The sequence below is a fragment of the Tenrec ecaudatus genome, chromosome X, assembly GCF_050624435.1.
Source record: "Tenrec ecaudatus isolate mTenEca1 chromosome X, mTenEca1.hap1, whole genome shotgun sequence".
NCBI lineage: Eukaryota > Metazoa > Chordata > Mammalia > Afrosoricida > Tenrecidae > Tenrec > Tenrec ecaudatus.
In genome coordinates, this window is record NC_134548.1 from 161,076,610 (window position 1) to 161,148,698 (window position 72,089).

The following is a 72,089-nucleotide window of genomic DNA, read 5'->3' on the forward strand; positions in this document are numbered from 1 at the left end:
AAAGCCAGCGATTTGACAACATAGAAGTGAGAAAAAGAGGTGCTGTCAGCCATTCAATCAGACGAGTTTGAAAATTGTTTCCAAGAATGGCAGATTTAACAAATGAAGTCAGTGTAATGGAGATTACTTTGGAGGTGATAAGGTTGTTTTGTTTAAAAAAATTAAATCCATAGCTTTGAAATAAAATGCAGTGGGGTTTTTTGGAGGGGAGGTATCCCTCATGCATACACAGGTGAGTCAAGTGTGTGGGGCAAATGAGGCATGTTGGTTTTTTGCCAAAAAGTGGTGCACTGAGCTGGCTGCGTGAGCAGGTGCACTGTTGTGGTAGCAAAACCAGTGCCCCATCTACTACAAATCAGGCCTTTTTTGTTGCACAATTTTTGCAGAACCTCTAAAGAGAAAGCTTGATTTTCTATTAATGACTCCAAACCAAATGCACTATGAGTCAACATTTTCATCTGTTCGGGAAGTTGACAAATATCTAGAACCAGTCTTGTCATCGATCGACATTTCACCTTTTTGAAACAAGACAAACAATGGTATATTTGAGCGTTTCCCATAGTGCTGACCTTGTAAGCTGTGTTTAACATCACAACAGTTTTTTGCGGCAATTTTCCCAAGAAGGAAACAAAGTTTCACAGTCGCATGCTGTTCTCTGAAATTAGCCTTCACAAGAAAACAAAGTTTCAGCCAAGCTGCTTTTACAGAAGAATTCACTGTGATCAGAGCGAACCTTCTGAGGTGAAAACACTGGGTGCAGTAACTCCGTGGGAGTTGCTGGATGCTTGCCTAGTGAGGAGCAATTCGGGTTTTTTTTGGGGGGTGCATAACCCCTCATATATTGGCCTCACTAGTTTTGCTTCTCTAGAGAACCAAGCATAAGCCAGGCTCATGCCCTAGAAAGAACATATAACCTTAGAAGGGACAGAGAGGCAAACCTTCTGCTCCTATTGTTCTTTATGGAGAGAGGGGTTAACACTGACTCCAAGATGAGCTGAGGCTTCACAGAATCCTCTCCAACACAACCTGCATGAAACAAGACGTGTCTTTGTCTTGTACCTTATTTGAGTACACTAAGAAGTCCTGTCTTTGTATACATGTACATGTGTCTGCCTATGCGAGTGCATGTGTGTGTGTCAGCATGTGAAAATGTTTGGGTCCTTATGAAGAAAGCCCCAAAGTCAGAGGGCAGGGCAAGGTCAGGATGAGGGGTAGGGCCCCATGGCAGTAGATCAACATGAGCCTAAAAGCAAATGATAAATAGATCAAATGGGAGACTGATAACTGATGTACTACAGAGAGATTTCCAAACATAGCTTTTCTATCCATGTGTCTGTAACTCCTACCAAATGGTTGAGTGTAACCATGCAAATCTTGCGGGCGGAACACTGAGAGAGGAGGCTGATCGATTTAGGTGCCGTCCCTCTACTTTCTGAAGCCCCCCCTGACCCCGCCATATAGCTAATTTCAGCTATTCCATTCCTTAATCTGTAACAATTATTGAAGGCTTGGTTAGTCCAGAACTTCAAAACCTTACCATATACCTACTAAAATATGAACTATGGAATTTGAAGAGTTAAATATTCAAGCACTCTTCAGTGTATGATGAAAAGTTTGTGTGACAAGGTGAGATAAGTCATATATGGTGAATTTCTTTTCCTTTTTTGGTTATGAGAGTTTGCAGATAAAGCTATTTTCACATCATGAGGATTTTAAATCACAAAGGCCCAACTGTCCTATTTCCTGAGGAATCTGGGGAATGAGAATGGGCAGGAAGGATCAAGGACACCTGTGATTATAATCGCTTCATATTCCTTAAAGGGGATCAGGTGATTAGAGTTGCTCTGTGAAGAAAAGACAATGCCATGATGTCAGGGCAAACAAAGACAAAAAGTGGCAAATACTGATTTGCTGCCCTCTGAGAGCACAAGCCCCCCAAGCCAGAATTCTTCAGCTAATGCTTTCTTGGGATTCCAGAGGGGACAAAACCTTGGGAGCGCTGAGGCACTCCGGCAGAAGGAGGAGGGACCGGGAACATTGGTTTTATCCATCAGTAGTACTGTTGTTGTTAGTAGCTGTAAAACTGCTTCTGATTCATGGCAACCACATGTGTGCAGAGTATTTCTGCCTTCCATTGGGGTTTCAAGGTTTCAGGAAGCATTTCATCAAGCTTCTCCTCCCCAACCAGATGCCACTGGGCTGGTTCAAAACACCAATCTTTCAGCTAGTAGTTGAGCACTTTCCCATTGACACCACTCAGGGAATCCTATTTTGTCTTTGGCTGGGGTCTCTAGACAAACAAAACCACTGAAACACACACACACACACACACACACATATCACTAACATGCCTCACAAAGTTGTGGAAATAGGTAAGTCCAGTTGATTGGAATTTGTGGATCAGATGTTAAGTTGGAGGCTTCTGACTTCCATAGCTTCTGGACTGATGAACTTAGATTGGCAGGAAAAGGACAGGCTGGTTGCTGCAGAGGGAAATTAATTTAACGTCAGATGGCAGGCAAAGTGATGACTCCTAGGATCAGTAGACAATATGGCAGACCTTTGAATCAAGTTCAACAAACCACAAGCCAGTGAGCCTGATGCAGGGTCCAGACCCATGAAAATCCAAGCAGGCTTTTCCACAGTGTCCACTTATCTTGGAAGCAGGCCACATGCCAAGGAAACCTATTTTCAATGCACTATGTCCTATCCTAATCTTCTTACAACAAAACAGTTACCAATTTGTAGGTGATTACATTGTGTTAGATTACACCATGGATTATTATTAGGTCTTACGTGCCAAACCATTGAGAATCCTCACCTATCCAAGTTGACACAAAACCTTAACTATCACCGAAATCAATCCAAACTCACTTTTACTGAATCATTCTGACTTATAGAGACCCTCTAGGACAGGGTAGAACTATTCCTGTTGGTTCTTGAGACCGTAGCTCTTTAATGGGAGTAGAAAGCCCCAATTTTTGCCCTTAAAGCGATTGGTGGTTTTGAATTACTGACTACATGGTTAGCCGCCCAATGCATATCCACCACACCACCTGTTAAATAGGCACAACGACGCTCACCTTCAAATGTAGTTATGAGGCTCATATGAAGGAACACCACCACCAGAGTGTTGATTCTGACTCACAGTGATCCTATGTGTATCAGAGTAGAACCGTGCTTCAACAGTTTCCAATGGATTTGTGCATAACCAGGCCTTTACCCCAAATGCGGTAAAATGCTTTAGAATTCCTAAAGTTCCCCACCAATGAAAGTATTATTATTAGCAGTGACATTCATGAAATGTGAGTGGGATTAAAAATAATTGTGAAGATCATAGTAATTATACCTATAATTTACAGATCCTATTCTCCTTGCCAGAGCCTGCGTTCTTTAAGCAGGTTTATTTTATTTTTTATTTTATTCCTTCCAAAGCTATCAAAGACTAGGCAGAGATAGAAATGATCAGAGATGAGGGATAGGAGAATGAGAGGGCAGATTCAATATGCAGGAAAGCAACATAAATCAATACTAATTAAAGTATTATAGAAGAACCTTTCCTGTGATAAAAACAAAAATCCATTCATCAAAAAGGTTCATTGTATTTTATTTAAAGTTAACGAAAGGCAAGCAATATCTCAGCTTATCCTGGTGATATTTTTGAATTATAAGGATTAGAAAAAATCTCCTACAAATAGGGTGTGCAGGAAAAGCAGACATGGTATAAAGGAACAAACCAGCTTACACACAGACTTGTGCTCTGCAAGCCTGAGCATTGGAAGACGAAGTAAGGGCTTTAGAATTCTGAAGGAGAGAGGTCATGACCCAAGTCTTCTATAGCACATAAAGCTCTCATTCATGGAACAGTAACAGCCATGAACTTTTCTGCTCTGAATAACAGAACTGGCGAAGAAATGTTAAAAATACAGATGATAGTATCACCTACCTATATACCTCAGAGACAATGGAAGGATACTAAAATGAAATAAAACAAGGGTTCGAGAATTTTCCTAATTTAAAATTTATTGCCACAAGACCATTGTTGTTTATAAGATTATCTGGTAAGATTACTAATTAAACAGAGAATTGTATTCAAACCAGGGGAAAAACAATATTAAGTATCTAGCAATATCCTCTGAGACCTCAATGAAGAAAAAAAAGACTTGTAACATTTTAAAGAATACATTACAATAACTAGAGATGGTCAAGGTTTTTAATGATCCCTTGGTTAAGATATTTCCTATTAGAAATCTGTTGTTTTATTATTAGACCATTCCTTCAAATGCATACTTTTCAAGATTTAGAATGAAGTGAAAATATGGTCTAATAGTCTTCTGTAAAACGAAACTGTCAACACCTGTAATAAGAACATTTTGAAAAAAATAAAAAAGACATTGCAGGGAAATTTGTTCAATTAGATATTCAAATGAACTATAGGTCCCATACCTTAAAAGAGCTTAGAATTGGCACAGGATTCAGTAGTGAGGTCATTTGAGCATGCTAGATTTTTTCCCCTGAAAACAGACTATTATAAAAACTAACTGAATACATTATAAATCAATTACTGCGTAACAATGGAAAAGAAAGACTCCTTTCAACAGTGTCAAGAAGGGAAGCTCACTATTTGGAAGCCACTTAAATCAGTCCTCGCCTCACATTAATGCCAAGGTAAATTTCAGATGAATTAAAGTACTAATGGAAAATACAAAAGCCATGAGAACTCTGAGGAAAATGTAGATGGATATTTAACTGATCATGTTGTTTAAGAATTAGAATTTATTAAGGTCACAGAGGCCCGATGCTCTTGAAGCCTAATAGCATTCAAGGAAATCTAAAAAGCAGCATACTTTTCCATCTGCCCCTGCTTCAATTATCTCCTGAAGACAAAATAATTGAGACTAGACAAGTTTGACTGTGACATCTCTGTTCATTTTCTTCTCAGCGACGTTTGGCTACTTCTCAGACATATCTGATAGGCAATAACTGCTTGATAAGTAAATTTAGATATTTCCAAAGTATAGTGAGGATTTACTGATGGTGGTATAAACCTTGGAACGTCAAAAATTAAATAAAGTTGGTGTATCAACTACTAACCTAGAGGTTGACAGTTTGAGTACACCCAGCAGTGTCACAAAGGAACGCCCTGGCAATCTGTGTTTAATCTATAAACAACAACAAAAGTCATCTTTGTGAAAGTGCTCCTTTCTTTTTTTTTTTTTTAAACAATTTATTGGGGCTGATACAATTCTTTTCACAGTTCATACATATACATACATCAATTGTATAAAGCACATCTGTACAGTCTTTGCCCTAATCATTTTTTTCTCTTTTCTTCTTTTACATTTTATTAGGGACTCAAACAACTCTTACCACAATCCATACATATACATACATCAATTGTATAAAGCACATCCATACATTCCCTGCCCCAATCATTCTCAAGGCATTTGCTCTCCACTTAAGCCCCTTGCATCAGGTCCTCTTTTTTTTTCCTCCCCCTCCCTCCCCTTTCCCCCCTCCCTCATATGCCCTTGGTAATTTATACCTCGTTATTTTGTCATATCTTGCCCTATCCGGGGTCTCCCTTCCCCCCTTCTCTGCTGTCCCTCTCCCAGGGAAGAGGTCACATGTGGCTCCTTGTAATCAGTTCCCCCTTTCCAACCCACTCACCCTCCACTCTCCCAGCATCGTCCCTCACGCCCTTGGTCCTGAAGGTATCATCCACCCTGGATTCCCTGTACCTCCAACCCTCATATGTACCAGTGTACAGCCTCTGTCCTATCCAGCCCTGCAAGGTAGAATTCGGATCATGGTAGTTGGGGGGAGGAAGTATCCAGGATCTGGGGGAAAGCTGTGTTCTTCATCGATACTACCTCACACCCTAATTAACCCATCTCCTCTCCTAAGCCCCTCTATGAGGGGATCTCCATTGGCCGACACTTGGGCCTTGGGTCTCCACTCTGCACTTCCCCCTTCATTTAATATAATATATATATACACATACATATATACATATACACATATATACACATACATACACACACTTATACCTTTTTTTTTTTTGCATGATGCCTTATATCTGGTCCCTTGGGCACCTCGTGATCGCACTGGCCGGTGTGCTTCTTCCATGTGGGCTTATTTGCTTCTGAGCGAGATGGCCGCTTGTTCACCTTCAAGCCTTTAAGACCCCAGACACTATCTCTTTTGATAGCCGGGCACCATCAGCTTTCTTCACCACATTTGCTTGTGCACCCATTTGTCTTCAGCGATCCTATCATGGAGGTGTGCAGTCAATGATATGATTTTTTGTTCTTTGATGCCTGGTAACTGATCCCTTTGGGACCACTCGATCACACAGGCTGGTGTGTTCTTCCATGTGGACTTTGTTGCTTCTGAGCTAGATGGCCGCTTGTTTATCTTCAAGCCTTTAAGACCCCAGTCACTATCTCTTTTGATAGCCGGGCACCATCAGCTTTCTTCACCACATTTACTTGTTCACCCACTTTGGCTCCAGCCGTTGTGTCGGGAGAGTGAGCATCATAGAGTTCCAATTTAATAAAAGAAGGTATTCATGCATAGAGGGAGTGTTTGAGTAGAGGCCCAAGGTCCTTCCGCCACCTTAATACTTGACCTATAAATATAGACACAAAGATCTATTTCCCCAAACTCCTATATATCTTTGCATGTACATGTCTTTGTCTAGACCTCCATGAATGCCCTTTGACCCCTAGCTCTTTCCTCCATCTCCCTTGACCTTCCTCCTGCCCTACTACCATGCTTCATCGCCACCTGGGCTAGAGTATACCTCTTCTCTAAGCAACCTTACCCTTGATCATTTCCCACCAGGCCTGCCACTCCCCCTTCTCTACCCTTTGGGTTCCCATGTTTTTCCCTTGTCCCTGGGTTTGTTAAAACCACTTCCTTACCCCCCCCCACCCCACACCCCAAGTCCCCCCGGAACTGTCGGTCCCGTTGTTTTTCATCCAGATAGTTCATCCAGCCTGTCCTATTCAGACAGACCTGTGGAGTCACTAACATGCACGAAAACTAGACAGAGGAACACAAAGCAACAGTATACAACCAGACAACAAAACAACCAAAACAAACCACTGAAAAAGAACAGAACAAAACAGTTCACAAGAGAAAAGCTTGTAGTTAGTTCAGGGATCTTTGCTGGCCCTTAGGAGCGTTTTCCAGTCCAGTCTGTTGGGGCACCACGCCCTGGCCCCAAAGTCCACTTTCAGCATTCCCTGGGGACCTTGCCACTCCATTCCCTTGCTGTTCCGCTGCACTCCCCCAGTGATTTGCCTCGGTGTGGTGGGATCAGGTCAGGTGCAATTCCCACACTGTGTCTCCGGTGCTGTCCCCTGTATCGCCCTTAGTCACTGAGGGGCATCATGTCTCATAGTAGGGCCAGCCATGTTGTTCTCTCTGTGGACTGGCTGCTCTACTCAGGAACATCATCATCACGGCCTGGTGGGCCAGGCTGTGCTCCACTGTCTCCTCCTGCCCCTTCATCTGCTCCCGTGTGCTCTGATCAAATATGTCCATCTCCCATAGCTGCAGAGTCAATGTCGTCCTTTGGAACAAATTCTTTTCGGGGGAGGGGCAGGAATCCACTTAATTTATGGTGCTGGGGCCAGCCTCCCAGACTTCTCCACCGGTTCCCTCCTCCACGCCGGGATATTGCATTCACACCTTGCGACACTGGGTTGAAGTCTGGTCCCACTTTCCCTGTGGAGATATAAACCATACCCTCCCCTTGGGTGGATTAATGCCCCATTTCTGTCATGTTGATTGTACTTACCTCAGGGGACTCATGTTGTACCTGTCCCTTTGGGTCTGGCTTACCTCGCTTAACATAATTCCTTCCAGAAAGTGCTCCTTTCTTACATTTTCTAATAAAATGACCCAATTTTATAATAAAATGAGCCGTGTTCCTTTTCTCATGTTGCTAGATGCTTTCAAATCAGTTCCAACTCATGGTGAGCTCACATGCACCAGAAGGAAGCTGTCCACTCAGCCCCATTCTTACAATTCTTCTCGGGTTTCAGCCTATTATTGCAGCCACTGTATCAATCCATCTGACCAAGGTCTTCTTCTTCCCTTCACCCTCTCCTTTATCAAGCATGATGTCCTTTTCTAGGCACGCGTCTCTCTTGATAATAAAGCTCCTTGTCTCTAAGGAGCATTCTGGCTGTACTTCTTCCAAAACAGATTTGTGTGCCCTTGTGGCAGTTCTTTGGCCAGAACCAGGATTCAAATGCATCAATTCAAATGCATTGATCCAAATGCAGGATTCAAATGCATTGTCTTCCTTATGCAATGTCCCATTTTCACATGCACATGAGATGATGGGAAATAGTCTGGCTTGGGTCAGGAGATCTTTAGTCCTCAAGGTCACATTCTTGCTTTTCAAAACTGATGTTTTGTGCATCAGATTTTCCAAATAAAATGTGTCTTTCCACCTCTTGACTGCTGCTTCCAATGACATTGATTGGGGGTCTAAGGAGTTGAAATCCTTCAGAACATCAATATTTTTTTCACTTATCATGATGCTGTCGATTAGTCCCGCTGTGAGGATTTGGGTTTTATTTTGGAGTTCTCTCAGAACTCCCTAAAAGCAACTAGTGGGGACATTCAGGGAAATGGAAATCTTTAAATATGATGGCAATGGGAAAAACTAATGTCAGCTAGCTATTACTTGTAGTCTAAATTTTCTATAGATGCTGTTCCATGACAATGCACTTGTAGCCATCGAGTTCGCTCCAACTCGTGGCAATTCCACGCCGGCAGAGTGTAGAATTGCTCCATAGGCTCTTTCAAGCTGCAACCTTTCAGAAGTAGCCTGGCAAGTGCTTCTTCAGAGGCACCTGTGAGTGGGTTTGAACTGTCAACTTTTTGGATAGTAGTAAAGCACATAACTATCTGTTCCACCTATGGATTCCTGCAATGTGCTTAACAGCAGATATTGTAAAGCTATAGTTATCTTCTGGAACTTTCATCTAGGAGCAGATGTCAATTCTCCTTTCTGGAATATTCTCATCCAACATCCTTTAGAATGTTACCATCTGGCATTCTCTCAATCAGAACTTCTCGTTCTCTACATGTATTTTGAAATCCTCTTTACTTTACTTCTTATTTTTGATTAAGGGGAACTTTCTTCTGTTTTTATATTCCAGTTGATTAATTATTCATTCAGCTGGGTTGAGTGTAATATTCAACCTCCCCCCCCCCCAATTAAAGTTTATGTAGCTAAAGTAGAAGGCCAAAAGAATGGAAGCAGAAAATCTCTGGAGACAGTGCCAGAGGACGGACCCCTCAGGTATCAGTGCTCAAATTGTGACTGAGGAGGAACTTATTTCTTGGAGTGGAGTTGACCATAGTGCTGTGAGGCACGTGAAGCCTGTGGGAGGGGAGCCTTTGGGATCTTCATTTGCTGATGGGGCAGGACTCAAGGTAAGGAGAAACAACTGCAAAAATCTGCAAATGATCGAGACTTGGAATGTGCAAAGTAAGAAACTAGGAAAATTGGAGGTGTTAAAAATGAAAAGGAACGCAAAAAAAAATCAGTCTCTTCAGCATAAGTGAGATGAAATAGACTGATATTGCACATTTTGAATCAGAAAATCATATGATTTACTATGCTGGGAATAGCATAGTGAAGAGGAATGGTGTGGCATTCATTGTCATAAAAGACATTGAAAAATTTATCATGCAGTACAGTCCTATCTGTGATAGGAATGTACCCATCGTTTTTAAGGAAATCTAATGAATACAACTGTTATTCACATTTATGTACCAACCACAAAAGGTAGTGATGAAGAAATTCAAGCATTTTATCAACGACTTCTTTCAGAAATTGATTAAACATGCAATCAAGATGTATAGATAATTATTGGCATTTGGAATTCAAAGATTGGAAACAAAGAGGATGAAATAGTAGTTGGAAAATATGATCTTGGTGAGAGAAATGAAGAAATCGATCATGGAGATCAAATGAAAGAATTTTGCAAACCCAACGACTTTTTCATAGGACTACCTATTTTTTCAACAGCACATAAGATTGTTATACATATGGGTTTCCCCAGATGGAATACACACAAATCAAATAGACTAGATCTGCGGAAAGACACAATGGGGAAGCACAATATCTGTAGTTAAAACCAGGCTAGGAATGAATGTGGAACTGCCCATCAATTGCTCATATATAAGTTCAGGATAAAGCTGGAGAAAATGAAAACAAGCCCACGAGATCCAAAATACAAACTTGAGTCTATCCTACCTGAATTTCCAGAACATCTTAAGAACAGATTTAATGCATTAAACACTAATAACTGAAGATGCACTGTGGTCAATCAATAAATCAAGGGGTCATACAAAAGACATTGAAAGAAAAGATTTAAATGCATGTCAGAAGAGACACTGAAGCTTGTCTTTAAGCGTAGAGCAGCTAAAGCAAATGGAAGAGAAGATGAAGTCAAAGAACTGAAGAGACCATTTCAAAGGACAGTTTCAGAAGACAAAGCCAAATACTCTAATGAAATGTATACAAATGGAATTAGAAAACAAAAATTGAAAAACACACTCCACATATCCGAAATGGAAAGAACTTACATAAAAATGGAAGCCTCTGGTTTTTATCTTGAAAGATTCTATGGGCAAAATATTGAAAGATGCAAGAAACATCAAAAGAAGATGGACAAAATATGCAGAGTCACTGTCCCCAAAAGACTACTCGACGACCCGCCATAATAGGAGGTAGTATATCAGCAAGAATGACTGATGCTGAAGGAAGAAGTTCAAGTGGCACTGAAAGCATTTTCCAAATAAACAAGATTCCAGGAATTGATGGAATAGCCATTGAAATACTTCAATAAGCTGTTGAAGCACTGGAAACACCCACTCATCTATGCCAGGAAATTTGGAAGACAGCCACTTGGCCAAGGACTGGAAGAGATCCATATTTGTGTCCATTCCACAGAAAGGTGGCCCAACAAAATACTCAAACTATAAAATAATATCATTGATATCACACGCAAGTAATATTTCCTGAGCATAATCCAATAATGATTGCAGCAGCACACTGACAAGGAGCTGCCACAAGTCCAGGCCAGATTCAGAAGAGGACATGGAACAAGGGATATAGTTACTGACGTCAGAGTGCAGAGAATACCAGAAAGATGTTTACTTGTGTTTCATTGACTGTGCAACGGCATGCATGGTGCAGACCATAATAAACCTGGTGAAGAATAGCATTCCAGAACACTTGATTGTGTTCTTATGGGACCTGTATGTGGATCAAACAGAACAAGGGAGAACTGTGGAATACTGCATGCTTTGAAGTCAGGAAAGGTGTGTCTCGGGGTTGTTTCTGCACACCATACTTATTCAATCTTGTATGCTTAGCAATTCATCAGAGAAACTGGATTATAGGAAGAAGAATGTGGCATCAGAATTGATGGACGATTTATTAACAACCTGGTATATGCAGATGGCACAACCTTGGTTGCTGAAAATGAGGAGGACTTGATGATCTTGCTGATGAAGGCCAAGGATTGCAGCCTTCAGTATGAATTATGACTCAATGTAAAGAAGACCAAGATCCTCACAAGTGGACCAATAGGTAACCTTCTGATACATGGAAAAAAGGTTGAGAGTGTCATTCAAGGCTTTTGTCTTGCTTGGCTCCACAATCAGTGCTCGTGGAAGCAGCAGTCAAAAGATCAAAAGATCTTCTGCACAGGACCTTTTGTTGGCATATTGAAAACCATGGATGTTACTTGAGCATTAAGGTGAACTTGACCCAAGCTGTGGTAATTTTCCATGGCCTCATTTGCATGTGAAAATTGCACATTGAAAGAGTAATACTAGATAAGAATTGATACATTTGCATTGTGGTGCTTGAAAAGAATATTGAGTATCGGCAGTACTATGGACTGATAAAAGGAGGAACCAAACTGTCTTGGAAGAAATATGGCCAGTGTGCTCCTAAGAGACAAGGATGGAAAGACTTCAACTTATGTAGTTTGAACGTATTATCAGTAGAGACCTGTCCCCTAAGGAGGACCTCATGCTCGATTAAGGGGAGAGGCAGTGAAAAGGAGGCAGGCCCTCCAGGGGATGAATGGACACTGTGGCTACAACAATGGGCTCTGGCACAGGGACAGTTGTAGGTATGGTGCAGGACCGTGCATTTCCTTTTCTGTTGTGCACAGGATTGCTTTGGGCTGTACGGAACTCGAGGGTACCTAACAACAACCACACCAAAAATATACAGAGCTGTTATGTGTTGCCAAGTTGATTCCAACTCATAACCTTCTGGAAAAACAACAATAACAACAACAACAACGTCAAAAGTGCTGGGTCTTATGGTGTCTTCACAATGTGTCAAATGAGGGGACTTCAAAAAAGCTTATGGAAATAAGGAATTCATAGATAAAATTTCCCCTGAATTTGGAAGCCTCCTCATATGTTTTAGTCCATTGTTGCACCGAGTGTGTCAATCCTCACCCACTGTGTCTATCCTCATTAGGGGCCCAAACATCATGCCTTTCCCTGGGGACTGGCCCCCTTCCCACAGCGCCAGACACAGCGGAACCAAATGTTGCCTGCTCTTGGGTCAGTCTCTAGATCATGCATATTCCGGGTGCATTGTGATCCCTAGGGTTTCAAGCGGCTAAGTTTTGAGAGTAGATTGACAGGCCTTTCTTCCTGGTCTGTCTTATTCTGGAAGCTTCACAGAAACCTATACATCATGGGTGATGCTGCTGGTATTTAAAATACTAGTGGCATCCTCTCCATATAACAGCAACTTACAAGCTATCATAGAATGGTGTGTTAGTCTGGGTACTTTGGAAAAACAAATCCACAGCAACTCATGTATAAGAGAGAGTTTTATATAAAGGTTAAGTGCGCACCAAGAAAACATCCCAGCCCAGTGCTGCCCAAGCCCACAAATCCAACATTAACCCATTAACCCATATGTTCAACACCAGTCCACAAAGTCCTCCTCCATCTCACAAAACAGACACAATGATGCTGATTGCAGGAGGAAAGCCGAGTTAGTGAGTGTGTAAACATCTCAGTGCTGACAGGGGTCTCCTTATGGGTGCTCCAGCAGCCAGGGGTAGGTCTATGTGGTTTCTCCTCAGGGGTATCTTGCAGGAAATGAGCCTTGCCAGCTAAAGCAGGGAACTGGCTAAGGCAGCTGCACCCTGATCCGAGGACCCTCAGAAAGCAAGAGACCCAAGAACTAGAAAGGGGAGGCTCACTGAGTCATTTATCCCTCTGCCCTTCAATTAACCTCACATGTGTTTATCAGCCAGGTTGGCACAATGAACTAACTAAAATGGTGACAGGTGTGTTTTTGTTAGCTACTGATTGTGACTCATAGCAACCCAAGATGTGCAGAGTAGAACTGTGTTCAAGGTTGTGAACTTTCAGGAGCAGATAGCCAGGTCTTACTTCAGAAGCACCTCTGCGTGAATTTGAACTGTCCACCGTATAAGTTAGGATTCGTACCACCCAGGAATGGTGACAGTCTATATATTATATAAATGATAGTATAATATATATAAATGAATATACATATATATATATATATACCTATTCAAATGTAATTATTAGGTCATGTTAAATTATATAATTAGAAAACAAGAGTTTTACAGTTAGGCTAAGCACAAAGTCAACTACAATATATAGAAATGTGTAGAAATATGGAAATGCATGTCATGTGTTTAAAGCATACTGTCTAAGCATGTCATTGTGTAAAAATAATGCTTATATCACAAGGCGTCAAAAATGTTCTGACTTTTGGATGGTGTCAGAGTCCCCTTCACCTACTGGAAGTAGGAGTGGCCAGGCATGTCCTTTCGATGGGAATGGGATTTGGGTATCAAAACTAAAGGAAAGGATAAAGTCACAGCCCTGTAGTGAATGTGGATGCATAGAGACCCAACAGAACACATTAGGACTGCCCTATGAGCTTCCAAGATTGTGCCTCTTTAAGCACTTTAAAATTATGTTGTAAGGGATTTCAATCTGAACCATTTGCATTTGGGGACTTGACTTCTGTGATTGGCTCCAGTTTAGCAAGCATCCATCGTAAGTCCTAAAGGGACATAAGGGCACATTAGTGAAAATTAATCACATTTGCAATAGCTTAATTCAACTGGCTTCACTAAATCTGTAAACAGCTTCTCAGACCCAGCTTTTATCAGAACTCTACATGTTGATGATTCTACGCACTCTCAGTGCCATGAAAGAGTGACTGTGATTCCTCACTGGAGGACTGCATGAAACTCCACTGTAATTCCCATGACCTTGCTGCTAAATTTATCATGTCTCCTTAGACCAAATTAAAATTTCCTATAATCAAGTTTCTCTTCTCTTCTCTCTTTCATGTGACCACCTTTATAAACTGGCTGTGTTCACCATTCCTACTGCAATACAGATGCAGGGCTCCAGTCTTCGTTTTGAGACCCAATCCCAAACATTCTCAATGAATTTCAAAATCACATTGGAACCTCTTGTCAGCAATTAGAGAGGAGTTTGCTGGGCTCATTTGTCGAACACTCTACTCGTAGCATTTTAGACTGCTCAGATATGGGAGAAAGAGCTCTCTCTGGCTTTTACACGCTTCTCAATCTAGGTATGTCCATTAGCAAGCCTGTTGTTGTTAGATGCCATGGAGTTGGCTCCAATTCATAATTAACCCACGTAGAAGCAAAAGAAACACTGGCTAGTGATGGGCCAACCTCATAATTGTTTTATTTGGTCTCATCGTTGTTGTCACCATGTGGCATCTTGTTGAGGGCCTTCCTTCATTTATGCTGACCCTCTACTTGACTATGCGTGATGTTCTCTTCCAGGGTATGGGCCATCTTACTAGCATGTCCATAGAGCATGAGGCAAAAATCTCACCATCCTCCCTTCTAAAGAGCATTCTGGTTGCATTTCCAAGATGTCCTTATTCTTCTGACACTCTGGTATTTGAACAGTCTTCACCAGCACTGTAATTCAAGTACATTGATTCTTGTGTGGTCTTATATGTTCATTGCCCAGGTTTTACAAACTGGGAGTATTTATTCAGAATAAAATTCTATACTACTCAACTGTGGTATGTTTGAGGTTAAGTTTTAGTGTTAGATTGATTTTACAATCTCTATGCCTTCCTGGAGTTTGTACGAGTCTTAGAAATGCTAACAACATTCTGCCTCCTTTCTTCCTGTGGCCAGATATTGCTTGGTTTTCTTTCCATGACCCATCAGTTACTAGGGCTTGTCCAAGAATTTCACGAACATACAGAGGTCAATCCAATGTGGCGCTTAGCGACGCTCATAAGTAAGATAGAACTTTGACACAGTTTGCAAGATTCAGCATTTTTGAAAATTTATGGCCAAAGATAATTTTACATAATTACCTGCTTAGATAGCATTTTAAATATATTGAAATTCTTACTCTTTAGTGGTGTGCTCTTAGGTCCTTTCAGGACTTATAATGGATATGTGCTCAACAGAAGCTGGTCAAAGTGTAAAGACTCCAAAGCATGAATGTTAGGTTTTCATCCGCATGGATATGCAAATCAAGAAGCAGAATCATATCTAGTGATATGGGAAATGGAGACAATTTCCGGAAAAGTGCAGGTTACCAAAGAGCAAATATATTTTGATTTTTATTCCAAGCATGAGTTCCATTTTTGTTTAAGTTCTACTGTGAGTGCTGGATCACCCACAAAACTTGGGGATCAAGTGCAAAAGAACAAAAGTGGAGTGCTTTGCTGGAAACATATTTTAAAATTTCATATGGCACCAAGACAATATTAAGTTAAGCAGCAAAACCAAAAAGCCAAATTGATTGCCCAAGGGCTGACTCTGGCTCATAAAGACCCCCTGTGTTGCGTTCCAGACTAGCGCTGCTGCACAGAGCTCCCTTGAATGGGCTCTTTATGGGAGCAGACGGCCTTGGCTTTCTTCTGCACAGTTTCCCCGGGGGTGGGGGGGGACTTTCAGGTTGGTAGTCCAATAATACTGCTTACACTCGCAAGGGATTTTAAAAACCAAGCACCAGGCCCTTCTAAATGTTGAGCCCTGTGATTACACAAGTAGCACATTAATGAAGTCAGTCCTGTGTGTGTACACACATGCGCATTACATAGTCCAAAGTGATGGGGACCAAAATGCACAATGTGAATGGCTGTTACTGAGTGAGGCTATTTTGGGTTATTTTCGTTTTCCTCGTTGTTTTTCTCTGAGTTTTCAGCAAGGAAAACGTATTAGGAATTAGGCAAAAATAGCCCTAAATGTGATTGTTAAAAGCTGATATGTTAACGGCAGTAACATACTCTGAAGAGAAATGCCCACTGTGTTCACCTGCCGCACATGTGCCAGATAAGGTGCTCGCCTCGTCACATGTCAGCTCATTCCATCACCACCCACAGCAACTCTGTGAAGTCAGCTGATCTTCTATACTGACATGAAGAGTTAATAACTTGTTAGGTCACAAAAGGAGGATTGAGGCTTAACACTAGAAGCACATGCTTTCCCAATAACAAATTTACCCCAAGTCAGAAAGCTGATGAAGACTTCAACCACTAACAAGACCTTTGAGATATTTCATCATTATTTAAAGTGGAGAGAACATGCAATAACAACACTTGTTCTGCTTAATGAGCAGCACTTCCATAAGCATCAAAAAGGAATAAGTAAGATGTAGTACTGTGCTAGGGAGGGCTGGTGTCATAGTGGTTATGAGTCGGGCTGTGATCCACAAGGTCGGCAGTTTGAAACCACTAGTTTCTCCTCAGAACAAAGATGGTACTTTCTACCCCAGTAAACACTCACAATCTAAGAAACTCACGGGGCAGTTTTATTCTGTCGTATTGGGTAGCTATGAATCTTAATTGATCCGATGGGATGGCAGTGAGATATCTACATCTGAACGATCATAGTCCTGAAACCCCCCCTCCTGGAGCACAGAGCTCCTCACCTACACGGGGGATCACAAGGAACCCAGATCACCAAGGACCAATCAGCCGCCATGGCAACAAGTTTGACAACATGTGCAAATATGTTCAGATTAACTAACAATAAACGGATACAAGATGGAGGGTGAAGACATGATGGAGAATAAAGACGAGAAGCTGGGTGGAGACAAGATAGATGGTAGATACAAGATGGACAATCGAGACAATGAGGAGGATGGTTACCCGAGGGAAAGTGGAGACATCATGGACAATAGAGATAAGAGAGAGCAGTATTTCTGAAAGTGGGTGTTATAGCTGTCTAGGGGATGCTGGAAGCCCCCAGGGTCCTGTAAAAGCAGAAACAGACATGTTTCCCCTGGACTATGAGCTCCAGTTCAGAAGTTTTTAATTGTCGGCGGGTGTGGAGTAGTTTCTTTTTTTAGTCCGGAAGTTGCACCGTATCTTATGTAACAACACACAAGTCTCTACTAGCACAGGATTGGTGATTGTGTAGGAGGCCCATCAGCCTTGGATTGAACTGAGCTCTCCTGCTTGGGTGGATTACTTTGATTGTGCTCCAAAAACTGTCAGTTGCTGTCTAGTTAATGCTGGCTCATGGTCACCCCACACATATCAGAGTAAAACTACGCTCCACAGGATTTTCCAAAGCACCTTTGAATGGACTCCAATGACCATCCCTTCAGTTAGCTGCCAAGTGCTTAACTTGGTTGGTACCAACCAGTGTCTCCATACAAGATTTCTAAAAGAGACTAGTTGAGAAGCTGTTTTCAGGTGCCATAGAGTCTGTTTGTACCCATAGCGGCACGATGCACAACAGAACAAAATACCACAGGCTCTTGCACCATCCTGACAATTTTTCCCATGCCCAAACCCATTTTTTTTTCTTTTTTGACTTTGGTAGGCCTCAATTTGTGGTACTATCCTTCTTGATGTATATGATGTATATGATTAATGGGAGGGTTTGAAGGAGTTCTACAGGCACGCTGGGTTTCTCATTGGGCTGCTGCACACAGGGCAGCACTTCCAACCAAGCAACCACTCCCTGGAGAACGAGGAGGCTGTCTACTCCTATGAAGATTTAAAGTGTCAGAAACCCAAAGGGGTGGTTCTCCTCTGCCCTAGAGGGGGCACTATGAGTTGGAATCAACTGGATAGCAATGAGGATTTTGATGTTTGTTTCTTTGGGCCACAACAGAAAGGTCTATTGCTATGGCAGAACAGAGAAGGTAATTCAGTCGTTGTTTTGGTTCTGAAAAGTTGTGGTAGGCCACATACATTTTTGGAACCTATGGAATAGAGGGTGGGGCTAGAATGGCAGCTGCATACAAAGTGGAGGATGGCACATATATAATAAACACTATACAAATCAATGGTAGTGATCCTATAGATCTGATGGAGAGCAAAGGGCATGGAATACTCAAGGCATTTCATGTGTTGACCTTCTGGGATTTTTTTGTTGTTATAATATATAGCTGCCATCAAAATCAAATGAACTCGTAAACACATGGTGACTTCATGTACAATGGTATTGAACCATTGTAATAAATAGAAGGAGCTATGTGGGAGTAGTGGTTAATGTCCTGGGCGTACATAGGTTAGTATATCAAAACCACTGGCCTCTCTGTGGGAGAAAGATGAGGCTTTCTACTTCTATAAACAATCAGTCTCAGAAACCCACCAGGGCAATTCTACCCTGTCCTTTCAGATCATTAGGAGTTGGAAGCAAGCCAGTGGAAGTTGACTTGGGTGGAGAATACATACATAGGGTCTTCACTGGTTGACTTTCAGAATGACTGAGCCCTGAGGATGACTGAAAATCAGTTATAGCTCATGGGAGCTTGATGTTCAACAGAAAGAAAAAAACCCCCACTGTGGGGGCCCTCCCAATATGTCCTGTGTTTGAGCCCATTGTTGTAACCCCTGGAATATTGAGCAAAAAAGCCGACCATCTACCATGGATGATGTCCTACTATAGGGAATGATCCCTCTTGATGACATGTCTACATTAAGTCTGACATAGTCTTACCACCTCCACTTTGAAAGAGTATTGTGGTTGTACCACGGGTATTCAAAAAGTGCGGGGGGAATAAAAGTCAAAAGGCTTATGAAAATACTATATGCTTAACAAAGGCATTATATTGTAATAATGACTCATGGTTCTGGAGTGCTTGATATTAAACAAAAAGTATTATCCCATCTCTAGGGAGAAGATAAAAATGGAAACTATTTCCCAACATTAGGTTCATCGAGTGCAAGAAATTTTTGTCATTTAGTCCATTCTTAAAGTTTGTTTCAGCCACAGTGCCAATCCACCTCTTTGAGGACCTTTTTATTTCTTTTTTTAAATTATTTTATTGGGCGCTCATACAATTCTTATTACAATCCTCACATATACATCCATTGTGTCAAGCACATATGTACATTGTTGCCATCATCATTCTCAAATTATTTGCCTTCTGCTTGAGCCCTTAATATCTGCTGCTCATTTTCCCCATCCCTCCCCACAACCCCTCCCTCATGTACCCTTCATAATTCATAAATTGTTATTATTTTGTCATATCTTACTGTCCCACGTCTCCCCTCACCCTCTTCTCTGCTGTCCATCCCCCAGGGAGGAGGCTATACATAGATTCTTGTTATCAGTTCCCCCTTTCTACTCCACATTCCTTCCACCCTCTAGGCATCGCCACTCTCACCACTGGTCCTGAAGGAGTCATCTGTCCTGGATTCCCTGAGTTTCCAGTTGCTATATGTACCAATGTACATCCTCTGGCCTAGTCAGATTTGTAAGGTAGAATTCGGATCATGATAGTGTGGGGAGGCATTTCAGAACAAGAAGAAAGTTATATGTTTCATGGTTGCTACCCCGTACCCTGACTGGCTCATCTCCTCCCCACAACCCTTCAGTAAGGGGGTGTCCAGTTGCCTACTGATTGGCTTTGAGTCTCCACTCTGCACTCAACCACATTTACAATGATAAGATTTTTTGTTCCTTGATGCTTGATACCTGATCCTTTTGAGAGCTCTTGGTCACACAGGCTGGTGTTTCTTTCATGTGGGCTATGTTGCTTCTGAACTAGATGGCCACTTGTTTTTCTTCGAGCCTTTAAGACCCCAGATGCTATATCTTTTGATAGCCGGGCACCATCAGCCTTCTTCACCACATTTGGTTATGCACACGTTTGTCTTCAGTGATCGTATCAGGAAGGTGGGCACCCACTGATATGATTTTTAGTTTTTTGATGTCTGATAACTGGTCCCCTCTACACCTCGTGGTCAGACAGGCTGATGTGCTTTTTCCATGTGGGCTTTGGTGCTTCTCAGCTAGATGGCCGCTTGTTTATCTTCAAGCTTTTAACATCCCAGATGCTATATCTTTTTATAGCCGGGCACTGTCAGCTTTCTTCACCGTGTTTGTTTACGCACACAGTTTTCTTCAGCAGTCCTCTCAGGAAGGTGTGCATCCTGAAATGCCAATTTAATAGAGCAACGTGTTCTTTCATTGAATAAGTGCTTGAGTGGAGGCCCAATGTCCATCTGCTGCCTTAATACTAAACCTATAAATACATGCACATAGATCTGTTTCTCATATAACTATATTTACATATGTACATTCCAGTTTTCAGACCTCAATAAATACCATTTGTCTCCTAGTTCTTTCCTCCATTCCCTTTTACTTTCCTCTCGTCCCACTATCATGCTCAGCCTTCATTTGGGTTTCAATAATTTCTCTCAGTTACCTTGCCCTTGCTGAATCCCTACCAGGCCTCTTACACCCTCCTTGCTACTGATTTTGGATCACTTATTTCTCCCCTGTCCCTGAGTTGGTCAGCACCACCTCCTTACCCTCTCTTCCCCCTCTCCCGTGTCCCCCCGGAACCATTGGTCCCGTTGTTTCCTCCTCCAGATTATTCATCCAGTGCATCTTATCTAGATTGATTTGTAGAGATAATTAAATGCACCAAAAATAAAGTCATACCAAGATAGGCAATGAGTAAGAACACAGCGATGACAACAAAAATGTAAACCAATTGCCCATAGAAGAATAAATTAATTAAAAGAAAAAAAAGTTGAAAAACAAAGAAAAACCTGTAAATAGATAAAGGTCTGATTTTTGATCTGTAGGCATGTCTTTCAGTCAGGTCCAATGGGGTACCACGCTTAGGTCCCAGAGTCTGTCCTTTGTACTCCCTCGGGGGATCCCTGCTCTGTTCCTACGGTTTCTCTGCCACACACTTTTAATGGTTTGCCTTGGTGTCTCGGAGTCAGTCTGAGCCAGTCCTGACACTGAGTCTCTAGTGTTGTCCCCTTTAGGGTCCTGGGCCATCAAGGGACGGAGTGTCTCATAGTGGGATCAGCCATATTGTCCACTTTGTCCATTGGCTGTTCAGAGCAGGGATATCATCCTCCAGGCCTGATGGGCCAGGATATGCTCCAATCTCTCTTCCTCCCCCTTCATTTGCTCCCATTTGATCGGATCAAACATGCCCCTCTCCCCTAGCTGCAGCTTCACTGCCATCCTCTCAAGTAAATTCTTCTGGGGGGAGGGGCAGTTGTTCATGTAGCTGGGATGGGGGCCGAGCCCTCAAGCCCCTCCACTGGCTTCCACTCCTTGCCAGCACACTGCAGTCCTCTGGCACAGGCTTTATGTCTGGTCGCTCTTCCCCTGTGGAGACACAAACAATACCCTCCCCTTGGGTGGGTCAGTGTCCTATTCCCCACATCACACATCTTTTTTTGTTCCCCTTTCCTCCCTCCACTCCCTTTTTAGTTGGCTATGTACCCCTGGATTTGGTCTGGTCCCTGCCATACTACCTGGACCTCACCCCTGGAGTGTTTGTATACTGTAGCTTTTTCACTGTGTCCCTTTTGCACTTACCTTTCTGTTCATATATATATATATATATACTTTCCTCAGGGTACTCATGTTATACTTGTCCCTTTGTGCTTGATTTACTTCACTTAGCATAATTTCCTCCAGTTCTTCCCATGCGGCAATATGCTTCATACGCTCATCACTGCTTTTTAGCGATGCATAGTACTCCATTGTATGTATGTACCACCGTTTTTTAATCCATTCGTCTGTTGATGGAAATTTGGGTTGTTTCCAACTCCTTGAGATTGTGAACTGTGCCGCAATGAACACTGGAGCACAGATGTCTGGCCGTGGTTTGTTTGTTGCCTTTTCTGGGTATATGCCCAGTAGAGGGATTGTTGGGTCGTATGGTAACTCAATTTCCATTTGTTTGAGATATCATCAAATCGATTTCCAGAGTGGCTGTACATACCTACAGGGCCACCAGCAGTGGATGAGAGTTCCTATCTCACCACAGCCCATCCAACACTTGTTGCTTTCTGATTTGTTGAATTGGGCTATCTTTGAGGTTTTTAGGTGGCATCTCATAGTTGTTTTGATTTGCATTTCTCTTATGGCTAAAGATCAGGAACATTTTCTCATATATTTATTGGCTATTCAGATTTCAGATTCTGTGAAACTTCTGTTCAGGTCCTTTGCCCACCTCCTCAGTGGGTAATTAGTTTTTCTCTTATTGTAAGCTTTCAGATCTTAGTAATAAGGCCTTTGTCTGATGTGTCATTGCTAAAGATGTTTTCCCAGTCGGTGGACTCTCTTATTACTCTCTTGGTGAATTCTTTCGCTGTACACAGATGTCTTATCTTCAGTGTATCCCACTTGTCTATTGTGACTCCTCTGTATTTGTGTCCTTCCCTATTTCTGATAGCCTATGTATTCCCTGTGCCAAGGTTCTCAGTTTTGTCCCAATTCCCTCATTAATGGCCCCAATTGTTTGGGGTTTTATCTGAAGGTCTGTGATCCACCTTGAGTTTATTCTTGTGCATGGAGTGAGGTAAGGGTCTTGATTCAATTTTTCTGCAGGTAGATATCCACTTTTTCCCACACCATTTATTGAGGATGGCAACTGCCTCCCATTTAATATTTTGGGGCCCTTAGCAAAGATCAGTTGCCTGTATGCTGATGTTTTTTGATTTCTGTGTTTTCAGCTCTTTTCCATTGGTCTGAATATCTGTCATTATACCAGTACCACACTGTTTTCACTAATGTGGCCGAATAGTAGGTGCTAAAATCAGGTGGAGCAAGCCTTCCCACTTTGGAGGACCTTTTTCTTTTAACCACATTTCCCATAAACCTTTTTTTGCCACTTCTCTACTTTACCGAACATGATGGCCTTCTCCAGGGTGGGTCTCTCCTGACATGTCCAAGGTGTGTAAGATGAAGTCTCTCTATCCTTGCCTCAAAGGAGCCACTCTGACCATGTTCTTCCAAGAGAGAGCTGTTTGTCCTTTTAGCGGTCCACAGTACTTTTGATATTCTTCTCCAATAGATACTATAGAAGTGTGTTATCACATATATTGGAAGAACTGCCCTATCTGTCTTTCCAAAGTAGACTAAGTAAATCACAGTACAAGTTGTCATGAAGTTTAACGCCAACTCCTGGCCACTCATTGTACTAAGCTCCATGGGGTTTTCATTAGCTGCTTCTTTGGAAGTGGATCACCAGATCTTCCAAGGCCCACATGGGTGGACTTGAGCTCTTAACCTTTCAGACAGTCTGGCATTAACCTTTGTACTACCCAGTATCCATCCATAGATCTCTGAGTTAATTAAAGTTTATTGTGCCAACCTGGCCGATAAATACATGTGGGGTTAATTGAAGGGCAGAGAGATAAATAGCTTGGTGAGCCTTGTCTTTCTAGTTCTTGGGTCTTTTGCTTTGTGATGGTCAGTCCAGGGTGCAATTGCCTTAGCTAGTTCCTTGCTTCAGCTGGCAAGGTTCACTTCCTGCAAGACATCCCGGAGGAGAAGCCACATGGACCTACCTCGATGCAACCCTGGGTTTTGGAGCAGCTGTGTGGAGACCCTTGCCAGTGCTGAGATGCTTACACATTCAATGATTCGGCTTTCCTCCTGCAGTCGACGACATAGTGTGTGTTTTGTGAGATGGAGGAGGGCTTTGTGGATTGGAGTCGGATATAAGGGTTAATGTTGGACTTGTGGACTTGGGCAGCACTGGGTTCAGAGGTTTTCTTGATGTGAACTTTACCTTTATGTAAAACTCTCTATTATACATGATTTTCTGTGGATTTGTTTCTCCAATGTACCCACACTAACACAGTCTCCCACTTCCTGAAAGATTCTCTGGCTAACTCAATTTTATAACCCCTTTTGCAAATGAATATAAGTAAGTTGTTATCTGGTAATACCACTTTTGTTCTTTCTGCTATTACTAAAACTACTGCAGGTACCAAGACTCTATCCTCCCTGTGGGTGAGTCCTGGTATTCTCAGGACACCTTTCTGCTAAGTCTTTCTCTCTCAAGAATGTTGGAGAAACTCCTCTCCCCAAGTATATGTGTTTTTGTCCCATGTTTTAAGCTTCCCAGAATTCCTTCAGGTGGGAGAATAAGGCTGATTCATTGCTGCAGTCTCCTATTGACTGGCTCAGTTCCTTTCATCCTATAAGTGCTGGATAAATGTTTGCTGAATTGAATCACCAATTCTCCAGTCTCATTAGTATACAATCACACTTCATAAAATGGACCAAAGACCTTCTCAGCTGTTATAGAAGCAATTTTAGTTTCACAGTTTTATAAAACTGAGGTTGAAATGGAATATTGACTTCTCCTCTGAAGCTAGGAACCTGAAGAAAAGCTTGTGATCTCCACTCACCACACAAATATGGTCTCTTCATATACTATCTGGGGTTTGTCTGGGCATAAGGGGTGAGTTATTGTGAGTTTATTGACTCTATAGGAGAGAAAACAATTCTCCATAGGGTTTCCAAGGATGGACGAAAGAGAAGGCTTTCTACTTCAGCAAAGAGTTAGAATCTTGAGAACCCACAGAGGCCGTTCTACCCTGCCTTATCGGGTAGAACTTACCAGGTTGCAATGAGTGTTTTTCTTAATCTTTACTGAAGCACATCTTTCTCATTCAGAGTGTCTTGTGAGTTTGAACCATCTCATTTTCTGGTTAGCAGATGACTGTTTCAACTACTGTGCACCAGGGATATTTTCCCACCTAGTAATGGGATAAAATATAGAGGACTGTGAAACAGCGATTGTGTGTCAGGGCTCCAGGGAGGAAGGCATGAAAACCCCAGAATTCTCATGAGAAGGCCATGTTCACAAGGAAGCATCCATCAGTCTGTGACCCGATTGAAAGTCTAGACTCCAACCCTATTACCTGTTTAACAAGTTGACATGGCATTGTGTCACTACCACAGATACCTCTCAATGTGCACTTGAGTGGGGCTCCTTCTATTGTGTGCCGCTGGAGATGGCATGGGGAGGGGAGAGCAAAGCAATGGGCATTTCTCCAACTTGCACTGAAAGTTGTAATCTAACCCACTCCTGTCATGTCTCCTGCAACTCAAACCAACACTATCGAACAGGGTAGAACTTCCCCCATCGGGTTTCCAAGACTGTCATCTTGACAGGAGCTGAGCACCAGCTCTGTGCTCCTATGGAGCAAGGGGTGAGTTCCAGTGGCTAAGCTTTTTCTCTGCAGCTGAGTGCTTCACCACTGTGCCCACAGGGCTCCTTTCTGGGCCACTGCAATGCCAGATAGGGATCAGATCTGGTGGGAGTTAAAGAATCAGAGACATTTCCAAACTATCAGAAATGCCTTATTATATTATATAAAGCAATGCCAGCATTGCTTTATATTCGATGCTCACAAAATCAGAACTGTGAATCATAGGTAGGAATTAAAATACACATACCTTCAACCTTAGAACATTAGGACTTCATGAAAAATCAGAAATGAGTGCTTCTATAGATAAGATTAATTGCTATTGGGAGTGCTTAAGCAATAACTAGACAAAAAATGTTGTCAAGGATCCTGTTAATTAAGTCAAGTGCTTGGATGGATGATGTTTTTATGTAAATCAGAGCTAATATGATCTTTCCTAGATGAAAACAATAAAATCATAATTGCACTAAGGTAGTTCTGAAGGAGTCACCCCATGGCACCAATGATTGTATATCCCAGAGTAAAATCTCATTTCTCTTGTTACTTGACTTCATGATGGCTATGGACAGTTGATTATTCTCTACTTTCTGACAGACAGCTGACTCGTGGGAGACCACTCTCTCCTAAGTTTCTGCTTACCTCTCTGATTTGCCTTCTCAGTGTCCCTTGCTGAGCCCTCCTCATCTCTCCGACTTTTGAACACCAAAGTAGTCCAGGACTAGGTCCTTGGACAGCTCTGCTTTAATGCTAACAGCCATTCCCTATGGTTTTGCATCCAGTATTATACAAGACATGTAAACTTTCCATATTTTGATGATTCCCAGAATTAGATCTCCTGCCTAGGCCCTTGGCCTGAACTTCTGAACCATCAAATCAGCTGTTCACAGAGCATTTTCAGCTAGGCATCGATGGGCACAAGCGTTAGACTAATCGTGAAGGTGACACACGACGGAGTAGTGGTTCATTCTGTTATGATTTGGAAACGACTCAATGTCACCTAACAGAAACAGCAACATCTACTAGACACGGAGTCCTGTTGGCATTGCCAGGTAACCATTGGACAGGTAACAAAAAGGTCAGTGGTTCAAATCCACTAGCTGCTCCTTGGGGAGAAGATGAGGCTGTTTGCTGCCATGAAGATTTACAGTCTCAGAAGCCCCAGTTAGGATCACTATGAGTCAATATCTATTTGATGACAGTAGGTTTGAGACTTATTTACTAGACATCTCAAAAGTAAAATCCAAGTCCCGGCCATTGCGTCAATTTTGACTCATAACAATCAGGACAGAGAATAACTGCCCCTTTGGGTTTCTGAGAATTTAAATTGTTATGGGAGCTGAAAAACCTAATCTTTATCCTAGGGACTGACTGATGACTTCACCTGATTTCCCTTGTGCTTGGCATCTCAATCCATAGCCCACTATCCCACCAGGGCTCCCCACCTCAAAATTAACATGTCCAAAATTGAAATCCTCATGGTCGCAACTAAACCTGCTTCTTTTTCTGGTCTTCCTATTCTCGATAAACAGCTCTGGCCTTCTTATTGTTCTCTGAGCACACATTCAATCCATCAGCAAATGCCTTGGATTCTCTATAATGTATCTGGAATATGACCACTTTATACTACATCCACTCTCTTATGTCAAAGTCCTTACCATGAATTACAAAACTAACCTCAGACTACCCCCTTACACCCTTGACCTCATATGCTACTCTTCCCCTCCATCATCAACTCACACCAGCCAGATTGGCTTTTTATGGCTCTTACTCTTATGCCATGGTCTTTATTTGCATGTACTGATTTCATATTCTGCAGTGTTTGCCCTTCAGATATCCACAGGGCTCATTTATTCATTTACTTCATGTCTTTGCTCAAACAAGAGGCAGACTCTCCCTAGCCACCCCACATGCAATTGCAACTCCCACACAATCCCTCTCCTGCCTGCTTAAGTTTTCTTCACATTGCATTCCCCCCTGATCTACCATCCTCTTTACTTTTCTTGGATTGTCTTTACGTGTCCTCCTCAATAGAATGTAAGCCCCATGAGAACAGAGATGTGGGTCTACTGATATATCACAGTGTCTCTAAAGCCAAGATGAATAACTGATATTAATAGGCACTGAATTAATGTGTAAACTGAGCGACGATATTAATTGCAAGGGTACTGGTGGCACGGTAGTTAAGTGCTCAGCTGCTAACTGACAGGTTGCCTATTTTAATCCATCAGTCTCTTTGTGGGAGAATGATGTGTCACCCTGTTTCTCTCACGATCTAGTCTTGCAAACTCAACAGGACGTTTCCTTTCTGTCCTACAGGGTCACAATGTGTGGGAGTCAACTTTGTGGCAATGGGTGTGTTACATAGGACACTGGTTTTGGTACATTGTCATAGAAATTCAAAGCAACAACCCCTTAAGCAAGATGGAAGTTTGTTGTACTTTCACATCACAGCCCATCAGGCTTCTATTCATTCATTGTTTCCCTACATGTAAACTACTGACCTTGGCGTCATGGTCTTAGATGGCTCGCCTACACTGAGCCTCCATTCCAGCCAAAAGGAAAGGGAAAAGGTGAAAGAGAAACTTCTTCCACTCACGTCCCACCGGCCATAGTTAGTTACGTTGTCGTGTGTGCCCTGAGAAGAGGCTGCTTTGTACATCCTTGGTTTCCGCTGAGCCATGGGTATAGTGAACACGCAGCGGTTCTGTTGCTGGATCTGATATCAACAACCAAAGAAAGGATGGTGGCATATGGGTATCTGTGCAATCTGTGTATAGATGGATGGGTGTTACAAATCATTCATTTGTGATCTTTCCGGTCACTTGAAAGATTCCAGAATGATAATTAAACATTTGTGGGAAAAAACCATAAATGTCACATCTATTAAAACAGAGAGCATTATTCTTGGACACGTAGATCATGATCGGTAGTGTATACTGGTGACAGAGGTGTTCATAGCATTTTTTTCTCCTCCCTCGCTGGTACCAAACAATGGTACAATGGTTACTTTGGGGCTGCTAACTGCAAGGCCAGCAGTTGAAACTACCAACCATTCTGTGACAAAAAAACAACAACAAGGCTTTGTACTCTCATAAAGAGTTACAGTATCAGAATCTCACAAGGGCAATTCTACCCTGTCCTGTACTGTCCCTAAGGGTCAGCATCGACTCTATGACAGTGAGTTTCTTTTTTGAGACTTTAGCAACCTAGAATCTCTGCCTTCCTCTCCCTGTCTTTTTCACATATTTACATCCTCCCCATCACATGAAACACATCATAAAATATTTGACTGAGTTAGATGGTGTTTGCCTCCCAGATGGCCCCTGGATAGCTGTCCCTGTTTGCAGAGCACACAGCCTTTCCTGGAGTTGTATGGAATTCTCCATTAGAGGTTTAAAGCTCTTTCATGATCACCTACTTTTCTTTAATCTGCTCTGAAATCTCTGATTGGAAAAAAAATCTTTATTTTCAGGTTTCTCAGACATATATAGTTGAACGGTTATGATGTTCCCTATTCACTGCAACACCAGCCTGTTCCCAGTTAATTGATCTAATCATTCAAAGAGATATATGTGTGAGGGGGAGGGAGTGCAATCTGTGGTTTAAAATACCGACACCTCGTTAGAAACATAGCATTATATTCAATAGGAATGAAACAAATTGGCCAAACACAGCTGAAATTCCAGAGAGAGATGACAATCCTTTCCTCCAGCATGTTCGGGCAGCTGCACCAGTTCACCACTGCTCCCACCACTCCCCAGTGCTAGTGTCGCCTTGTCGCAAGAGCTTGCATAGTCATTCTTTCTTAGGATTCATTTTCATTTAAATTTTGACCGGGGGAGAGGGGTATATGTCGTGGTGAATAGAAAATGTTCCAAATTAAAGTCCTAGGCAAGGATCAACAAAGCTTTACTGGCTGTGTTCCTTTCCAGAAGGTCAGGTTACCCTGACAGTTGTCTTTGCTTTATGCCTTCAGAGGAAGAAAGTCTCAAAAAGAAAGGCTGCAAAAGCTTCCTAATCTGCTCACCCATCAGCCCAAGCAAGACTGCCTTCTTCCTACTTGGAAGTAAACAAACCCCTGACCCCTCCCCCCACCTCCAAAGCCTGTTTTTGCTTCTGGCTCTGACTCAGGATGACCCTTTGATTACAGAGTAGAACTCCTCTATAGAGTTTTCTAGGCTGATATCTTTGCAGAGTAAGAACCCAGGTCTTTCTTCCATGAGTGCGTTTGAACCATCAACCTGAGGTGAACAGTAGAGTGCAAACCCATTGCGCCACCTAGTGGACCCTGATCATCAATCCAGAAATCCCCTTTCATGCTTCCATGCAGTTTGAGGTGATGTATCATATACCACCAAAATAATCTTGATCACAGTGTCACTTCGACTGCATCCAACAGCAGCAGTTATAAAGAGGGCACACGGAAATGCCCATTCTCTAGCCTTAAGTAAGCCAAATAAGTGTTAATGGTTTGTTATGTATGATATGAACGGCCTGGAATAGAAGTTAATGCTGGAGAAATTCATTTGACAAAGTAATTATTTTTGACAAAGTAATTATTTTAATAAATTTTACAAATATGAAGCTTTCTTATCTTGCTCACTGGGCTGCCAACTAGGCATTTTCTGTCCTACTTACTCCTGCCACTTCCTGTTTCCTTTTGTTTGTCTACTGTAACTCTGCCCTTGGTGCCCCTGGTGGTTCCACTAGTCAACACACTTAGTTGCTAATTGAGAGGTTACACATTTGTGTTCACTAGGAGGCAACTCCGAAGACAGACTTCAACACCTACGTCCCAAAACTCCCCTTTGGCAAATCTATGGACCGCAGTTCTACTCTGGCATACCTTGGGGTTGTTATGAATCAGAGTCAACTGGAAGGGCAGCTGTTTACTTTTATTTTTACTTCTTAAAATTACTCTCATCTTGCTCTGTCTGTGTATGTGTGGAAGGGTGAGGGTATAAAGGAAAGAATCTCCTCATGGATAGGCATTTCTCAAAGTCACCTGTGTTTCCCACTATGAGGTAGCTTCTTTCCCTGTCTGAAGCGATTTAATTCCCTGGGAAGAGGAAAGAGATGTTTCACCTATTCTGTTCGCACTGCAGACAGTGAGATGACTTCTTTTCAAGTTTGTGGCCTGAAATGGAAAAGGCATATCATTTTACAGAGACACAACTGATGTCTCAATTAACACTGGGCAGTTACCCTTCTTGATCCCGCATTTTTCTTTCAGTTACTCCCTTCCCCAGGTCCAAGGTCATTGTATGGAATAAGAAGAGCAAGTGGTGCCAACACAGTAAGGTAAGTAGAGTTGGGCCTGTCAGCCAGAGGTCCTTGTCAAAACATGCTCCTTCCAATGCCAAATGCTGATTTCTGGTTTTGTTCTAGGTATTTCTGCTGCTGTCACCAGAACATAATCCATATTCGAAAACACACTTGCTCTTTGAGTCCATCCTTAGCTTCTCTTACTGTAGCTCAGGCTTCTTCTGGGGAAAGTGGAATCGTCTTTAGCACCACTGTGTGACTTGCAAATCGGGATGATATCTGTTAAGAGCTCCTGATTCGGATGGGATGTCCATATGCACCATGCCTTCATTCAAAATTTCACTGAGTGACAGAAATGCATCTCTGGAGAGGCTTTAGCGAACTTGGACTTAAGTGATGAAATAGCAAGGCAATTAACCCTATCTTCCAGTAGTTTCATTTTAACTTATAATTTACATAGTCTGCATGCATGTGATAAATTTTGGACAATACAATTTATAATTTCTCAAAGAGATATCACCTTGCTTTCAAATCAATGAGAACATGTATTTTCAAAGGTCAAATTATGTGAAATACAAACTATTCTCCATTTGTTTTCCTTTAGTGTGGGCACAAAGAGTCTCTTAGTTAAACTGAAAAACTGGCTTTAAACCTCCCAAAGGTGGCACATGCTGAAGGAGCTCCATCTTGTCGTGATAACTCATTTCTTATCCTCCACAAGGTTTTTTTAAATTATAGAACAATACAATGTATTCAAAGCTTGCACATCCTTTCTGATGTCCACTTAGACATTAATTTGACCGTTTGCATGTTATAGGTTACCTCATTATTGTGAATATGGTTAGTTGGTTTTCTTTCTTGATTTGAATAAATAAAACCCTTTGATTTCTAGAGAAAAATTAAGGTTATGGTCAATGCTTCAAGCTTTGATGCTTGCTTATTCCCTTTTTTAATATTACTGTAGTATTTAGGTTAGTCAAAGGTCAGTGTTTTGAATACACCAGCCTCTCTACAGAGGAAAGATGAGGCTGTTCCTGTAAAGAGTTCTAGCCTTGGAAACTCCAAGGGGCAGCTCTACTCAGTCCTCGTGAAGTGGGCTTGGTTTTTGTTTTGATATTCTCTCTACCATAATGTGTCTGTCATCTTGTCATACTGTTGTGGCTTTCCTGTTGCTGGGATGCTGCAAGCTATGCAACGGGCCCACTTCTGAGGGATGATTCCATGGAATCCGCACAAAGAGCAGCAGAATATTGTCAGATGTCTTACTGGAAAAAGAGCCCCTCCCATTAGGAGACACTCAAAATATGACTGCAGAAGAGCTGCCTACTAAGTTAGAGTCCACCTTAACGACAGGGATGGGGCAAGACTTTGAGGATGTTTACCTGCTGATGGAATACGACTCAAGTGGATATAAAATGAAATTATAGAGCTTGGCCATAGAACATGTCAACTAGTAAAGACTGGTTGAGGCTCGTTCTAGATTCAACCATTCAAAAACACATGAGACGATTTCCAAACCAAACAGAAGAAATCTTTCCAAATAAAAGGAGGGAGGAATTTGCCATAAAAATATCCATTCTGCTTGTTGAGGGGTATGGTGGGATGGTTGCAGGGAGGTCGGGAGCTGGTGACAACGGGTACAAGAAGGAAGGAAATGCTCAGAGTTTGATTCTAAAAATGATTATAGAGCTCTTACTAATATAATTGAGAATTGAGCTATTGAAATGTTTGCTATGAGGGGTGAAACATAATCCCAATAAACTATTATAAAGGGAGAGAGAGAGAGTAATGCATCTTGGTGAGAGAGTTTCCAGCCCAGAAAGTTTAGTGCACAGGTGGAGAGTGAAGAAGTATGGCATTGTCAGTGGTTATAGCTGGTTCTCTCTCTCTCTCTCTCTCTCTCTCTCTCTCTCTCTCTCTCTCTCTCTCTCTCTCTTTCTCTTTTTCTCTAGCTTCTAGAGAGCCATGCCTTTCTCTGCATTCCTTTGTCATTTTCTTCTTTTCCAATTAAAAAATATTAAATGATACTCACCTTTTTGGCCTACTCCTTTCTCCCCTCCAAGTGATGCTTCAAAGTGCAGGTTCCTGCTAAGTTAATACCAGGATGAGAGATGCTTCGACATTTACAAGATCCAGGAGATCAAGGATGACCTGTGCCTGAAGATTGAGGGAGAGTTGGTCAGCGGAGTTGAAGGTAAAATTGATGACTGGATCTTTGGGGGAAATACCTCAAATGAAGAGTCTGATGGTGAAGGAAACAAAGCACTTTGGTCATTGATGTTAAAGTTGCTATCAACCATCACTTTTAGGAAACCAATTTCACAATAAAAGCTTACAAGCAGTACATCAAAAAGCACAGGAAATCAATCAAAGGCAAACTTGAAAGGCAGAGACCACAGAGTCAAACCTGTTAGGAGAAAGATTGACGAATGAACTCAAGTGCATCCTTGCTAATTTCAAAAGCTACCAGTTCTTTAAAGAGCCATGGTAGCACTGTAGGTTAGGAATTGGGCATTTGAAAAGCACCAGCCACTTTCCATGAGAAAACTGAGGCTGACATCTATAATCTGGGAGACCCAAATACTGTATAGAGTTGATGTGCATTGGAATTGACTCCATAGCATTGGGGATTGGTTCCAGTTCTCTATTGATGAGCACGTTAATCCAGATGGTATAGATTGCTCTGCTGGACTACTGTGAGGGGGATATGACCCCATAAAATCTGTCTTTAAACAGATGGTTTAAAAATGGAAAAATGTTAACATATTCAATGACTATTGGGATCTGTCGCCCATCATCCAATACTTTAGATGTCACATTATGCTTGTCAGTTTATCCTATTGTTGTCACTTGTGTACTGCTGTGATGCTGGAAGTTATGTCACTGGTATTTCAAATGCCAGCAGGGTCACTCCAAATGAACAGAATTCAGTGGAGCTTGCAGACTATGAAGACTGAATCAGCTCCGCACTTGGGAGGACAGACCCACTGAAAACCTTATGCAAAGCAGGGAAATATTGTCAGATACTGAAGGCCTAATGCATGGAAGCAGAATGTTGTCAAAGACAGTGCCAGTGGGTCCCAGTGTGACTCAAAATAGATTCAACCATGGTGACAGGAATGGAGTAAAGGTTGTAGCAGTGGAGCCTTTGCCATCTATATTTGGTGATGGAGCAAAACTCAAAATGAGAATAAACAGCTGCAAAATATGGAATCATCAGAATTTAGAATGCACAAAATATGACTCTCAGAAAATTGGAGGTTGTCAAAAATGAAATGGAAAGCTTAAAGATGGATAACCTAGGCTTCAATATTTACTGGTAGCTTAGGCTTTAGTAATTACTAGTCTTGGACATTTTCAATCAGAAAATCACATGGTTCTATATGCTGAGAATGATACAATCAAGAGGAGTGGCTTTGCACTCATTGTAAAAAAAAGGACATTTTAAGACTGATTTTGAATTGCAATGCTCTCTGTGATAGGATCATATTTATCCACCTTCAAGTAAATCCAATCAATACAACTATTATGCACATTTATGCACCAACCACTAAATCTAGTGATGAAGTAATTGAAGAATTCTACCAATGTTTTCAGTCAGAAATTGTTCAAACATGCAAACAATATTTATTGATAATTGCTGGAGCTTGGAATGCAAAAGTTGAAAAGAGAAAGGAAAGAATCATATTGGGAAAAAATAGTCTTGGTGATAGAAATGAAGAGGAACACAAGATAAAAAAAATTTTAAGAGTAACGATTTGTTTGAATAAAATACCTTTGATCAACAACACAAAAGACATGGATTTCACCATATGGAACACTCAGAAGTCAAATCGATGACATCTGTGGGAAAAGACAATGGATCAATACTAGTAGCTAAAGCCATTCCAAGGCCTGACTGTGGAGCAGACCTTTAATTGTTCATATATAAATTCAGTTTGAAGCTGGAAAAAAATGAAAACAAGCCCACAAGACCCAAAATTCGAACTTGAGTCTATCCCACCTTAATTTCAAGAACATCAACCCAAGAACAGATTTGCTGCATTGCACACTAATGACAGAAGGCCTGATGAGTTGTGGGAGGCCATCATGAACATTATTCATGAAGACAGTGAAAGATCATTAAAAAAAACAGGAAAGAAAGCAAAGATCAAAGTGGATGTTGGAAGAGACTCATAGAGTAGTTAAGGCACATGGAAGAAGTGATAACGTCGGAGACGTGAACAGGAAATTCCAAGGGACAGCACAAGAAAACAATGTAAAATATTATAATGCAATGTGAAAAGATCTAGAGTCAGAAAACCAGAAAGAAGAATATGCTCAGCATATCCTAAACTGAAAAAATTCAAGAAAAATTCAAGCCTCAATTTTCAGACTTGAAAGATTCTATGGGCAAAATACAGGATATCAAAAGAATATGATACAGGATATCAAAAAAATATGGAAATAATACATAGAGTCACTGTACCAAAAAGAACCAGTCGGTAATCCACCATTTGAAGAGGGAACCCACGTTATTGAAGGAAGAAGTTCAAGCTTCCTTGAAAGCAATAGCCAAAAACAAGGTTCCAGGAAATTATGCAACACCAATTGAAATGTTTAACAAACCGATGAAGCAATAGGTATTTGTCAGGAAATTTGTAAGACAGCTACTTGGCCAACTGACTGGAAGAGATCCATATTTGTACACATTCCAAATAAAGGTGAACCAAGAGAATGCTCTAAATATAGACCAATATCATAGATCTCACAAGCAAGTAAATGTTGTCTGAAGATCATCCAGCAAGGGTTGCAGCAGTACATTGAAAGAGAGCTGCCAAAGGTTCAGGTTGGACTCAGAAGAGGATGTGGAGCAAGGGATTTCATTGCTGATGTCAGGTGGATCTTGACTGAAAGCAGGGAATACCAGAAAGATGTTTACTTGTGTTAATTGACAATTCGAAGGTATTCCACTATGTAGACCATAATAAACTATGGCTGACATTGTGGAGAATGGGAATGTCAGAACACTTCTTTGTAGTCCTGTGGAACCTGCATATGGATCAAATGCAGTTGTAGGAACAGAACAAGGAAATAATAATGGCTTAAAATCAGGAGAGGGGTAAATGAGGGGCACTTCCTCTCAACATACTTATTCTGCATACTGAGGAATTATCAGAGAAGCTTGATTTTATTAAAAAGAATGCAGCATCAGTATCAGAGGGAGGCTTATTATCAAACTTTGATACAACGATGACTCAACTTTGCTTGCTGAACGTGAGGAGGACTTGAAGCACTTCCTGGTTATGATCAAGGACCGTAGCCTTCAGTGTGGTTTACAACTCAATGTAAAGAAAACCAAAATCATGACAGATGGACCAGTAGGTAGCATTGTGGTCAAAGGAGAAACGATTGAAGTTGTCGAGGATTTTGTTTTGCTTTGGTACACAATCAATGCTCAGGGAAGCACAGCCAAGAGATTAAAGGATGCATCTTATTGGCTAAACCTACTGCTCAAGAACCTCTTTACAGTGTTGAAAGCACTGTAAGCAGGATGTTACTTTGAGGACTAAGGTGCCCCCTACTCAGGCCATGTAATTTTCAGACACCTCACATATAAGTGAAAGTTGGACATTGACTAGGGCAGAGCAAAGAAGAATTATGGTGCTATTAAGCAATATTGAAAGTGCCATGGATTGCTAAAAGGACAACTCTGTCTTGGAAAATATACAACCAGAATTCTCCTTAGTAGCAAATAAGGCAGGACTTCATCTCAAGTATTTTGGACATGTTGTCAGGAGAGATCAGTCCCTGGAGAAGAACATTATACTAGGTAAAATATTGGGGCAGTGAAAACGAAGAATGTCTATGATGGACTTATACAGTGGCTGCCCTGATAGGCTCAACTTGAGGAACAATTGTGAGGATGGCGTAGGTCGTGTAGTGTTTCATTTTGTTGTGCACAGGGTCGCTATAGTTCAGAACCAGATGGATGGCAACTAATAACAAAAACAACATCACCTCTCATCCGAACTGGCTACTACTTGTCATCCATACAACACCACGATTTAGACAGATGGGAATGATTTCATCTTGGAGTTCTTCATTTATTTTGACCTTGTCTTATTTAGAGTAGAAGCATTGTTTTATTTTGTGCATTTCCTTCTTTAAGAGCAAAAGAATCTATTGTGTAAGCAGTCTAAAAATAAATTGCACTGAAACTAACAAAGTTCAGTAGCTAAAACACAGCTGTACACAAGAAATGTATACCTCTTTCTGTACCATGTTTCCAAATGAAAATCTATACATATCTGCATGGTAGTGATTTAAAAGCTGGTCAACTGAGTAGACAAGAAAGCCCATTAGGCATATGCAGTAGCTGAGATGCAGAAAAGGCAATAGGGAGAAGAGATAAAACATGCCAAACACCTCCAAAGTAGTCCAGGCTCTCCTGTGTATGTTTGTGCTTGTCTTGGGTGGACAATCAACTAGATGGAATGCTCTTGTGAGAAATAGCCCTGATAAGCAACCAGTGAGATGGAAAAAGGCCTCATACAACTCTTATCACAATACATGCATGCATACATACATACATACACTGCTATCAGTTCCTCATTTTTCCCTTCCCCCTGCCTTCTTCCCTCCCTCATGAACCCGTGATAATTTATAAATTATTATTTTTTTTCATGCCTTGCACTGTCCGATGTCTCCCTTTATCCCATTGTCTGTTGTCCAGCCCCCTGGGAGGGGGTCATTGTGATCAGTTTCCCCTTTCTCCCCCCACCTTCCCCTTACCCTCCTGATATGGCTACTCCCAATATTGGTCACGAGGACTTTATCTGCTCTGTATTGCCTATGTTTCCACCACTTATCTGTACCTATGTACATGCTCTGTTCTAGCCAGATTTTTAGGGTAAAATGAGGGTCATGATAGTTGGGGGGTAGGCAAGCATTAAAGAACCAGAGAAAAGCTGTATATTTCATCGGTGCTATACTGCACCTTGACTGGCCCAGGGTGGGGGTACCTTCATAGATAGCATCAAAAACTGAAAAATTTGGGTAAGTCACTGTAACCTCTTTATATCTCCATTTCCTTCTATAAAGTGGGGGTAAGAATACAGATTTTGTGAGATCTTTGTGAAATTACAAATGATGTGTAATGTTCCTGGTATAGTGTCTGGTATAAGTAATATTTTCATTATAGGATACATATTATTTTGACCCATAGCAAACAAGCAGCAGAGACAACATGGGGGACATTGTGTGAGGCCAGGTAACTGGGTTTACAGTATTAAAATTGAAAAAGAAAAAAATCCAGGAATGTTATTTAAAATAATATCAATTGTATCAGAAAACATGAAATCTGTATCTGACAGTCCCAGACAGTGCTGAGAATGTCTACTTTAAACTCCCCATCAATTAATTGGTGTTTATAGATTGCGCAAACTGTAGTGTAAAATGACTAATCAAAAGATTGGAAGTTTGAGTCTACGCAGAGGCACCTTGGAAGAAAGGTCATTCTTGATGTAGACATGGGACATACATGGGCCTCGGCTTCAATCAGCCACATGATGACTGACACGTTACATGGATTTTGGCGGTTCACATGATGTCACCTAGTAGTATTTATGACCTCTTCAATTCTTGCTGCTTATCTGATCTCTCACTGAAGCTCCTTTTGTGAACTCAGGCTGCCTTCAATCCAGCACAACATGGAGCCTGCAGGCTTGTCCCGCTGATTTCAAACTCCTGAGTCACAGACTTGTTTCCAATCTCCAGAAGTCAACTGCAAATAACGGCTAAGAAGGGGAGACTTATTATTAGGCCAGAGGTAAACAGATTTTTCACAAGGGTTAATTTTGTCTGTGCTACAGTTCCATTATCTCTCTCACAAATTATAGCTCTTTCTGTGCTGAATAAAGTGGGTATATTGTTCTCATCTAGACGCTTTTACTTTTAAATAGGAATTCAGCTCAAAATAGCCTTCCAAATAAGTGTCTTTGAACTATTTATGAAGAAAGACAGACTTGAGAACATCTTAATATATATTTACATCTTCCCCCATTTCCATTATTTTATACAGGAGCCAATTTGAGACACTTCTCAAGCATTTAAAAATCACACTTTCCTCACAGGTATTGCTTGTCACTCTGACACCTATATTATCTCATGGAAGATGTCCTCCCATTGCTTTATGCGTTCCAGTGAAGCAGACGCTGATACGCAGGAATTAGCTTAGTCCAATCTGCTAGGCCCTGGTGTTTCTCTAAACTTGCCCTAGGTTTCTACTGTTGAGCATAACCAATATCGCAGGGTGTCAAGAACACACAAGGTTATTTAGTGGGGGGAAAAAAGTTACTCAAGGCAAAAATAAGACGATTCCATGACCATGTCTGAACACAGGCAAACTAGGAACATTGTACAAACCACAATATACCAATATTCCCTGGCTGATATGAGTGATGGGTTCTTCCTCTTTTTTATCATCTATTTTATTGATTTTGTTAAATATAGGCACAGCAGAACATAACCTGATTCAACATTTTCTACAAGTACAGGTTGATGACCGATGCCTCTTCACCAATGATAGTGTGATGTCTTCACTGTGGTCTGCTTTCTCTAGGTGGCAATGGTTGTTAGTTACAAGTTCATGATGACCTTATGGCCAACAAAGCAAATGTTGCCAGTCCTGTGCTGTCTTCATGTTTGCTAGCATTCTTGAGTTCGTTGTTTTGGCTGTTGCCTTACCCTAAAAATAAGATTTCTTAAGATACCCAGTCATAGCATTATCTCAGTTCTTACAACATACAATCCAGGACAAAACCCACTTCCTTAAAATCATCCCCCAGATCACCTAACAGTAGCCCAACTCCTTGGCATATAGTACGGCGTGCTGTGCTCTTATGGAATACATACCAATCTGTCTTGGAAGAAGTACGGCCAGAGTGCTCCTTAGAGGCAAGCCTGACGAGAATTTCATCTTGCATATTTTGGACATGTGGTCAGGAGAGACTACTCCCTGGAGAAGGACAGCATCTTTGGTACAGTAGAGGGACACTGAAGGAGAGGAAGACCCTCAAGGAAATGGATGGACACCGAGGTTGTAACAACAGTCTCAAGCATAGGAACAATTGTGAGGGTGGTGCAGAACAGGGCAGTGTCCCATGCAGTGGTGCATCAGGACCAAGTCAATGGCACTTAACAACAACAACATCGAGTACACTCTTCCTCGTGGTGTCACAAGTACTAAACCCAACTTTCTCAACTCTATGTGTCTCATGCATGATAGTTGGCCAGAGGGAAATGGCAGAAATGGAAGTATCAATGAGATTCAGTTGAAGTACTCATAGTCATGCACCAGGTGTCAATAATAAGCTCTGAAAACTTACCACAAAGAAGTCAGTAGGAGAGCTTGAGCCTCCAATTAAAGTATTCTAGAATAATGTTGCTCAACAACCAACAGACTACATTCATGAGGTTGTTCTTGAAAGATTACAGAGCTTTAACTCTGAAGACTACGTAAGCCTCTGCTAGAGCCCTTCACACCAAAATGAATTCCATACTCTTGCTCAGAGAGAAATTTCTGTAAAACATGCCATTCTGAATGCTTTTCCACTTCTGATCACTCATCATCTAATGTAGTCACCAAGAAATTGTCCATTCAAAGACGCTCAACACTACCTGCTGTCATGAAGTCGATCCTGACTCATAGTGACAGAATAGAAATTTCCCATCGGGTTCCTAAAGCTGAGCTTTTTACAGAAGCTGACTGCTCCACTTTTATCCACCAGAGCAGCTAGTTGGTGTGCCAGTCATCTTCCCAGTTAGCATTTGAGTGCTTAATCATTGTGCCATCCAGGAATCCTTCTCTCAACATTAAGGCTTACAACTAAGATTTGCTTCGGCAACTGACATTTTGTAGTCTTATATCGAGGTATTGTTTTCGAGGATTCCAGATGTAGCAAGAAATAATTATAGTGATAATCTCAATAATAGCAATACTCCCTCTTGATATTCTGATTAAGAGTTTGCATGATACTTTTAAAAAATCATTGTATTGGAGGCTCATACAACTCATCACAATCCATCCATCCATCCATTGTGTCAAGCACATTTGTACATTTATGGTCATCATTTTCAAAACATTTTCTTTTTCCTTGAGCCCTTGGTATCAGCTTCTCATTTTCCCCTTCCTTTCCCACCCTCCCTAACTCATGAAACCCTGATAATTTATAAATTATTTTTTCATGTCTTACACTGACTGCTGTCTCCGTTCACCCACTTTTCTGTCGTGCATCTTCCTGGGAGGGAGTTATAGGTTCCCCTATCTCCCTTACCCTCCTGGTATGGCTACTCTCAATATTGGTCCTAAGGGTTTTATCTTTTCTGGACTCCCTGAGTTTCCAGCTCTTATCTGTACCCATGTACATGCTCTGATCTAGCCATATATGTAAGGTATAATTGGGGTTCTGATAGTGGAGAGGAGGAAGCATTAAGAACCAGAGGAAAGTTGTATGTTTCATTGATGCTATACAACACCCTAACTGGCTCATCTTCTCCCTGTGAGTCTTCTGTAAGGGGATGCCCAGTTGCCTACAGATGGGCTTTGTGTCTCCACTCCACACTCCCACTCATTCACAATGACATGTGTTTTTGTTCTGGGTCTTTGATGCCTGATACCTGATCCTACGGAAAACTCATGATCACACGGACTGGTGTGCTTCTTCCATGTGGGATTTCTTGCTTCTCAGCTAGATGGCTACTTGTTTAATTTTCAAATCTTTAAGACCAGATGCTATATCTTTTGATAGCCGGGCACCATCAACTTTCTTCACATTTGCTTAAGCACCGTTTGGTCTTCAGCGATCTTGTCAGGAAGGTTAGCACCATTATATGGTACTTTGATATCCATTACCCGATTTCAAAATATTCCACATATGGAGTTAAGATTTTAAAGGTTATCAGTAAAGTATGCATCATCTTTTGACATTATGACTATTTAGGTCAGTGGTACAAACAGTTAACTTACTCATGTGCAAACTGAAAGGTTTAGTCCACCCAGAGGTGCCTCAAAAGAAAGGCCTGGTGATTTACTTTAAACAAAAACTCTACCCTTAAAAATTTTATAAAGCACAATTCTCTGACCCACGTGGACTCATTATGACTTGAAACAACTGTATAGCAGCTGATGGTGGTGGACAGTTTATATCTTATAACATTGATCTCTATGAGATGCTCAGCACCCGATTCATAACAGCAGCAAAATGATAGTGATGCAGTAGCAACGAAAATAATTTTATGGTTGGGCAGTCACCACAACATGAGGAACTGTATTAAAAGGTCGTGACATTAGGAAGGTTGAGAACCACTGCTCTAGAGTCTAACTGAAAAGTATATCCCTTTCCCCTCAAGGTCTCTCACAAAAGATCTATTTGGTTTCCCTCATCACACTGGGCCTGGAGTCTGCAGAGGACTATGATAATGATGGGCGTAAGGTGGCAATGTGGAGGCATGGATTTTGAGGCTGAGATGCTGTTTGGGAATTGAGATCAGGTCTGGATGGGGCAATGAGAAGCAAAAGGGGAATGAATACCTGCCTCATCTCCAGTCCCCATTATCTTTGAGGCATATAGATCTTGGATAACAGTACTCCTGCCATAGCTCTTTGATAATTTCAGTTTTCACATGGACAGACTTTGCATTTCTTAACACCCTTATCCCAAATAGATACCTCTTCCACTCTCTCATCCATGCACTCTTATGACTATGCTCTCAGCCCTGTATTGTTACCACTCATTGTAGCCCTGCACATACAATTTCAAGCATTCAACTTTGCAAGCAATCCTTGGTGATGCAGTTGTTTAGCACTCATCTGCTAACTAAAAGGTAAATGGTTTTCACCACTGGTCATTCCTTAGATATTCCCAGATTTGGAACCCCATGGAGGGTCCTATACATTGGAGGAGACTTGATGGGAGTGGGATTTTTGTTGTTATTATCTAATAAGATTTCTAGTATTCTTTGGTGAATTGTTTTTGCTCTTATGCTGTTAGGTGCCATCGAGTCAGCACCAATCCATAGCGATTCCATACATAGCAGAACAAAACACAGCCCAGTTTTCTGCTACCCTCACAATTGTTCCCTTGTCAGAGCTCAGCATTGCAACTACTGCTTCCATTTATCTTGTGGAAAGTCTTCTGCTTTTTTGCTGTCCTGGTGTTTTATAGCCTTCTACAGTTTGCTAAAAGGAAGCCTAGTGGCGCGTAGGGATTGCGAGTTGGCTGCTAACCCCAAGTTCAGCAGCTTGAAATAACCAGCCCCTCCAAGTGAGGAAGAGAAGGCTTCTACTCTTTACGACTTACCGTCTGGGAAAACCACAGGGGCAGTACTACACGGTCTTCCAGGGTCACTGTGAATCAGAATTGACTCAATGGCAGTGGAGAGAATCGCAGCTCCTGTGGTAGCATCCTTATCTAGTGTCTGGACTGGTATTTGTCTGTAAGCTACAACCTCTACAGTGAGAGGATAAGCGTAGGTCCAGTAAGTTTGTCCTTGACCCGGTCCACAGGGTTGAAGTGCTCAAAGATATCCTCAGAGGAGTATTCTTTTGGGCAGGTCACCATTTTGAAACCTTAAAAGGACTTCCTCCTGAGTCCTGCCTCTGTCCCTTCATTGGTGGTTATTGACCTTCTACTGAACGTTGGACGCCAGTTCACACAAGCAACATACTCGCTCACTCACTCACTCACTCACTCACTCACTCACTCACTCACTCACATACTTATTCACGTCTCCTAGAAACTTCTTAGTCTAGAACTATGCCTTCTTGAAGTCTAAACACTGTAAGGCTAACTTATATGTTTTTTTTTTTCTCACAGGATTTCAATAGAGAAAGTACAGAATGTCTGTGACCACTCTGTGGAGCTGTTGACATGAACAAGTTTATTTGAGAGATACCTGAGAACAACAATAACAAACCCCAAACAAAGTAACCCTTGTGAGGTGATTTGCCTTGCTTGTCTAAAAGAGATATCATTTTGCTTAATGTGAGAGGCATCATTTCTGTACTTCATTCAGGATTATTCAATGCTGACATTTTCACTGGATGACTTGATAACATTGTCAAGGGGCAAGTTATGTTACAACTCTCTTTATAATAACTCTCTGACATGTGCGCACGCGTTAAAACTTGTTTTAGCCTACTTCCCTCTCCTTGCAAAGAGAGAATTTACTATGAGTTTGAAGTTGGTTTCCTCTCACTTTCACCCCCACTCTGGTGACATTTTAAATATTTACTGAGCGCAAATGAATTGAGTTGTTTGCACTCTAGGAATATCTAGTCTAAATGAACCATCAACATTCTCCAAAAGGTAAAAGAAAAAAAAATTACTAAAGTATTTCTTTTGTGGACAGTGAGAAATTTATTTGTATGGTAGCCTTTGTTACTATAGCTACAAAGTAAGAAGAAAAGGTTTGGGGTGCAAGATAAGAGATGTGGGACATGATCCAGAGACTTTATAAAATTATTCTGCCACATATAAATAATGCAAACACAATAATTTTGTTTGTTCAAGAACAGAGTTCCATTTCATATGATTGAATGTATCTGTGTTTACCACATTGGTTTGATGACATTAAATGTTATAATTATTTCCATAAATTATTTTAAAAATGTATATACATGATATTCAACTTAATTGAATAACAAAAATGGGTGTCTTTTAAAGGCTTCTATTTAATTAAATTCTTATAAATAATAAGGATTTAGTATATTAGCTAAATTTTAATTTCCAAATGCTTAACTTTGGTGTCTGAGAACTCAGTTAATTAATAAATGATCTTTGGAACCCTGAAGAGACTCTTAAGAAAACAATATTTTGGTTTATTATATTTCTCAAATTGACAACAGAATCTATTACCAAAGTATGCAAATGCTTTAGGATGATATTTTAAAGATGTGCATAGGTTTGTATATATGCATAAATTTCTATTTCCACAAAATTGGTAAAAAGATCACACAAAATAGAAAATAATTCTGGATTATCTAATTTCTCTTGACCTAGAGGGGGAAAAAGTGGATTATTTTGATTTAGGGTAATAATTACTATAAGTAGTTAATTATTCTAGGTATAGTAATTATCCCAAAATATAAACAGATATACAAGGTAATAGGTATAATTTTCTTTTCATATTGCTGCTGCATATTCAGAAGGTAAATCTAATATAGTAAAAATTTTATTAGTGTATCAATGCATTATCTATACTTTAAAGCTTTATTTAGAAGCTTTAAATTATTACCTGTTTGCATATTTCCATATCTTTGATGCCTAAATGTGTACGTATGTTGTTAGCTGTTGTTGAGTTGGACCCAGCTCAAGGAAACACCATGAAAAATGGAATTAAACTATTAATGTCCATAGAGTATTCCTTATTTACTTGAAAAAATGGATTGCCCATCCTTTCTTCCTAGTGAGCCTTGGTCTGTGAGTCCTGCTGAAACCTGTTTAGCATCACAGCCACGCACAGAGCTCGAGTGACAGGGAAGAGGTAGCTGCACAGAAGGGGCAGTGACTGGAAGCTGAAGCCAGGTGTCCCACAGGGAAGTTGTGAATTCTGTCACGGAATCTCCACTGCTCTTGGATCATGACATATGTCAATCAATTATTTATAGCAAATATTGCAGGAATTATGTACAAACGTTGTACAATTGGGAGAGAATCATGAGATTATCAATCCCAGAATAGAGAAATTTTCATAGAGAAAGAAAGTTGGCTGAATCAAAATATGAGCTGGAAATCCTGTACCTGGCAATGTGGGGAGCATTAGTGATCTTGCAAAAAGCAGATTCATTAGAATGATAGAGGAGTTGGAATTGCAATTGTGAATTTTGTTTCTGAGTGGGGGAAGAATATGTAGATAAAATGGAAATCAGTCTCTCTGAAAGATATTTTGTTAATAGGAGAAGTGATAGACTAGTAAGCAGAAGAAGATGGCATATCGTTGACGTAAGTAGTATTCATTATTACCACCCCTGGCTTATCTAAAAATGTGCTGATGTAGGATTTATAGGATATATATAGGATCTATTTAATAAGATGGATTCATCCTTATTAAAAACCTAGCACTCAGCTTTCCTCCAGTTCCTAAATGCTTCCTCCACCCCCCCCCCAACTATCATGATCTGAATTCTACCTTGCAAGTCTGGATAGAGCAGAGGATGTAAACTGGTGCAGATAGGAGCTGGAGGCACAGGCAATCCAGGGCAATGATACCATCAGGACCAGGGGTGTGAGTGACGATACTGGGAGGGTAGAGGGTGAGTGGGTTGGAAAGAGGGAACCGATTATACGGATCTACATGTGAACTCCTCCCTGGGGGACGGACAACAGGAAAGGGGGTGAAGGGAGACTTGGGACAGGGAAAGATATGATGAAATAATAATTTATAAATTATCAAGGGCTCATGAGGGAGCGGGGTGGGAGGGGAATAGTGCTTTACACAATTGATGTATGTATGGATTGTGATGAGTTGTATGAGTCTCTAACAAAATGTTTAAAAAACAAAACAAAACAAAAACACCCCAGCATTCCCATCACCTGTATGGCAATGTACAGCTTCCCCAGCATTATACATGTCATGAAGTGCTGAAGGTATTGGAAGGGGTTGTGAGATTTTTTTTCTTCCAGGTTCATGTAAATTCCAGATGAACAACATATGCATATTTTACTATATGTCGGTTCCATGCAATCCTGTGGACATCCTTATACCCTTATACCTAACAAATCCATCTTTTCTCTAAAATCTAACCGCCTGGCTTTCCTATATATTTAGTTAAAAATTTAGCAGCATCACACCGGTTCTGTTGCCAGGAACAAGGGTCTGGTGGAATCGTCTGTCACTGTTTCACCCCCATCCCCTGAGGCCTCAGGTTGCACTGCTTGTCTAAATGAGGGATAGGGTGTTCCCGGCTCCTTAATGTAGTGGCCCTGCTCATAGCCTTCTTGAGCTTAAACATCGCTATTGATTAAGCTTGAAATGATGTTTTACTGCAAGGGAGGAGGCTGTCACATATTGGGTTTGCAACAAACCACATCTGACATTAGTCTATATTTATAGTATTTTGATCAACAGCAGGATAGCTCATCCACTCCCCTCTGTAAGTTCCATTAGGGAACTCTCAATTTTGTTGGGGAATACCTGGAGGAATGTGGCTCTCTAGGTTATCCCTTGTTCTGGGAAGTTCTCCACGCTCTCAGCTGGTAGCGATAGAGTAGAAACCTTGTGGTGTGGTCACGTTTAAGAAGAAGAATCTTGGTTATTTTTTAAGGACTCGGTAGGTGTCTAATTGTGTGGTGGGCCTTGCTTCCATGAACATACCTATTCCCCACACCCACAGCAGTTCTATTTGGTGGGTGCTCCTGATGCCAGTTGCTGTAGAGGTGATTCTGATGCCTCGTGACTCCACATGTGTCAAAGTACATTTGTGCTCCTCGGGACTTTCAGTGGCTGGTTTCTTGGAAATAAATTTTCAGGTCTTTCCACTGAGGTGCTTTCTGATGAAACCAAACCTCCAACCTTTCTGTTAGCAGCCGAGCACATTCATCAATTCGAGCACCCAGGAACTCCGTGTTATTGATATTTGGAGAACCAAACCCACTGTCCTTGAGTCATTTCCGACTCCCGGGATGTTATAGGGCAAAGTTGAACTTCTCCATTGGGTTTCCAAGCTCTAATCCTTAGAGAAGTAGATTGCCTCATCTGTTTCTCCAGCAGTGGTTGGTTGGTTCCAGCTGTCGACCTATCATCAGTCAGCATCCTGAAGCTCAACACACTGAGCCACCAAGACTCTTTATGCTCTTGCTCCTTCTATTTAAAGATGAATAAACTGAAATTCAAGGATGTGAAGTGACCCACCCACCTTGCCAGGTATTAGAGTTAGAATGTGCATGTTGGTGGACTAAACTGTGCTCCTCTATTCTCATGTACAATACTATGCTGCACATACGTGCTAAATATGCAGTAAAGTCTGCCACGACACATACTTGTAAAAAGTGGCAGACTACCTCAAATACCAGGCTGAGGAGGCCAGTGCCTGTGACTTCAGTCTTGGTTGGGGATCCTTCACAAGGTTAAGAGCTAGCTCTGTTATCTCCTGAAAGCAAGGAACTTTGCTAGGTGCTTTGGTTTCGTTCATGCATGCACTGGTAACCTATGGAGCAGAAACGGATGCCTTTTTTTAATCTCTCACCTTTGCTTCAAATACTGTGCATCTTGTTATTAGGGCTCCCTTTCAGATATGTAATAGGTACATTCCACACACAAAAATGTGATTAGTGGATGGCTACAGAATTCTCCAGTAATATATTCATCATAGTTCCCTTGTTTTCACCGGGTGCTGTGAACCCTGTGGACAATAAAATGAAACACTGCCCGGTGCTCCAAGTGCCATCTTCATGATCATAGCTATGCTTGAGGCTATTGTTGGAGTCACCTCTTGAGGTTCTTCCTCTTTTTTGCTGACCTTATATTTTACCAAACCTGACGTCTATTTCCAGGGACTGGTCTCTATTGACAACATGTCCAAAGTATGTGAGACTAAGTCCCAACATCCTGGCTTCTAGACGCTTTCTGGCTGTCCTTCTTCCAAGACTGATTCATATGTTGTTCTGGCAGTCCATTGTACTTTCAGTATTTTTGCCAAAATAATAATTTTCTGATCTTCATTATTTATTTTCCAGTTTTCACATGCATAGAAAGTCCTTGAAAACTTCACAAGTCAAGAATATTGAAATCTTCAAGGTGATATTTTTGTTTTTCAGTATTTTAAAGAGGTTTTGAGCAGCAGCTTTGTCAAATGCAATATGTATGACTTCTTAACTATGACTTTCATGAGAATTGGTTGTGTATGCAGACAAAATTAAATCCTTGATGTGTTAGGTTAGGTTCTCTAGAGAAACAAAACCATTGATGCTTGAATGGGTTGTGTCTGGAAAGATATTTATGTCAAAAAATGATTTCTGCAGTTGTAGAAATAGGGAAATCCAGTTCAGTTCAAGTCAGGCTTCTTCTGACTCATAGAAACTGATGGACAGTAAGCAGAATGATGAAACAGAGAGAGCATGGACATAGGCTGATGTAGACTTTTGAAGTCGACCAAATTAATCCACCATTGGTAGTTCACCAACAGTTCCTGGGATTGGAAAGAGACACCAAAGGAGATAGAAAAACCAAATGGAAGATCCAGCTCTGGCAGAAAGCTAAGGGCCAAAGAAAATGAGACTCTGCTTGGTCTTTAAAAAAAAAGTTATTGTTATATAAAAATGCTTCAAACAATGTCTGGTGGATTATCAGCATCATAGTTATGCATTAAAGAACAATAAACACTATAATAAGCAAAAAAAGCTATACTACCTAGGTGCCATCAGGCAGCGGAGCAACTGATAGGTTGAGCACAGACCCTACACTTATCCAGGAGTGTCTAATTGACATAATCCCCAACCTTCACACTGGATAAGGCCAATTTTTGCCCATTTACAATGATGTGTGCTGTTGGTGCATTGTGAGGATTTGGGTTTTGTAGACATTGAGCTGCACTCCACACTGAAGGCCGCAGTCTGTGATTTGCGTCAGCCAGTGCTTCACGTCCTCCTCACTCTCTGAAAGGCAGGCTGTACCACCTGCATATCATAAGCTATTAATAAGCCTTCCTCCAATTGTAATGTTGGGTTTTTCTTCACAGAGCCCATTTTCTGGGATGAGTTGTTCAGCACACGATTGAACACGCATATGAAAGCATACAATCTCAACATATATTTTTTGTGATTTTATACCATACAGTATTTCTTTATGCTATTTGAACAACTTCTATCACAATTTCTTATTCCTCACATATGAATAAAGTCAAAACATCTTCAGGTGTCCGGAAAAGATAAGGCAAATGCAGCTAGTCGTATGCTATCCATGTGGTCAAATGCCCTTTGGCCCTCGCGAGTTCATTCTAAGAGCAACTGATTGCTACCCTTGATGAAGAGGCCTGGCGATCAATCCTACAGAGGCAGTGACACTCAGCAGGATGGAGCCATTCTGATGAGTCGCTAAAGAACCTGGTAGCGTAGTGAGTCACCCATTCGGTTGCCGGCTGCAAGGTTGGCGGTTGGACTCCCCCAGGCACTCCTGTGAAAGAAAGAGGAGGCACTCTGCTCCTGCAAAGATTCACCACCTAGGCAACTGAATGGGGACAGCTTTACTTGTTCCTTTAGGGTTGTCGTGGTGATCATCAGATTGAGTTCTGAAGTGGTCTTCAAGACTTGGGTGGGACCACCTCACCAGTTTCTCCTACCCAAAAGCAATGTATATATGATAGATTCTCTTTTTGCTAGATAATTTAAACATTTGATGGCGTGTTAGCAGAGTCCTTTGCGTAAGCCCTTACCCCCCCCCCAATTATACAAATCAGGGATAGAAAAAACGAGGTGCACAAACTGACTCCCTCAGAGTCATTCATCATCATTAAAACCCAATGAGTCCTGTCTTAAAGGGAATTTCCCTGCCTAACCCAAACCTGCAAAGACCCTCTTGCATATGGTGCGATGGAAGCCGTACCTTCTGAGAAGGTGGTGTCAGTTCCTAGAGTCTTGCTTCTGGAGAAGTTGCAGCAGCCAGAGCCCCAACGGGAGTGGGATCACACGGGCTGCAGCTGTCGAAGGAAAATGGGGGTGTTTGTCCTCAGAGAAATCAGGTAAAACTGGCTTTTTGTTGTGGTTGTTCAGTTTTGTTCTCCGCAATGGACTTACATGTTGTTAAAGTGCCTTGTTCTGCTGTAGTGACCTGAAAGCTTGAACAAAAAGAATGTCATCCCACGTTTCAAATACAGAACAAGTGAAATGATGGTACAATTCAAAGTTCTATTAACAGGCCATGTAGCTCATACGTCCAAATCGACTGGGATGAGACTTTCCGATAAAAATTGGTTCTCTTTGTTTTGAGCTGATAGCTAAAAGCTTTCTAGTGCTTAGAATGTATCTTGGGTTCTCGGTATTCCATCTGGGTTTCCCTTTACGGCCAGCACACTACTCCTCAGTTCATACCTCTGGTTTACTGGGGCCTCAGGAGGGGTGGACCGCATCAGGCCCCGCAACCCAACACCTTCCAGGGAGCAGCTCAAACCCACTAGTCACTCCAGGAAGAAAAGGGAGACTGTCTGATCCACCAGTCTAATACAGCATCGCCAGGAACAGGAAATTACCGGATTGGGTTAGTCCAAGATTTTCTATCTTTTGCTGCATTTCCTAATAATTCTATTAAGTTGCAAAAGCCTTTTCCTTCATTCTCTCATTTTTGCTCAATCATTGTCCTAGGAAAGAATTTTAAAGAAGTTTGAGATAACCAAAGGTCCGAATTTCTGTTTAAGGATGAAAATCTTTCAAGCATACATTAAAACAGATTAAGTACTTTAACGTCAAAACATTCTAAACTTACATGGAAACCTCAAAAGAAGACAGGAAGAAAAATGTTTATCAATTTTTAACACTCTGAACAATACACTTTACAACATTGCTAGACAAACAGTACATTGAAATTGTCTTCCTTACCTAGCCCCAAAGATTTCAATTTTGTGTCCCCTGTCCACTGGTAAAACTGTAGGAGCCCCAGTGCAGGTGGCTTCAGTTGTTCTACAAGATAACATTCTCTTTCTAGGAGTCTCGGTGGGGTATTGGGTATACATTAGGCTGAGAGCCTCAAGGTTGGGGTTGGAAATTACCATCTGCATTGTGGGGGAAAGATGGGGTTCTGTGCTCTGGGAAAGAGTTCCCGGTCTCTGAAACGCACAGGGGTAGTGTTACCCTGTCCAAGATGCTCACTCTGAGCATTGACTTGATGACAGTGAAGTATTTTCTTTCATTTTGTTTATCTATTACTTTGTCTTTCTAAGTGCTCATGTGTATGTGCTTGAGATGTAGGTGTTCATTTGCTGGACTCTCTTAGCAATTGGCTCTTCAGAGGCCATATTGCAGAACGTCCTCATTCCCACACAAGGCCCAATTATAGGCAACGAAAAATTGGCCAAGCCAAAGGTTCCCTCTCTCACCCCCTCCGCGAATGTGGTCTTTGCATTGACAACCTCAAGTTGGCTGATATACCTGATTGGCAACACGCAAAAAATCATGCTCACAAACAATAATCATGACAAGTGCACCCCACCCCCAAACACATACTAAATCAATGTGTCCCCCACCCTCTATCCTCCAGGTATTGTTACAGGCGTTTCTCCCTTTCGGATGGAGATGTATAGGTTTGTATGTGCACTTATCCGCCACCACTTGTCTGTCTGTCTGTCTGTCTGTCTGTTGTACTGCGGTGGCGTGAATGTTGCCATGATGCTGGACGCCATGCCACTGGTATTGCAAATGCACAAAACTTTTTTGGGTAAGCATTAATACAAGACTCGCTGTAAGGGGATGGAGATGGAAGATGTCCCAAATGTCCAACTCTTCCAAGATGGTCCTTTGCTCCATTACCGCCCCTCTCAATGTTAGATTTGGGAAGGGAAGGGAAGGCGAGCTCACCTGGGGCGCATGGAAGAATTACGACCAGGTGAGATGCAAAAGCGCCAAAAGCAGTTGATTTGCTACTTTGAGCTATGGCTTTCCTCCCTCCACTGCCCAGCACAGCAGTCCAAAAGGGAATCAGCCCCGAGTTCTTTGTTCGCTGGCCTTTTTGGGGGCCAGGGCCAGGGGGCAGCCCAGTGTTACTGTTCTTTAAATTTATTGGAGAAAACTTCTGGCGCCAGCTTTGTCCAGTGGTGGCTGGTAAGCAGTTTTGAGCTTACCTCAGGGTGTGTTGTTGCTTGATGCTGAGGTGCTGCACCCTACTGGTCAGTCTGGGACAGACGATACCTTACCTGACAGAGTTACCTCAGTGTTCACTAATCTGAAATTAAAGACTAAGCCTGCACCAGACTTTGGTTTTATACAACCTGCCATGGCGGTGGTGCTGGCAGTTGTAAACCAGGACCCCACACCCCCACTCCTCCCTTAATTCCATAACCTCCCATGCCTGGTTTCTGTGATTCATTGCCACATCCTCCCACAGGAACTCAGAAAACTTTGAGGAACGTCTCCCGTGGCATTGGGTACTGTTCAGTGCCAACTCCAAGGATGAGGCAGAGGCGAGCCCAATGCCAGCTCGACACCTAGAAGCCCAAAGTGTCCAACAGCCAAGCAGGCTTTTGGGCTTCTACTCAACAGGGTCAGACAAATGGAGGTCTGGTTTGCAGGCAAGTGGAGGTGAACTGCCTGCAGGTACATTTGTATAGCTGAGGAAAGCAAAGGGAATGGCTGGCTTCACACAGGGTACTGAGCAATGCTGACTCTGAGCGACCTTAGAAGACAAAGTCGAAATTCCCTGTGGGCTTCGGAGACTAAATGTTTAGGGAAGTATAATGTCTAGTCTTTCTCACCTGAAGCATGGGAATGAGATGTTAAAGATGGCCTCAAGGGGTGTGTGATTATGGGCCATTCATTGCAATGAGTACACCACTCCGGACCCCACCTCTCCCAGCCCCCTCCTTTCGCCTACACCTCCATCCAGTGGGAAGAGCAACAGAAAGCAGAGGAGGCCAGGAGGCGAGCAGATGAGGAGCCGGCGCCGGGAGACAGCAGTTGGTGAGAGATTTGAAAATAATTAACAATCCATAATCTATCAAGGGGTCACGAGGGGTGGGGGGTGTGGAGGAAGGGAAAAATGAGGAGTTGATCCCAATGGCTCAATGGAAAGTAAATGTCTAGAAAAGAACGATGCACACATTGGTTGCCAGGATGGGCTCAAATATATTGAGAATTGTGAGACTGGCTCAGGACCCGGTCCCCAGATATTTGAAATGAACTTGTAAGTCGTTAAGGATTCCAAGTCCACTTCGGTTGTACTTTTCCTTTTTTTTTTCATCACTGACACCAAAGTTTAGAACTGAGGGGTAAGGAAACTAGAGGGTTTCTTTGCTTTTTTCGGGGAACGATTTTTAGTTCATGCTCCCCCCCTCCCCCCCCCCCCGCCCCCGGTTAAACCCTCCATTCCCCTGTCCACTCAATTCTTCCTCTCTCACCGTTCCTAGTGCTGTCCCTGTCCCTGATCTTGGTAGTGCTCCGTCTTGTCCACTGGTGTATACACCACGTTTCTTCTGTTCTGTTTTCTCTTATAACCATGGTGATATTAATCTTTTTAAAACCAACTGAGTTTGCTTACATGATGTTCTCTAGCTTGGTCGCTGTCTTAGAACCTTCAACAGTTATCATTTTTTATGGCTTCATAAAATTCCATGGTATGAATGTACCAGATCTTGTTTATCCAGTCCTCTATGGTTGGGGATCGTGGTTGCATCTTTGCTATTGTGGAAATTGCTGCAATAAATATGTGTGCATATGTCCGTTTGTGCTGTATTCTTGATTTCTATAGGGCATATATCCAGTAGTGAGTGTGCTGGATCATAAGGTATTTGTAGTTGCATTTGTTTCGGGAAGTGCCATATCTATTTCCATAGTGGGTGTAGGATCCTACAGTACCACCAGCAATGTAAACGCATTTGTGTCTCTCCACATACTCTCCAACTTCTGTTATTTTCTGTTTATTGAATTTTGCTAAACGTTTCAGTGCAAGGTGACATCTCATTGCTGTTTTAATTTGAATTTCCCTTATTGCTAATGTATCAGCACATTTCTTCAGATGGTTGTTGGCCACCTGGATGTCGTATTTTGTAAATGGTCTATTCATGTCTTTTACGCTTTTTATTGGATTATTTGTATTTTATTGTTAAGATATTGTAGATTTCTATAGGTTTTAGAGATTAGACCGTTAGCTGATGCATTATTACTGAGTATTTTCCTAATCTGTGGGTTCTCTATTAAGTCTTTCGATGAAGTCCTTTGATGTGCACAAATGTCATATTTATAGTATGTCTTTTAATTTTTGTGGATACTTTTTCATTATGTTCAGCAGTGTGTTTGCGCTTTGTATTAGGGTCCTTAAGTTTGTCGCTATTTTTCATTCATGATCTAATTATTTTATGACTTATATTTGGCTCTTTGATCTATTTTGAATTTGTTGCTTTGTTTTGTTGTTTACATGGTGTGAGTGATGGGTCTTGTTTCCTTCACTGGCCGGTTAAGATCCATTTTTTTTTCAGCACCATTTGTTGAAAAGGCTATTTCTTTCCCATTAAATGTGTCATAGGTCCTTACTACAAATTAGGTGTCTATAAGTTCTTGGTTATATTTCTTGATTTTCCATTCTGATTTTTTCATATTTTTATCATTGCACCCGTAGCAAGCTCTTTGGATTACTGTGGCTATATAGTAGATTTTCATGTCTGCAAGTGAAAGGCCGCCTTTGTCTTTTTTTTTAAGTGTTTTAGTTATCCTCAGTTTATTTCCTTTCTATATAAAGTTGAGAATTCCTTTTTCCATTTGTTTGAAGATTCGTGGTGGGATTTGGATCAGAATTGCATTGAGTTTTTTGAAGAATAAGGAAGCATTTTGAGTTGTCTTAAATAATGAAGTAACACACAAATGCTGAGATATACATACACAAATAACTTTTCTTTCTCATTTCCATTCAAAAGATTGGTGAATCCAGATTGATTCATGCAATTACTACATGGAGCAGACTATGGTATCAGTATTTCAATAGTTTATGCCAAACCATTTCTTCTTCTCTCTTGAAAAATCATCCTTTCTTCTTTTACACTCTAAAATATGTGGTTGAGGTAGGCCCACGGGAAGCCTGTGGGGGCTAAGGTCAGCCCAACTTTCAGCCAATCAGGTTTGCTATTTCTTGGCGCGTGAATTTAAAACTTTGACCTCGCAGAAAGCCCGCGAAGGAGCCGGCTGGCGTCATCAACAGGAAGAAAAAGCGCGGGAAGGTGGGCGGATGCCAGCGGCACTGTCTTGCTGACTTGGCTCCCCGATTTTGTAAAGTAATTTTGGTAATATTGACATGTTCACAATATTCAGTCTGCCCTTCTAGAGACATGGGAACTTGTTCCATTTAGGTAAGTCATTTTCAGTTTGTTGAACGAAGTATGTTGTAATTTGGGGGGATATTTTGGTATGCGTCTTTCGATTCCCTGTTCATAGTTTTTCCTATATGCTTTCTCTTTTGTGTAGTTATTGTAAATGGTATTGTCCTTTTGATACCCTTTTTGGTATTATCGTCCTTAATATGCAAGAATCCACAATTTTCAATTAGTCGGTGCAATTGTTTAACGGAATCTTTTAGGTTTTCTGTATATGGGATTATGTCGTCTGCATATACAGATATTTTTAATTATTGTGTGCCTATGTAGACACCTTTAATTTCTTTTTGGAAACCTCCGGAATGATATTACATCAAAGTGGTGATCAAGTGCAACCGTGCCTAATTCCTGTTCAAAGACGAAATGATTTCAATTGTTCTCCATCGAGTGAGAAGCGGGCTATTGCTTTAGCATATGTGGTTTTTATTTTGTTGAAAAATGTACCATCTTTATGGAGTATTTTATCAGGAACGTATGTCAAATTTTATTAAATGCCTTTTATGCATCAACTGATACAATCATCGTTCTCCTTTAAGTGACGAATTGCATTTATTATTTTCCAATATTAAGCCATCCTGAAATGTTAATCTTTTCAAAACACCAATTTCTTATTGTTTTTTTCTAGTTTTTAAAAAGGTGTTTGTTTCATTTATTTCTGCCCTAATATTTCTTTTAGTACCCAATAGTTTCTTTTGCTGCATTTTTTTTCAATCATTGAAGTTGTTGATTTAAGGTGTTTGTTTTAATTCTCTCTGCCTGAATGATGGGTGCAGATATGGTGATAGACTCTCCTCTGAGTACTGTTTTTGCTGTGTCCCAACAAGTTGGATATGCTGATTTTCGTTCACATTGGTTTAAAGGATCTTTCGGTTGTGTCCCCTATTTCTTCATATACTCAGTGATTCTTTAGTAATGTGTTACTCAATTGCCATATATTTGTGGGATTTTTGTTTTTGTTTGGGGAGGAGTGGGTCATTTTATGCTTGAGTTCTAATTTTACAGCATTATGATCTGAAAAGATGGTTTGGATAGCAATGTTGTTGAATTTTCTGATGCATGCTTTACGGCCTCCAATATGATCTGTTCTAGAATAGCTTCCAGGGGCTCTACAGAAGAAAGTGAAATGAAATTTTGTCAGGTGAAGTGTACTAGATATACCTATGAAATCAAGTTGATTTATTGTGCTATTTATTTTTTTCTATCTGTTGATTTTCTGGTTGATCCATATTGAGTTAAAAATGACATTGAGTCGATATTGATTCATAACTGGATGACAGTGGATTTGCTTAGGTTTGGGAGTATTGTGAATTTTAAGTGTTGCATACTTGTATATGCGTCTTAGGACTCCATGAGACTAGGCTGACTCTGCCTTTTCTGTTTGGCTTTCTCTTTGACAGCATTCCCTTGCTAAGAGGTTTTATATTGGGGAACAGTGAAGCCAGCAAGGGGGGCACAGGCCTTCAACAGTAGTTTATTAGAACCAAACTACAGCCCTATCCTACAGTCTGACTTCTGAAATGACAAGACGGCAAAAATACAAGACAGAGTGCACTCATACTTTCTGTTATACATCACCCGGCCCTTTTTCTCAGTTGTCCTCCCTTCCCCAGCCCACACACCAAGGAGCTAGTTCCCCTTTCGTCGTTAAAGCATCAGGCCCCACAAATCCTTGGCTGGATGAATTATACAGTCTTCTCACTAGGAGTGTGAAGCAAGTAGCGAGTCCCTTTAATTTATTTTAAGAGAATGCCTCGTTCTCAGATTATTGGTCTGGGCCCAGAGAGCATGATTAGTTTGCATTGCCCACCACACAATTGGAGGACAGCTCCTCTCAGGGATTTTTAATAAGGGTTGGTCTGGCTTGGCTCCAAAATCCAAAGTGCCCTCAATGGCACACTCAAGCCACTTCCCTGGCCCTGACATGTAGGTGGGAGATGTGGAGTTGAGCACAGGGAGGGAGAGGCCAGGCTGTGGTCTCTGCAGGAAGGCGCTAGGGCCTAGGGAGGCAGGGAGGCACTGGAGCCCAGACAGAGCCCTAGTCATGCAGGGCGGCTGTGAACCGCACCACTGGGAGCCTGAGAAATTCTGAGGATCAGCCCTGAGAAGTCCCATCTCAGCCTGGTAGCTTTTATGTTTGGCATTTTTTCATTGACGAGACCATGGGCATATGCTACGCAAACCAGGGAATTGGGTTCCTCAGAATCAACTAGATTTGAGGAATTTACATTCCCCCAAGTATTCTCTGAAGGAACAAATGCACCTTCCAGCAGGATAGGGGATTTTGGCAACTTTGTGCTTCAGATCACAAATCTCTGAGACTGTCAGAATAAGGGTGACTGTCTTCTGAATGATGTCTTTTTCTCACGTTGCCTAATATTTATCCCTGTAGTCAATTGGCCCTCAGAGGTCATGGCCCTCTTTCACATTACCTGTAGAAGACCCCTACCATTCACTCCCCCTAGAATATAATGGGTATTTCAGCCTTCTCCCCCCCCCACTTCTTCTTTGCGTAGGGCCACCCCATTACTAAATAGCTCTATACATTCAAGGATTTAGAGTTTCCTGTGAGTCCTTTGTGTGTACGAAAAGACTGGGAGCACAAGTACTCCTCTGAATTGGTAATTCATTGTGGGTGCCCTGAGGCTGGTTTTGATGATATTCATTAATTTCAATGATGCCCTAAACACACAGAACACAATTTATTTCCCCTCTCCCATAGGATAGCTTTATAATGTATGGCAAGGTGTTATGGGTATTAGCTGTTCTTTGTGTCCATCATTGGTCAATAATGGCACATTGTGAAAAAGTGTCGGGCACGGAGTTTATTACACATCAGAAATCACCAAAGGTTTGCTTTACTGGTCTAATAAAGCTCTGTGTGAACTTTCCAAGAACAACTCCGACACCTCTTCCTGCCACTTTATGCATAAATTACCCTATCAAAGAGCTGGTATTTATTCTGAGCTCTTTGAAATTCTAATCACTTGTATACACCTCCCTAGGCCAGTTGTCTTTTGAAATTTGGATGACTGTACTTACAATTGGCTATTCATAAGCATTGATATATACAATGTGGAGTGCCACACATTTAGGAGCTTTAAAGATTCATTGTTCCATTTCCCTTAATGGAAGTTTAAATGTTTGATAATGATTTTTAAATGACTCGGCAATTTTCTTTATTTTAATATTAACATCCTTTGTAATATCTTCTATGCATGTTGAATAGCTTTTTAATTAAACAGATATGGTACCCAGGAATCATAGGCAAGAAACCACCTAAAGATGTCATCACGTTAATTTCTCCTGACTTGTCCCACTGGGGGTGGGTACTTGCATGGGGATGAGCACCTACAGGTGTACACACACACACACATAATCATGCATTCTTCTTTTTATTCCAAAAAAAAAACGCTCCCAAGGAAGGCTCTCTGTAGTCTTATTTGATAACACATTTCTGTTCCATTCAGTACAATTTCAGTAGTTTCTTACACCTACTTGGTTCTCTACTTGGTGCAATTTGTGTTTGCTTTGCTTCATCCTGTAAGCTGTCCAGAAACATCCAAAGAACCTTTATTTGTAGCAAGGGTCATGTCACTTCCCACTTTGAGAAGATACTATAATGATATGTTAATTTCCTACTCTTAAAATCCTCACCTCAATTGATTCACGTCATTCTATGTGTAGATTGCCATGGTGATTTAATAACACGTCCTACTTTAAGGTGCTGTGATGGCACTGTGGGTTAGACATTGGATTGTTAACCACAGGTAAGTGGTTCAAACACACCAGCCACCCCACCAACAAAAGATAAGGCTGCCTGCTCCCCTTGAAGATCTACAGTCTCTGAAACCACAGGGTCATGCTGAGTCTGTGGCAATGAGGTTCTGCTTTAAAGAACTCCCCAACTCATCCCTATTCCTAATCATCAGATTCACACTGCCAAGATAACTAGACTATAATGACTGATCAGGTTATTATTATTTTCAGAAGACTTCACTGATTCACTATTGGTTATAAGGTAATATCATCCATGTTCCCTGTTGCCACCCCCCCAAACTTGCCCTGACATTTTTCTCTAGTTTGGCCTCAACCTATCTTCCTCTATCAGAATTTCTCCTACTGGATCCTTATAATATGTACATCTGCCTTTTTACCTCTCTGCACTATTTCTGAATCCAGAAATGCCCTATTATATATTTATGTACTTATCTCAGCCTTACCCATTATGAAGAGTCAGCTCCACATTTACTCCCTTCATCAAGCCAGTATCTTTCAAGCCAGTATCTCCTCTTCTCTTGCCTTTTTGCTCCTCTGAAGCGAGCATTGATTTTAACTCTGATGTTGAATAGCAATTTTGAAACTGATGTTTATTCTCATTTACCACATGCATATGTGTGTCTATTCCCAGGGCAGTACTATTAGATCCTGAGAGCAGAATTTTGCTTAATACTATGTAATATTGCCCAAAGCTTATGACAAATGACTTGGATTAGAATCAACTAGACAGAAACACGTCTGGCTTTCATTATATATTTTTTAGCAGATGCATAAAAAGAGAGAAAGTTCGTGTAAGTATGGTTTGAATAGAGAAATAAATTCATAGACATATGCTTATATAAAAAGAGCTTTATACAAAAGAACAATTATATATTGAGAAAACATCCCACCAGTCCAGATCAAGTCTTAATTCTGATATTAGTCTATATATGTCTGATGCCAATCTATAAATTCCTCTTCAGACTCATGCAACACATGCAATGATGCCAAATGCAGTAAGATCAGAGGCCAGGAGGTGGAAAATCTTATGGATCCAGTGGCAGTGGAACCATGTGGCTCCTCCAGCTCCAGGGCTCTGGTTCTATCAGCGTAGCTCCATGTGGCCTGTCCACAGGAAAGTCTCACAGGGAGAGTCTCAGTGTGTCCTGCCTCCAGCGAGCTATTTATCGCCATAGCAACTCAAAATGAGGTCGTCAGGCTGAGGTCTGATTGACAGACTAAGCTCCTTCCCTTCACTCTCAATAGTCTCAAGTTGACACCAGATTATGTACCTAACACAATGTTATTTTCCATTTTTATTTAGATAAGCCACCAAGATCATAGTGGGTCCTCAAAATTATGTGTGATTAGTAATTTATGTGTAAAATTGGCTAGGTTATGGTACCTAATTCTAGGATCAAATGCTAGTCTAGATGTTGCTGTATTGACATGTGGTTGTCATTTAAGTCAGTTGACATTAAGTAAAGCGGATTATCCTTTTTAATGTGGAGAAACCTCTGCCAATCAGTTGAAGGTCTTAAAAGAACACAGAATTATTTGATGTAGTTCCTTAAAAGGAATCTCTTTGTCTCTCTCTTGCCCTCTTCATATATACATACATCCAGAGATGAGATTCAAATAATTTAACAACCAATTCATTACTTTGATGACCCTTTTTTAATTATAAAAAACCTCGAATGCTGAAAGCTAGTTTATTATTTCACACAGTTAATACATAAATAAGATTAATAGAATAAGTGCACAAAACAAGAGTGTAAGAGTTTTCAAATATTAATGGAAATATTAAATAACATCTGACAAAGAATAATGATATTGTTATGTAAGAGTTTTCTGTACTGCTTCTTGATTGACATTCTCATTTGCAATGTTCTCCTGATTTTATTGCAATATTGTTCTGATTTTCTTGGAGCATCATTGGCTATGTGGTTTATCCTTGACCACCTTGCCCTGTAGTAGTAGACTCCTTCTCCTTTAGCGGTAGCCAGCCAGACAACAGTCGGTGTGCTTGATAGATTAGAAAAAGGTGACTTCACTGAACGTAGCATGTTCATCGTGGGAAAAACCCTTCTGCTTCTGCTGAATTTACAGCAATTTTTCTGGCAATATTTTTAGCTCTTTGAACACTTCCAGGAATTGCATCATTCTCTCTTCACACCTCGTGGTAATTGGGGGCCTAAGACAAAGCTGAAACAAATGCCACTGTGTCACCCTCTGGTTGGGCGGCACTTTTTCACGCTGCTTTGTTTGCTGAAGTAACAAATGCAAGAGAAGAAAGATCTAGTATCTCACCAAAAGTATAATGAGTTTTCTAAAATGAACAGTACAAATACACATCCATCCAATTTTTAGACTTACGGCTATAATGAACATTTCTATGTGTACTTAGAGAACTCTTGCACTGAGGAACATTAAAAAAGGAGTAAGAAATGTACGTTTTTTATTTCTACTTCAACAACCCACCTTAGCCAGATCCCTGATTTACAAGGGCCATTTAACAACTGGTTTGCTAAACTCAACAAAAGATTAAGTATTGGTTCTCCTGAACTGGTGTGAACCGGTACAATCCCACCCCGGGATAAAGACATCCGTCTTACTGATTTTGTGTTTTCTTTCTTGGCTAAAACTGCTCTGTAATGATTTAAGGAGTCCTGGTGGTACAATAGTTAAGGGTGTAGTTGCTGACTGAAACGTCCATGATTCGGGCCCATCAATGGTTGTGTGCGAGGAAAGGCCCACCATTCGCTCCAGTAAGGGTGTGTAGGCAGGTCGGCTTGGTCACATGGAGTCGCTGAGTGTGATTAAGCGGACTGTCACTCGATGACAATTGTGCTTGTAGGTCAGGAGGTGTCGCACATGGTTTTCCCTTGACCGAGGGCCTCGCAATTGAAACTGCTCCTGCAGCAGCATGGAAGAAAGACCTGGTGATCTACATCCGTGAAGATGCCAATCCTGGAAAACCCTGTGCAGCAGTCCCACTCAGAAACACACGGGGTTTCATGAGTCAGAACCCGCTCGACAGCAACAGATTTGGCGCTTGTCACAATGAAACATGTACTTACTGACACAAAATTGATAATATTGTTCTCCATTTTTCCTGCCTTCTTACATGATCCTGCCCCACCCACAGAAACCTCTCCTACAAAGGTATTAAAATCTGGTCATCACAGGATTGTGCCCCTTCGTCATACTGAGTTTCAGACCCATCCTAGCACATTCATTTGGGCCTACTACTCCTTGTTGATTTTCTTGGAATTCTTAAATGGATTTTTCTCTTTATCTTGACCCACACGTCTTTATTTAGAAGTTGATGATTTACTCATCAGTTGGCAAAATGTCTTAGGGTTGGCCTGGAACCCTCCTATTGGTTACATGCCCTTCTTTACTCCAACTACAGTTAGCGACATCCCTGGAACTTTGGGGAGCCATTAAAAAGGTGCTATCTAGTATGTACTAGGCTTATCTCATATGGGAGAGCTGTCAGACAGCAATGCCCCATTGCTCATGCTGTAGTTAGAAGCACCCGCCACTTCCAGCGACATCCCTCTAGACAGCCAGAGTCAGTATTGTTCTATTCTTATCTGTGTTGTTCCATGGTTAACATACAGTTTCCAGACAGGGAATCTAGGACAGATGAACCCCTCAGGACCAATGGTGAGAGTGGTGAAACCCTGAGGGAAAGAGGGGTATAAAGGGGGAACCGATCTCAGGGATCTACATATAACCTCCTCTCTGGGAGATGGGCAACAGGAAAGTGGGTGAAGGCAGACGCCGGGCAGTGTAAAATAAGATAAAATAACAAATTATAAATTATTAAGGGGGGGAGGGGAAAAAGGAAAATGAGCAGATTCCAGGAACCCAAGCAGAAGGGAACTTTGAGAATGATGAGGGCAATGAATGTATAAGGGTGCTTTACTCAATTGATGTACGTATGGATTGTGATGAGAGTTGTATGAGCCCCAATAAAATGATTTGGTAAACTTTCTGCCAGCCCTTTATTCTCAGCATATGCTTGTCTGCTTGCTTAAGGTGTGTCTCTTTTCATGATGCCCCTCAGTGACTAAGGGCGATACAGGGGACAGCACCGGAGACACAGTGTGGGAATTGCACCTGACCTGATCCCACCACACCGAGGCAATGCACTGGGGGAGTGCAGCGGAACAGCAAGGGAATGGAGTGGCAAGGTCCCCAGGGAATGCTGAAAGTGGACTTTGGGGCCAGGGCGTGGTGCCCCAACAGACTGGACTGGAAAACGCTCCTAAGGTCCAGCAAAGATCCCTGAACTAACTACAAGCTTTTCTCTTGTGAACTGTTTTGTTCTGTTCTTTGTCAGTGGTTTGTTTTGGTTGTTTTGTTGTCTGGTTGTATACTGTTGCTTTGTGTTCCTCTGTCTAGTTTTCGTGCATGTTAGTGACTCCACAGGTCTGTCTGAATAGGACAGGCTGGATGAACTATCTGGATGAAAAACAACGGGACCGACAGTTCCGGGGGGACTTGGGGTGTGGGGTAGGGGGGGGTAAGGAAGTGGTGTTAACAAACCCAGGGACAAGGGAAAAACATGGGACCCCAAAGGGTAGAGAAGGGGGAGTGGCAGGCCTGGTGGGAAATGATCAAGGGTAAGGTTGCTTAGAGAAGAGGTATACTCTAGCCCAGGTGGCGATGAAGCATGGTAGTAGGGCAGGAGGAAGGTAAAGGGAGATGGAGGAAAGAGCTAGGAGTCAAAGGGCATTCATGGAGGTCTAGACAAAGACATGTACATGCAAATATATATAGGAGGTTGGGGAAATAGATCTTTGTGCCGATATTTATAGGTCAAGTATTAAGGTGGCGGAAGGACCTTGGGCCTCTACTCAAACACTCCCTCTATGCATGAATACCTTCTTTTATTAAATTGGAACTCTATGATGCTCACTCTCCCGACACAACGGCTGGAGCCAAAGTGGGTGAACAAGCAAATGTGGTGAAGAAAGCTGATGGTGCCCGGCTATCAAAAGAGATAGTGACTGGGGTCTTAAAGGCTTGAAGATAAACAAGCGGCCATCTAGCTCAGAAGCAACAAAGTCCACATGGAAGAACACACCAGCCTGTGTGATCGAGTGGTCCCAAAGGGATCAGTTACCAGGCATCAAAGAACAAAAAATCATATCATTGACTGCACACCTCCATGATAGGATCGCTGAAGACAAATGGGTGCACAAGCAAATGTGGTGAAGAAAGCTGATGGTGCCCGGCTATCAAAAGAGATAGTGTCTGGGGTCTTAAAGGCTTGAAGGTGAACAAGCGGCCATCTCGCTCAGAAACAAATAAGCCCACATGGAAGAAGCACACCGGCCAGTGCGATCACGAGGTGCCCAGGGGACCAGATATAAGGCATCATGCAAAAAAAAAAAAGATATAAGTGTGTGTATGTATGTGTATATATGTGTATATGTATATATGTATGTGTATATATATATTATATTAAATGAAGGGGGAAGTGCAGAGTGGAGACCCAAGGCCCAAGTGTCGGCCAATGGAGATCCCCTCAGAGGGGCTTAGGAGAGGAGATGGGTTAATTAGGGTGTGAGGTAGTATCGATGAAGAACACAGCTTTCCCCCAGATCCTGGATGCTTCCTCCCCCCAACTACCATGATCCGAATTCTACCTTGCAGGGCTGGATAGGACAGAGGCTGTACACTGGTGCATATGAGGGTTGGAGGTACAGGGAATCCAGGGTGGATGATACCTTCAGGACCAAGGGCGTGAGGGACGATGCTGGGAGAGTGGAGGGTGAGTGGGTTGGAAAGGGGGAACTGATTACAAGGAGCCACATGTGACCTCTTCCCTGGGAGAGGGACAGCAGAGAAGGGGGGAAGGGAGACCCCGGATAGGGCAAGATATGACAAAATAACGAGGTATAAATTACCAAGGGCATATGAGGGAGGGGGGAAAGGGGAGGGAGGGGGAGGAAAAAAAAAGAGGACCTGATGCAAGGGGCTTAAGTGGAGAGCAAATGCCTTGAGAATGATTGGGGCAGGGAATGTATGGATGTGCTTTATACAATTGATGTATGTATATGTATGGATTGTGGTAAGAGTTGTTGGAGTCCCTATTAAAATGTAAAAGAAGAAAAGAGAAAAAATGATTAGGGCAAAGACTGTACAGATGTGCTTTATACAATTGATGTATGTATATGTATGAACTGTGAAAAGAATTGTATCAGCCCCAATAAATTGTTAAAAAAAAAAAGATACAGTTTCCACAACCTTGACTTATGCAGTATTCAAACAAATCCATACTTTCTGAACAATTTGATTTATATGATGTTGATGATAAAAAAACTGATTCTGTGAATTATTCACTAAGCTTAATATAATTTAGAAGCGTTTTCTGCATTTCTTAAATGGATTTCCTCCTTTGGGAATACCAAGAGCTGCTTTCTCCTGCATTTGAAGTAAAGAAATAAAATGTTTTACTTCATTTTGCTTCAGCTAATGATTCTAAACTCAGTTTACTGTTCTTAATGATTTTACACTGGAATATTTTTAGAGATTCAGAAAATATTTTCTTTCCAGCACATTGTCAATGGTAGGTCAACTTTGTTTAATGTTCTATGCAAACCTAAATTCAGAGCTAGATCATGAACCTATCAAGGCATGAAAGTTAATCTAAGATACAATAGTATAAAATCACATTCAGAGTAAAATATTCATAGCTGGTTTCTTATTATGAGTATAATACCCTCACTGAAAAGCTACTAAGATTTTAAAGACTCTATCTTGGGATTGAGAGAAAATATAATTGAAGGGAAGTGTTGTAGAGCCAGTTAAAACTCAAGAGCTACAGTTTTTGACCAGAGGAGATACAATACCATGGATGCTAAGGTAGTCCAAGCCAAATGTATATTTTAGAAGGCATTCTGTTTTTAATTTCAAAAATTAAAATGGTCAACAATTCGGGGTTTAGGTAAAACACTCCTATGAATATTCTACATTTCAATAGAGTGCAGTCTAATGCATTCAGATGTTGTTGGCTGTAAGTACTAGAAGACCGTGCTGTGCATATGAGGGCTGGAGGCACAGGGAATCCAGGGCGATGATCCCTTCAGGACCAAGGGTGTGAGGGGCGATGCTGGCAGAGTAGAGGGTGAGTGGGTTGGAAAGGGGGAACCGATAACAAGGATCTACATGTGACCTCCTCCCTGGGGGACGGACAACAGAAAAGGGGGTGAAGGGAGACTTTGGACAGGGCAAGATATAACAAAATAATAATCTATAAATTATCAAGGGCTCATGAGAGATGGGGTAGCGAGGAGGGAGGGGGAAAAAAGAGGACCTGATGCAAAGGGCTTAAGTGGAGAGCAAATGGTTTGAAAATGATGAGGGCAAAGAATGTACAGATGTGCTTTGTACAATTGATGTATGTATATGTATGAACTGTGATGAGTTGTATGAGCCCCTAATAAAATGTTTTAAAAAATGATCGAAAGAATATGGAAACTAAAAGCATGAACAGCAATGTGTGTTAAAGGATTTTGTCAATCAAATGAAGAGTCTTAGGGGGGAAAAAAGTAAAGGGGGAAAAAAAAGAAGAGTCAAGCTATAGACCAGGAAAGAATTCCGAGACATATATGACAGTAGTTTAATATCCAGAATATATAAAGAATTACAACTCTGCAAAAGAATTCTCTGTGCTATCAGGGCTCAAATAGAAATTCAATGTTTAGAAAATGAGGATGGAAACATATGTGCAAATCTGCTTGATACAATTGATTTTGGGGTTGTTATAAGAGCTGTAAGAGCCCCCAATAAAACGATCTTTAAAAAGAAAGAAAGGAATCCTCTGGCCCAGACAATGGCACTTTCCTGCCAGGAGCTAGAAGATGGCCATCACCTAACAAGCCCAGAGGAAATGCCTCAATAGAGACCAGGGCAACAAAATACAAAACCAAACACAACTAGAGGGAAGAACTAGAGAAGAACAACTTGCAAGCTAAAAGGACCTAGGCCCCTCTGTCCTGGAGTCTGTGGGAATGGGCAAAGAAAGGGGGAAAGGGAAAGTAACTACAGGCAGACCCAGTGTGCGTGCCCGATTGAGAGTCACCTCTGCTCCTGTGGCTTCCCTTCCCCACTTATCAGCAACCCTGGTGGCTCCTGAGCCCTCTCTCCACCACTGCATATATTCACTACGGCCCCCATTGAATCCGAGCAAGGAGTTCTGCTCTTGTTTTACTACTCCCTCTTTCACAGTCAGCTGTAACACAAACCAAGGCGGCCATTGGTGGCTCTTTTTGGATAGCTAGCAGCCCCTGCAGCCCAAAGCAGAGGCACTTCCACCCCAGGGTGGAGACCCTGTCTGCCATTAAACTCTGCCTTTATGCGCCCACGCCAGGCCATCCAACTGAGAGCCATCCACCAGGCCCATGTGCTGCACCGGCCAGCTCCAGTCCAGCATGCTGTGCAGCGTGAACCCATACACCACGCTACCCTCGCTGCATGTCCCTGGCCCCATCCTCATTTACCACTTTCCTGCCCGCTACCAGTCCCCATGGGACCCACCTCCCTGTCACAGTGGCAGCAGCCCACTTGTTGGTTCACCCTCTTCTCTTTCCCTACCTGGTATCTCTTTTTGGTTCTCTCTCCCCTTTCCTCTTCAAACACATCTTCATCATACCTATTACATTTTATTATGCTTCTTAAAAGTTATCCTCAATAATTTAAAAAGTAAATTTTGGGTTTTTTTTTTACAACCCCTTCTTTCCCTTCTCATTTACCTTTTCACTCCTTTCTTCAGCCTGCTGTTATCTGGATCCCATGACTCCTCTCCTGCACCAGAGTCAACTAACGCCCCCCACACCCACACCCAGTAACTTACTGGACACTGGTAACTGTACCGCAATGCCCCAGAAAGAGAAATCAATTGCTGCACACCCCAAAAAGCAAGAGAAACAGCCACAGACAACTGAGAAAACACCAAGCCGCAAAGGATTTTGGAATTGTGGCGAGAAGGCAGAGAGAAGAGTGCGGTTAAAACTTTCCTGAAAACAACACCAATGGTATCACACTCTTTATGAAACGCCTGCTTCTTAACATGTTCAACTCGAAGTTCAGATATCCAGCTTGCCTGTGTTTGCAGCTCTTGTGGCTCAGGGAAAGTGGGCACTCTCTGCATCACCAGAAGTGGCCCGGAGCAAGCTGAAGGACTCCCACTTCCTTGCTAATACTGTGCTTCAAAATCAGGCCGAAGTCAATCAGCAAATAGCATTCCCCTGGGTATCAGACCTGGCTCAATGATTTGTATGTGATAAGATTTGGACAGGTAAGGTGTAAGAGGAAGTTTATTAGGCTGGGGGCAGGGCGGGGTGAGGGAGAGAGTTCTAGGAAACTTTTGTCCTCAAAAGAAAACGTATGGAAGAGATGAGCACTCTTCCTTTGACAGAGTACTAAGCAGTCTAGTCTTCACACTTTCAGCCTCTCACTATAAACCCGAAACAGGAGCCCTCGTGGCATCCTGGTTATGAGTTGGGCCACTAACTGGACGCTCTACAGTTCAAAACCACCTGGTGCTCCAGGGCTTTCCACTCCTGTAAAGAGTTTCAGGCACTGAAACTCACAGGGGCAGTTCTACCCCATCCCATAGGGTCACTGTGAGTTGTCATCCACTCAAATGAAAATAATTTAACAATTTCTTTGCTGCCTTAATGGTCAGTTTAACTATTAAATAAGATAGACCACAAGGCACTAGATGGTTTCATAGAGTTAAGACGGCCATAAGAACAATGGAAGAGTTACACAAAACTAAATTATAAGAATTCTAAAATATTAGTGCATAACTGATTCTCTTTCAAAAACAATAAAGCTGTTCTTTAAGGCATTTCCATATTTCCTCCTGATTGCCACCCTGACCTGCAACATTGGTCACTTGCACGCAAGCACCCTCGGCTGGGCGATTTAGCCTTCACCATCTTCCACTGTCCCAGTAGGCTCCCAGTCCTTAGAGGGAGGCCGGACAGTAGTCTTTTTGTGTTTGATAGATTAGAACAGTTGACGTCTCCTCTCTGGCCATATGATGTTCATCTGTGAAACATCCCTTTCTGCCTAGGCTGCACTTGCAGCAATTGTTCTGACAATATTTTAGCTTCTTGAATGCTTTCCGGAATAATATAACTCACTCCTCATATCTCGGGGGAGTTTGAGGGCGTTACACAAACCTGAAATGAATGACAGCATGTCACCCTCTGGTTGTTCCATTCTTTGCTGGTTTCCTGAAGTAAGAAACTCAAGGAAATAAAAATGTAGTATTTCTTCAAAGGCATAATGAGTTTTATGAAATGAATGAATAAATCATCAAGCATAGTTGCATCTAGTTGTTTATGCCTGTGGACAGAGTGAATGTGACCGTGGGCACTTAGAACACACTGTGACACTGGCGAAGGTTCCAAGAGCGCAAAGAATGTAAAGTTGTGGTTTCCACTTTAGGCGACTGCCCAGCCTCCCACCTTAGCCGGAAGCCTGACTACAAGTGCCATTTCAACAACCGGCTCGCTGAATGCAACAAAATATTAGGTCTTCCTTCTGCGGAACTGGTGCACATGGGCTAGATAAATCTCACCACTGCTCCAAGGCAGTCATTTCAGGTTTTGGTTTGAACCCTAAAACCCCAGTTTTGGTGAGGCCAATTTTACTGTGATTTTCTCTTAGTTCACCTCAAAACAAACAAAACTCCACTTTAAGTCACACAGTTTGCCTTTCAAGAGAAGGAATTATCAGCAAACATTCGCTTGAGTGCTCTCTTCTTTCCGAAGAACGAGAATTTCCCTGAAGTCGCTAGTTCAAGCTCCCACTTCTAGCACTACTTCATTTTGTCAATTCCAGTTGCACCATTTGTACTGGATTCTACTAATTTTTTTGCATACTTCCTGTCTCAAGAGTTTGGGTTTTAATTGGCTTCACAACGACATCGCATTGCTTTCTATAAATTTTCTCCTCACCCAAGGAAGGGTTCTCTCTGGACAATGAAGCATTCCTTTGTGGACAGCAAGCAATTATCTTCCTCACTATTCTTCCTGAATGGCTTACTTTGAATAACCTGAATCCCATGTTATTTTCATTCCTAAATTACCTTGTAGGAAACGATTCACTTCCTACCTGGCTTTGAGGCCACTCCGAAGTGGATTGCAGAAGTAGACCAAGTCATTTTAATTTATCTGCGTCTCTGGTATGTTCTATTCTTTGCTGACACCTGCCTCCATTATTTCACAGTTTGCCCATTAGGTTTTGATGTCAAAAAATATTCCTAGTAACCCTCCATTTTCTATATTGTACCATTTTCATTCTTCATGAATGTGACTTTTAGTCATCACAGATAACTTATTGGCTTCTTCATCATGGTTGAATGTCAGTACTTGTAATTCTCTGGGATGCAATCATGGTAACTTTGAGAAATAATGTCACTTCGTGATTTTTGCTTTTTAAAATTTATTTCCATATATACTTCCAGGAACACAACATGCTTTTTGAGGAACTGTTTGATTTATATTGCCCAATTTTATTTTGAGAGCAACTACAGGGAGAACGTACTGTGAATTTATAATACTAGTAGTTTGTTATATGTAGGACTATACTTTTAATGTATGCAGGTATAATTTATAATACAAAATATCGGTAGCATTGATGATGCTTAATAGGTATTGGATTCTGAGTTCTAGATGGTATGGATGCCAATATTATCTGATAAAATTTTATTTGCAGTGAAAATCTTACTACCTGCCTTTCTTCTTTGCATGAAAGTGTGTGTGTGTGTGTGTGTGTGTGTGTGTTGGGCCAGGAGAAGTGAGTGAATAATTCTGACAGAAACCTAGCATTCATTCTGTTTGCATCTAACTCTCCTACCACATATCACCATATGACAGGCAATTAGTTCCTGTTGTGTAATTAATTATTAAAATAATCTAACTGCATTTTTAAAAACTGGCGCACAATATAATGTAAATCACTATAATTTCTAGTCTACAAATATATGCAATGCCACTCTGTCTATATAAACAACATTTGAACTTAATGTAAAGGAGATGGATTGTTGTCACAATGGGAATGCTAGTATAATTCTCTTTAATGTAATCTCTCTACAACAAATATTTTAGCAATGCTATATCTATATTGGTGAAACAGTTCTCTAAACTGAATAAATGTACACTTAGGTTAACTGAAAGCTTCACTAAAATAAACATATTGACATTTCCCAAAATTCTCGTTTTTGTAAAATTTTCAGTTCAGTTACTAGAAATTATTGTTTACAAACATCAGGTACATATTTATCAAAACTGGAGGTCATTGGCTGCAGACTTAAGACCCAAAGTCAGACCAAGGTATTTACATAGACTTATTCAATAAAGACTATTTTTACAGCCCATAGATGTAATAGATATTATGTTAGAAGATTTTATAAGTAATAAGCAGTTTTGATAGTATTGGACCTTATTTAGATAGATTTTATAATTTGGATTTTCTCATTTGTTTCTTGGCATT